This window comes from Aotus nancymaae, unplaced genomic scaffold, assembly GCF_030222135.1.
Source record: "Aotus nancymaae isolate 86718 unplaced genomic scaffold, 86718_ANA_hifiasm-v0.15.2.pri h1tg000089l, whole genome shotgun sequence".
Lineage (NCBI taxonomy): Eukaryota > Metazoa > Chordata > Mammalia > Primates > Aotidae > Aotus > Aotus nancymaae.
The window spans coordinates 26,844,745-26,910,797 of NW_026988504.1; the positions used below are offsets into that span (position 1 = coordinate 26,844,745).

At 56.1% G+C, this 66,053-nt stretch overlaps 5 protein-coding genes, 1 long non-coding RNA gene and 1 pseudogene across 16 annotated transcripts; 3 read left to right on the forward strand and 4 right to left on the reverse strand.

The window, feature by feature from the left end:
• The first annotated feature begins 2,912 nt into the window (after positions 1–2,912).
• Positions 2,913–19,094, forward strand: PGAP3 (post-GPI attachment to proteins phospholipase 3). Of its 3 annotated transcripts, none has more exons than XM_012451971.2 (8): positions 2,913–3,093; positions 5,103–5,200; positions 6,031–6,183; positions 15,306–15,368; positions 16,214–16,275; positions 16,644–16,780; positions 17,040–17,244; positions 17,423–19,094. In XM_012451971.2, exons 1-8 carry the CDS (start codon positions 2,913–2,915, stop codon positions 17,484–17,486), a joined length of 963 nt encoding a protein of 320 aa, XP_012307394.1. In that variant the 3' UTR covers positions 17,487–19,094. The 3 variants fall into 3 exon arrangements, with proteins under 3 accessions (XP_012307394.1, XP_012307395.1, XP_012307396.1); XM_012451972.2 differs by having other exon boundaries at positions 16,731–16,780; XM_012451973.2 differs by lacking the exons at positions 2,913–3,093; positions 5,103–5,200; positions 6,031–6,183 and adding an exon at positions 13,439–14,921.
• Positions 17,603–19,094, forward strand: LOC105717030 (uncharacterized; annotated as a pseudogene).
• A 630-nt stretch (positions 19,095–19,724) lies between these two features.
• PNMT (phenylethanolamine N-methyltransferase) lies at positions 19,725–21,668 on the reverse strand. 2 transcript variants are annotated; one of them, XM_012452075.2, is made up of 3 exons: positions 21,471–21,668; positions 20,376–20,583; positions 19,725–20,253 (listed from the first exon to the last, which is right to left on the reverse strand). In XM_012452075.2, the coding sequence occupies exons 1-3, from the start codon at positions 21,646–21,648 to the stop codon at positions 19,812–19,814; spliced, it is 828 nt and encodes a 275-aa protein (XP_012307498.2). In that variant the 5' UTR covers positions 21,649–21,668; the 3' UTR covers positions 19,725–19,811. The 2 variants fall into 2 exon arrangements, with proteins under 2 accessions (XP_012307498.2, XP_064225395.1); XM_064369325.1 differs by lacking the exon at positions 21,471–21,668 and adding an exon at positions 21,139–21,423.
• Positions 21,669–23,614: 1,946 nt separating this feature from the next.
• On the reverse strand, positions 23,615–24,837 carry TCAP (titin-cap). The gene is made up of 2 exons (XM_012451968.2): positions 24,699–24,837; positions 23,615–24,451 (listed from the first exon to the last, which is right to left on the reverse strand). The coding sequence occupies exons 1-2, from the start codon at positions 24,806–24,808 to the stop codon at positions 24,058–24,060; spliced, it is 504 nt and encodes a 167-aa protein (XP_012307391.1). The 5' UTR covers positions 24,809–24,837; the 3' UTR covers positions 23,615–24,057.
• Positions 24,838–25,982: 1,145 nt separating this feature from the next.
• On the reverse strand, positions 25,983–50,678 carry STARD3 (StAR related lipid transfer domain containing 3). Of its 6 annotated transcripts, XM_064369545.1 has the most exons (16): positions 50,591–50,647; positions 44,503–44,711; positions 36,324–36,593; positions 33,048–33,125; positions 32,608–32,685; positions 32,435–32,488; positions 31,935–32,052; positions 31,319–31,417; positions 31,038–31,093; positions 30,623–30,715; positions 29,890–29,952; positions 29,583–29,678; positions 29,236–29,315; positions 29,040–29,144; positions 27,795–27,917; positions 25,983–27,333 (listed from the first exon to the last, which is right to left on the reverse strand). In XM_064369545.1, the coding sequence occupies exons 3-16, from the start codon at positions 36,540–36,542 to the stop codon at positions 27,006–27,008; spliced, it is 1,590 nt and encodes a 529-aa protein (XP_064225615.1). In that variant the 5' UTR covers positions 36,543–36,593; positions 44,503–44,711; positions 50,591–50,647; the 3' UTR covers positions 25,983–27,005. The 6 variants fall into 6 exon arrangements, with proteins under 6 accessions (XP_064225615.1, XP_012307385.1, XP_064225613.1 ...); XM_012451962.2 differs by lacking the exon at positions 44,503–44,711 and having other exon boundaries at positions 27,795–27,888; positions 50,591–50,678; XM_064369543.1 differs by lacking the exon at positions 44,503–44,711 and having other exon boundaries at positions 50,591–50,677.
• On the forward strand, positions 30,457–35,291 carry LOC105717027 (uncharacterized). Its single transcript, XR_010339830.1, has 4 exons — positions 30,457–30,594; positions 30,994–31,106; positions 32,567–33,206; positions 34,560–35,291. It is a non-coding gene; the product is annotated as an uncharacterized LOC105717027 (long non-coding RNA).
• A 530-nt stretch (positions 50,679–51,208) lies between the features above and the next one.
• Positions 51,209–60,896, reverse strand: PPP1R1B (protein phosphatase 1 regulatory inhibitor subunit 1B). 3 transcript variants are annotated; one of them, XM_012451959.2, is made up of 7 exons: positions 60,396–60,896; positions 58,621–58,681; positions 58,299–58,321; positions 57,817–57,892; positions 54,155–54,358; positions 52,112–52,219; positions 51,209–52,022 (listed from the first exon to the last, which is right to left on the reverse strand). In XM_012451959.2, exons 1-7 carry the CDS (start codon positions 60,474–60,476, stop codon positions 51,973–51,975), a joined length of 603 nt encoding a protein of 200 aa, XP_012307382.1. In that variant the 5' UTR covers positions 60,477–60,896; the 3' UTR covers positions 51,209–51,972. The 3 variants fall into 3 exon arrangements, with proteins under 3 accessions (XP_012307382.1, XP_012307384.1, XP_012307383.1); XM_012451961.2 differs by lacking the exon at positions 60,396–60,896 and adding an exon at positions 59,233–59,352; XM_012451960.2 differs by lacking the exon at positions 60,396–60,896 and adding an exon at positions 59,149–59,352.
• Between the last annotated feature and the right edge of the window lie 5,157 nt (positions 60,897–66,053).

Consider the following 66,053-nt stretch of genomic DNA (forward strand, 5'->3'; position numbering starts at 1 on the left):
TGCTCTAAGAATATGATGGTCAGCTTGCTATTGAGCCTTTAGCACACTATACATTTTTTTTTTTTTTTTTGAGACGAGTTTCACTCCTCTCACCCAGGCTGGAATGCAATGGCACCATCTCAGCTCACCGCAACCTCTACCTCCCGGGTTCAAGCGATTCTCCTGCCTCAGCCTCCCAAGTGGCTGGGATTACAGGCATGCGCCACCACGCTCAGCTGATTTTGTATTTTTAGTATAGATGGGGTTTCTCCATGTTGGTCAGACTGGTCTCGAACTCTCAACCTCAGGTGATCCACCTGCCTTGGCCTCCCAAAGTGCTGGGATTACAGGCATGAGCCACTGCACCCAGACAGCACACTATACTATTAACACATGCTTTGTCTTTCTCTTTTCTCCCCACCGTGAGTACAATGGCTGATACACAGTAGGACTCAATAAGCCTGAGCTGAAGGGATGAATCGATGACTTTTCAGACTGTGGCTCACATCTGAAGTCAAATACAAGTTAGGAAGCAGGTTAAGCTAAGGAAGCTCAACGAAGAACTAGGAGCTCTAGGCTAGAAAGTTGGGAAGGGGAGGTAATTGTCTAGAGATTGTTGTCTAGAGCTGTGCTGGCAGGGAAATTCTCAAGATCTGTCCCAGAGAGACAATAACCCATCTTCCAAGAGGTCAACAAGACAAAAGTCTCCACTACCCCTTCCACCATGAACCTAGGATTGCTCTCTCCATCAGGTATGTAGGCATGGGTTTTCAAGGACCTCTGAAATACTTTGGACCTCAACAAATTTGCATTGTTAGTTCTAAAATATAACAAAGCTGTGAAAACTAATCTTTTATGGCCGTGTGCCGTGGCTCATGCCTGTAATCCCAGCACTTCTGAGGTTGAGGTAAGAGGATCACTTGAGCCCAGGAATTGGAGACCAGCCTAGACAACATAGTGAGACACTGTATCTACAAAAATTTTTTAAAAAGTAGCCAGGCATAGTGGTGCATGGTGCAGTCCCAGCTACTCAGGAGGCTGAGACGGGAGGATCACTTGAGTCTGGGAGGTCAAGGCTGCAGTGGGTCGTGATCATGCCACTGCACTTCAGTCTAGGTGAAAGAGTGACAGGCTGTCTTGGAAAAAAAAATTAAATGTATATAAATGTCAACTATTAACAGCAACTAAATTATATATATTTATAGCTATTTATAAATTTTATTTAATGTGGGGTGTTACTACATTTCCATACTTTTAATATAATATAGAACGAGACCTTCAAAATTGGAACCTTCAAAGTTTTTGAGTCTAATCTCTACTTAGGAATTTTCTAACGGGGAGAATCCCTGTTTTGTCAGGATTTCATCCTCTTTAATCCTAAAGGTCCTCATCTTTAAATGAGGATCCTCATAAAAAAGGACTGTAAGAAAGTTAGAGTAAGGACAAAATGAAATTTAAAAAAGTATTACAAAAGGACTAATCTGTAAAATGCAAAGTAGTATTAGTATTGGATTTTTTCCGGTCAGCTCCTGGAGGGCTAAGGGGTTGTTTTATTCATTTCAGCTTCTCAATCAGTATCTTTTGGGTGGTCCACTCCGAGGGACACTATTCATGTTATATTTAACTGGAAGAATTGCCATTCACAGAAAATGCAATGTGAATGCTGCTCTCCAGAGCACCATTCACAGAAAATGTAATGTGAATGGTGCCTCCTGGAGATTTTGCCTTCTTAGCAAGGTGCTAGAGCCAAGGGCTCAGAAATGTTTGTTAAGTGAGTGAATGGAATCCCATGCTACTTCTTACTCATTCCAACCCCCAGGATAAAAAGGAAAAGTTGACCAGGGGTGAGGAGAGTGGGGGAGGAGAAAAGATGACCCTTAGCTACAAGGCTTTTAGGAGATTGGGTGTGGGTCGGTGCTGCTGGGAGGGCAGGGGAGGTGCGGGGGGAGGGGATACTAAAGCAAGTGTCCTGTTCCCAGGGTTCCTTCTAATTTTCCTAGAAATACTACATCTCTCCGATATCAATGTAGAACCATACTGATGATCTGACAGCCCTAGATGTGTGAAGTTCTTAGATTGATTTATGCTGTTCATTCATTAAACAGACGAACAAACAAACGCACTTAGAGCCTACCATAAGCCAAACTCTGTGCTAGCGCTGGAGGTAGAGTGGGGAACAGGACAGCAAAGGTTCCAACCCGCGTGGGGAAGCAATCACCCTCGGGAGGTGGTACTTCAATTGAGACTAGAAGAAAAAGCAGGAGTGAGTGATTCAGACCAGGCCAGGCAGTCAGGAAGCTTGAGGGACATGGCCTTCGGAAGCGGGTCTGGAGCAAGGGAGTGAGGGAGACCAGTGGGCAGGGGCCAAATCATGCAGGGCTTGTGGAGACTGTATTTTACCCTGAGGGTAATTGGGAGCCAGCAAATGATTTTAAGAAAAAAAAGTGGTATGGGCAAATTTTAATTTTTCAAAATTGAGCGCAGGTTGAACGGAGCAAAAGTAGAGGCAGGGATAGCCGTTAAGAGGCTACTGTGACTGTCTTGGCACACATGATGATGTCTTTAACCAGGGTGGTGTCGTGAGAGATGGAGAGAAGTGGATGGTTACAGGTACATTTAGGAAGTAAAATCAGACAGGGCGGGTGACAGTAAGCAGCCCTACCTCAAAAAAGGTCCTGGAAAAGAAAACATTTCATTTTGCTCATTAACCCATCAGGCATCCCCCTTCCCTTAACCCTGTCGTCTCGATAAACGGAGACAGCAGGGGGATAAGGGGCGGGGCAGGCGCCCACAAAAATCCGGGAACTTAAATTTAAACTGGGTGGACGTCAGCGGAGAGTAGATTAAAGAACACAGAAACTTCCGGTTACTCCGGAAGTGAAAGCTTCACATACTTCTAAGCTCCTCCCCCGGCGGCGAGCCAAGGAGAAAGGATGGCCGGCTGGGCGGCGCGGTTGGTCCTGCTAGCTGGAGCCGCGGCGCTGGCGAGCGGCTCCCAGGGCGACCGTGAGCCGGTGTACCGCGACTGCGTACTGAAGTGCGAAGAGCAGAACTGCTCGGGGGGCGCTCTGAAGCACTTCCGCTCCCGCCAGCCAATCTACATGAGTCTAGCAGGTAAGCCCCACCCCACGTTAAGCCCCGCCCATTTATCTTGCTCCCGCCCCCTGCGCCTCCAATACGCCTCTGCAATCTCAACCTTAGGAGCTATATGAAGTCTCATATTATTAGTATTAATTGAGTGGAGCCCCTAAGGTGATGAGAGCCTTGTCATCCTCTCTTACTTTCCCAGAAGCTTTCATTTACTTCTTTATTCAGTCAAAAGGGTATTTATTAAATACATTCGGGCTACAATGTCTAGGAATGGCACAGAAATCAGACCAGGGTTCTGCCCATTGGGGCTCACCCTCCCCACGGGCATATGTGCTTTCTCAAGTGCAAGGCAGAGAATGATTTGAGCCCCTGAGAGACTCTTAGATTAAGAAGTATTTGGTCTTGCAGGCCACCTGCAAAAAAAAAAAAAAAAGAAAGAAGCATTTAGGAGGCCGGGCGCGATGGCTCACGCCTGTAATCCCAGCACTTTGGGAGGCCAAGGCAGGCGGATCACGAGGTCAGGAGTTCGAGACCAGCCTGACCAACATGGAGAAACCCCATCTCTACTAAAAATACAAAATTAGCTGGGCGTGGTGGCTTATAGCTGTAATCCCAGCTACTCGGGAGGCTGAGGCAGGAGAATCGCTTGAACCCGGCAAGGGTAGGTTGCAGTGAGCTGAGATCACGCCATTGCACTCCAGTCTGGGCAACAAGAGGGAAACTCTGTCTCAAAAAAAAAAAGAAACAAACAAACAAAAAAAAACACAAGCATTTGGGATAGGAAATTGTCGGTTCTGGCTTTGAAGAGGTGGAGGCAGGGATCATCTTGGAACATTTTGTGTGAAGGAGGGACTTTGGACTGATACATTCCAGTTTGGATCTGTGACTATAGTGGGCAAGGAATCAACATACTGAGCACTCATTATGTGACAGGTGTCACAATATGTCAGGTAATTTTTTTTTTTTTTTTTAAGATGGGGTTTCACCATGATGGCCAGGCTGGTCTTGAACTCCTGACCTCAGGTGATCCACCCACCTTGGCCTCCCAAAGTGCTAGGATTACAGGCGTATGTCAGGTAATTTTTATCACAACCCTTTGAGATAGTTTCTCTAATCGCAGTTTTACAGATGGGGATTAGAGAGGTTAAGTGCCCTGCCCACACACACAGCCATTACGTGGTAAAGTGGAGTTTCCAGTTCTGGCCTGATTGACCACAAGCTTGTCCTCTTTACTGTTATACCACTTTACATTCCAGACAGAGGGAACAGAGAGCGCGGATGCCCTGGGCAGATGTGGGCACATCCAAGAGATTTGTTTACTCAGGGAGCAAGGTACATGAACAGGAGTAGTTACCAAAAGGGTTGGAAAGGCAATTTGGAGCCTCAAAAGTCAGGTTGAAGAATTTGGGCTTTATTTTCACAGGAAGGGGGTAAGATAGCAAGAACTCCTTCCTGGAGAGTAAGAGTAAATCCTATATTCAGGAAGGACAAACAGAAACTCAGGTTTCCATAGATGAGTTCATCAGATGCCAAGATCTCGATGAACTTGAACAAAAGGAGAGGAAATGTCTCCCAAGGTGGGAAGATCGTTTGAGCTCTGGAGTTCAAAACTAGCCTGGGCAACATGGCAAGATGCCATCTCTACAAGAAATAAAAGAATTAGCCAGACATTGTAGTCTCAGCTACTTGGGAGGCTGAGGTGGGAGGATCGTTTGAGCCTAGGAGGTCGAGGCTGTGGTGAGCTGTGATCTCCCCACTGCACTCCAGCCTGGGTGAAAGAGTGAGACCCTGTGTCAAAAAAAAAAAAAATCTCAAATTGCTCACTAAAATATGCATACATGTATACACCTTCCCCTATGTGTATGTCTCACCATCTCTCATTCACCCAGATTGGAAGCTAGAATTTTGAGATTTCTCCTGGTTCCTCCAACCTGCAGACCCTCTTGGCCTATATTTGGGCTTGGACCCCATTCATGCTCTCTCTGTGCCTCCCGGTGCTGGGGGACTCACCAGGGCACATTTGTCTGTTTCAGGCTGGACCTGTCGGGACGACTGTAAGTATGAGTGTATGTGGGTCACCGTTGGGCTCTACCTCCAGGAAGGTCACAAAGTGCCTCAGTTCCATGGCAAGGTGAGTTGGAGGGTCAGGGTAGGCATATGGTAGTAGTATGGTGGGAGTAAGATACCCCCTGGTTGGACCACACTGTCCAAGCAATCTGAGGCATGGGGTGGTGGGTGTATGTTTGGGGCAGGTACCTATTCTCCCCAAAATCAGCTGGTTTCCCTAGAATTGGATAGGATCCATGTGTTCTGCCTCTGGATTTGGAGTAGAAATGTGTGGAAGGCTTTGGAGTCTCCCAGAGAGTGGTGCTGGGCCTTTAGAGTGGCTGAGACGGCCACCTTACTGCAGGGACACATTCCCTTACCTACTGTGGCACGTTTCCTGTTGCTATTCCAGTAGGGGTCTGGATTCATAGTAATACACTTCAGCCTGTCTAGCCAGGCACAGTTTGCTGGTACCTTTCAATCCAGTATCATCTCATTCTGGCCTGTTGATGTTGGCAGGAAGCATTCACCCCAGTTTTTCACAGAGAAAGCTAAGGCTCAGAGGACTGTGGACAGTGGTAGAGGAGGGGTTGGGACCTGTGTCTTCTGGATGGCAACTCTGTGCTGTTTCCACCAGGCCATACTGAGCCATCTACCCTGGCCTATCTGGTCTTCCCAGAGATCAGGGCTTACAATGTTGTACCTGCTGGCCAGGATGGGGGTATGACCCTTAACCAGGCACTGGATGGAGGGGGTCTCATTGGTCCGAAGAGGGAATGAACCCGAGGCTTTGGCTGAAGTCCAGAGCTGAGGACCCAGCTGGGGACCTGTTGCTGCAGCATGTCAAGATTAGGTGGACCGGGCCAGTTGGGGGTTGCCTGCCCCTCAAACCCCCTTCATCTGCTCCTTTTTCAGTGGCCCTTCTCCCGGTTCCTGTTCTTTCAAGAGCCAGCATCTGCTGTGGCCTCTTTTCTCAATGGCCTGGCCAGCCTGGTGATGCTCTGCCGCTACCGCACCTTCGTGCCAGTGTCCTCCCCCATGTACCACACCTGTGTGGCCTTCGCCTGGGTAGGTAACCTGGCAGGACTCCTGCTGTCTCCCCTCATCTAGGAAGGAGGAACTCTAGATCCCTATTAACACCCAACAGGGCTTCTACTTACCAGCTTCCCCTCTGTTTTCCAGGGCTAAAGTTGCAGCTGCGGGATGGTGAGGCCTGGGGAGAAAACAGGGAGGGTGCTGAATCGGGCTGTTTGGGAAGGAGAGAGGAAAGAAGGACATTTTTCTGGTCCTGAAGAAGGAAGCCACTAAAAGACCCAGTAGGACACTTTACAAACACAGAAGGGAGTTGGGGGCGGAGGGGGTAGAGAGGATGCTGGGACCACAGGTCTTTCCAAGGGCCCCTCTGGAGGACTTGGAGCAATCTCAATTCCAGCCAAGGCCTGGCGGGGAGGGAGTCACAGCCACAAGTTTCTGTCTAGAGCTCATCCTAGTCTCAGACCATCCCTGGAGAAGCCCAGGTATTGTTCCATCTGCAGATACAGAAAGGGCTGTTAGCTTTACAGTATGGCTGGTCTGAACAGCTGTATTCAGGGCCTGGAATTGTGTGATAAGCACAGACTGGGGTGCATCTATGAACCATGACAGCCTTGGGAAGGGCGTGAGAATAAAAGGTGGCAATGGATGTCTCTAGGTCCCCTGCAACCCTTAAGGAAAAAATTTCTACTCACTCACCTTCCTGCTGTCACCGAAGCCATTCACTCAGGTGTTGAGCACCTACCATGTGCCAGGCACCTTACTGGGTCCTGGAGATCCAGAAGTCTGCCCTCTGTGCTAATCACACAATTGAATGTAAGAGTATAACTATGAAAAAGCACAGTTTTGGGGAGGTGCTACAGGGGTGTGTGTAATGGCAAACCTAGACCAGCATGGGGCCATCAGGAAAGGCTTCTCTGGGGAAAGGGCATTAAAGGTAAGGTGGGAATGATGCAGGAATGTTAACTAGGTAAATCTGAAGAGAGTAGGAGGAGGCTTTAGAAGAAGCCTCAGAAAGTGCACAGGCAGGAGAGAGTGAGGGTCCTTCCAGGCAGCCTGGCTTGCAGGAAATCAGAGAGTGGGTGTGAGCTGCGAGGGCAGATGGGGCCAGCCACAGAGACCCTCACACTGGAGATCTCGACTCTCAAAGCATCAGGAAGCGCGGAGGGATTTTTAAATGAGGGTCGAGGAGAAAAGTGGCTTCATGAATAGATTTGCCCTTTGGAAAGCTCATTCTGGCTACTGTGTAGAGAACAGATTGGAGGGGGCAGGAGTGGATGCAGTAGACCAGTTGGTCATTTTAGCACAGGGTCCAGTAGCTAGACTAGAGAGGTGGCATGGGTCTTGGGTATTAAAGAAAAGTACACTTGAGCTGTGTTTTGGAGATGACATTAAAACTTTTTTAAAACTAATTTTATTTATTTAAAAAATACGTACACAGCTCATACTTCAGTATGTCAGGCATCACTCTAAGCATTTTATAAATATTAATCTTGTTCATCCGATAGCAAGCAGCAAAAGACAAAATTACAGCAAACTTACCTGTAGATCCAGTTGGCTTTAATTTGCAATTCATGAATTGGGGCAGCCTCCATTCTACAAAATAGAATGAAAGTTTCTATTGAGCAATTCCAGAACAGTAAGTTTTGTAAGTTGGGAACCAGGAAACAGAACAATAGAAAGGAACCTGATTGGTTAATGTCAGGTTTTTTTTTTTTTATAAGGGTTAAAGCAGAGGAGACTTCCTTACTTGGGTAGACTGGACTCTCTTGGTTTCAGGAAAAAGTGGTCTGTTTTGGGACCTATCAACTCCCTTAAAGTTTCAGTTTGATTATGTGGCATTTAGCATGAGTGGCTCCATTTTGGTCTGGTCTAGTCTGGTGGGTCTAGTGCAGGAGCTCAATCCAGAATTATGGCCTCCCATAATTTTTGTTTAACACAGCTTATAGGTGTTATTATTCTCATCCCCAGTTTATGGATGAGGAAACCAAAGACTGAAAAGGTGAAGTAGCCAGCCAGAGGTCACCGAGCCAGGGTTTGAATCCAGGGATCTGGCTCTAGAGTCCACACTTTCAACATCTCAGCTGTGCTGACAGACCTCAAGAGTGGATTAGATGAGGAAAGATGAATCAGGGATGACCCCTGTGTTTCTGCTTGTAAGACAGTGATAGAGGCCAGGTGCGGTGGCTCACACCTGCAGTCCCAGCACTTTGGGAGACTGAGGTGGGCAGATTGCTTGAGCTCGCAAGTTCCAGACCAGCTTGGGCAATATAGGGAAACCCCATCTCTACCAAAAATACAAAAAAAATAAGCCAGGTCTGGTGGCACATGCCTGTACTGTAGTCTCAGCTACTAGGAGGCTGAGGTGGGAGGATCACTTGAGCCCAGAAGGTCGAGGTTGCAGTGAGCTGTGATCCTGTCACTTTACTCTTGTCACTCCAGCCTGGGTGATAAAGGGAGGCCAGTCTCTTTTTTTAAAAAAAAGACAGTGATAGAAGCTGTGGTTGTGGATGAGATCACCCCAGGAGAATTTAGACATTGAAAAGAGGAGGGATCTAGGGCGAAGCCCCAAGGAACCCCAGAACTGAGTGGCTGGCTAGAGGAAGATGAGCCAGACACAGAGACAGAAGGCCCCCGAGGGGCAGGAGGGGAACTCGGAGATTGTGTGCTCGAGTTGTGTGTCCTGGGACAAGCACAGGAAGGAGAGGGGAGTGAGTCTGCTGTCCTGAATTTTGCACGTGAGAACTGAAGAAGACCCTGGAGTCTGGAGACACAGAGGTCTCTAGGACCTTAAGAAAGCTGAGAGCTGGGGTATGCTGTGAAGTCCAGGCCGAGTCTTAGACTTGGGAGATGGACATGGGAAGGAGGTCAGGGAAAGAAGCTGTTAAACCTCTGGGAAATACTGACCCTCCTTAATACTTCCTATTCAACAACTATTAATAATAATTGAAGGAACACGAGCCATGTGACAGGCTTGTCTGAAGCACTTTACATCCATTTCCTTATTTCACCCTCATAGTACCCCTATGAGCTCTGAGTTAGGCTCAGGGGGAAAAAAAACTTACCCAACACAGTGGCTCACGCCTGTAATCCCAGCACTTTGGGAGGCCGAGGCAGGTGGATCACGAGGTCAGGAGTTCAAGACCAGCCTGGCCAATACAGTGAAACCCCCCCTCTATTAAAAATACAAAAATTAGCCAGGCATGGTGGCATTTGTCTGTAATCGCAGCTGCTCGGGAGGCTGAGGCAGAAGAATCGCTTGAACCTAGGAGTCCGAGGTTGCAGTGAACCAAGATCATGCCACTGCACTCCAGCCTGGCAACAGAGCAAGACTCCATCTCAAAAAAAAAAAACTTGCCCAAGTTAGCAAGGAGTGGAGACAGGGTTGGCGTCCGGGGCTGTCTGGCTCCAGGACCTGAGAACTTAGCTCTGCTAGGCCACTCCATGTCCTGTGATGAGAGTTCCTTGAGCATTTACTGGGAGTAGAGATGGGGTTTAGCTCTTGTGGGGGCTGAAGCCCCTGCCCCAGGTTGCTAAGCAGAGTGGGAGGTACAGGTCTGGACAGCCTGGACAGCAGATGGCGTGGAGTCGGGGGCTGCTTTGGTAGAGAGCCCTAGGATTTGTGAGGTGGGGAGACCACGTCCTCTAACTGGGGAAGTCTGCCAGGCCAGGGAGGCCCGGGGAGGAGGAGATGTCTCATCTGGGACTTGCAGACCTGGCAAGGCTTAGACACATACCTGTGTGGGGACAGGGGATTGAATTCCAGCATTCCAGGCAACCTTGGCCCCATTGTAGCTGTGTGAATGGAGTAAAGAAAGAGGAGATGGAGCAGAGAGTGCCCTGAGTGCCAGCCTGAGGGCTAGGGACTCTAATGTAGGCAGGGCCAGGCATCGGCACACACTGTCACAGGCTGGGTGAGATAAAGCCACCACTTCCTGTGTAGGCCTCTTGCAGCGAAGTGAATTTAGTCATGGCCAAGAAAGCAGGAAGGGCAGGGAAACTGAAGAGGTTCCCTGTCTCCTTTCCTGTGGGGTTCCTCCACGACACGGCTTGTCTGGGCCCACTGCGTCTACCACCCCCTAGTCCCCACCTCCACTAGAGAGCATGGGACAGCCCTGCCTGAACTCTGAAGAAGCTTAGAGCCTCCTTAGATAGGCCACAGGCCTGAGAGGACCTCGGAGGGTCCTGCCCTTTGTCTTCATACCATTTGCCAGAGGCCAGGGGTCACGTCTCAGCTCTGGCCTTGCCATCCCTGATCCTCGGATCTTTCACCTGAGTTGTAGCTGCGACTCACCTTCCTTCTTGGAGGGGGGTCACACTTTCCAGGGTAGCCTAAAGTCCTGCGTGTCTAAGGACCCTAGAGAAAAAGCAGGAGATGGCCAGGAGCAATGGCTCACGCCTGTAATACCAACACTTTGGGAGGCTGAGGTGGGCAGATCATCTGAGGTCAGGAGTTCAAGCCCAGCCTGGCCAACATGGTGAAACCCCGTCTCTACTAAAAACACAAAAATTAGCCAGGTGTGGTGGTGGGTGCCTGTAATCCCAGCTACTGGGGAGGCTGAGGCAGAAGAATTGCTTGAACCTGGGGGGCAGAGGTTGCAGTGAGCTGAGATCATACTACTGTACTCCAGCCTGGGCGACTGAGTGAGACTCCGTCTCAAAAAACAAAAAATAGAAGCAGCAGGAGATGTTGGTAGAAGGCAGATAATTGGGGCCTGTGTCTTAGGGTACTCGATGGGATGTGGCATTCTGGGACATGGGACCCCCTCATGCTCTCACTAGGCCTCCAAGGGACAAAGCCTCAGAACAACCTGCATTCCTGTGGATGGCCTAGTTTGGCTCTCCCAGTTGCTCTTGAGCCCTGTCAGTTTCTGCAGGAGGGAGGATCCTGAGCCGTATGGAGGGTGCGGCGGTGGACTTTGACCTGGGCCTTGTGGGGCACTGAGGCTCCTGATTTCTGTTGGGCTGAGGATAGGAAGCCAAGGCCCTTCACCTGCTCTGGGCTAAGGCTTGGGGGAAAGGTACCTCAGCTTTGCCTCAGAAATAAGGAGACCCGCCCCCCAGCAGGGCTCATGATACGTTGGTACAAGAAGGCAGCGCCTGCCTTGCCATTAAGGCCTGGGCTTGAGCTGGGAGGCAGCCAGGCAAGGAGCGGGGAGCCCACCTAAGCTCTGCGTACCATGTCCCTTTGACATCACTGAGCAGGGGCCCCTGCTGTGTGCCAAAGCTGGAAGGCCAAACCAATTCCTCAGGCCTTCATCCAGTCAGGAAAGGTCCTCAGATGTAGAGATAAGAGGGTGAAGCGGTGAGAAGGCAAGCTGTCTCTGTAGAGTGGTTTGTATAGGTGGGGACAGATTCTGCTCTACCTCTGTTCAGCAAACTACAAGAAGAGATAGGGGCCGGGCTAAGTAATCTTGGCACTTTTGGAGGCCAAGGCAGGTGAATTGTGAGGTCAGGAGTTCAGGACCAGCCTGGCCAACATGGTGAAACCCCGTCTCTACTAAAAATACAAAAACTAGCCAGGCGTGGTGATGTGCACCTGTAATCCCAGCTACTCAGGAGGCTGAGGCAAGACAATTGCTTGAACCCGGGAGGCAGAGGTTGCAGTGAGCTGAGATCGCGCCACTGCACTCCAGCCTGGGTGACAGAGCGAGACTCCATCTCAGAAAAAAGAAGAGGTAGATTGCGTCTGTTGTAGAATGATGGTTAGACTTCAGGAAAGACTTCCCAGGGGTCAGACAAGAGCTAGTGGAACAGGCAATGGCAGGAAATCAAGGAATCCTTTGGGATGGTAGAAAAAGCCCTCCTCCCATCTTCATCCAGCTCTCTCTCCCTTCTCTCAGGAGTGAGCTGGGGCTGGTCTGCCCTGCTTGAGGCAGGGGGTGGGACACTGTGGCCTCCAGGGGAGCCCAGGATGGCAGCAGGCATCATATTTAACATTCTGCCTCCCCCACTTCTGAGACACCGAGCTATTTTAAGACCCACTTGTCCCCACCACTGTGGTGTCAATGACAGCCCCGAGCACTGGGGCTTAACGCAGGGTCGAATTCCTGACAGATCTGGCTCACTTGGCATCCAACCAGTTTCACGGCTGTGATATTTTTGTCTTGATTTTCTTATTTCCAACAGACTGAAACAGCCTCTTGCTCTCCCTCCACCCAGCCTCCGATTCCACCCCCACTGGCACCCTGCCCCTGGCCGCCTCCTCTCCTCCGTGTTTACTCGAAGCTCTGGGTGCCTGCCGGGCAGCCTGTCGCGCTCCTGGCCGGTTCCCCTGCCTGGCCCCCTTCACTCAAGCATGGCAAGGAGTCCGAGAGTAGCTGTGCATTGGTGTCTTGGAGCTCTCCTTCCTTCCAGAGCCCATCTGTCCCCTTTGCTTGCTCTTGATTACAAACTCTGAGTGAGGAGCAGGGGGTCCCTTCAGTCCACATCGATGGGCTCTCGGCTCCAGAGTAAGGAGGAGGGGCTCTTCCTGTAGCTGAGGTGTCTCTGTTTGGGATGGAGAGACCCTGGGCCCCATAGTTTGACCTTGAACTTTGTGACCCCTCAGGAAAGGGAAGTTGAGGGGCAGGTGAAGGGGCGTGGTGAGAGTCAGCCTACTGGACATGATGAAGGAAACTGACATTGATGGGCACCTACCACGGACCAGGCAGCAAAAACCAGCAGCCACTCAGAGGAGTTCCTTGGTGCCAGGTGTTCTGCAGACATCGTCCTCACAGCCTCCTCTGCAGTGGGCATCATTATGAACCTGTTTTGTAGGTGAGGCAGTGGAGGATCATAGACCCTGGATTATGTGTCCAAGGTCACACAGCTACTTAGGGGTGGAGGCAGGACTTGAGGCTCTGTCTCATTGTGGAGACTGGACATTCTTCCTCAGCCTGGAGCGGCGGTGGGCCTAGGCAGCTGGGAGACCACCCCTTCTCTGCCTAAACGTCCTTGGCCTACAGGGAGAGTGGGAGGCAGACATCCTCTTTGGCCTCAGTTCTACGGGAAGCTGACGAGGCTTCATGCTGGTCAGGCAGGTGGAGAGAAGAGCACCTCATGTGTTATCCTGCCCTGGGCTCTGTGCCGTATGCTGTATTTGTATTGCTCATGAAACCCTTATCAATTGTGATTATTCCCATTTTGCAGATGAGAAAACTGAGACACAGCAAGGCTAAATAACTTGCCCAAGGACACACAGGAAATGCAGAGCCAGGAACTGAACCCTGGCAATCTGGCCCTAGGGCTTGCATTCTTAATGACACTACCTCCCAAATCTGAGGAAAGGGTGAGGAGCACCCCCAGAGTGGGATACTCCCCAGGGGGGGAGGGACTTTTCAGGGGTGCAGAGGCCAGGCTTCAAGTGGATCTGTGAGTGGAAGGCACCCAGGGAGGTGTTTGGAGAGGGGACCGAGCAGCCCACCCTTCCTGTGGCCCTGTGCACATGTACGCACGCACACACCCCCTGCTTTTGGTGTTCTGAGCCACTTAGCTCAGTCCTGCAGTCCTCTTGTCACCCTCCTTTCCTGCTGTGGGTGACAAGGAGGCCTGGCTGGCTGCCAGTCCCTGCCACCTTCCCCTTCTCACTCCCACACTGGCTCCTGGGCCACTCTCCTCCCTAAGGATGTCCCTATTCCTGGCCTGCCATGGAGACCTGGTCCATGTGGTCACCTGGGCCCCATCTTTAGCCCAAGCCTGCTCCTATCCCCACGCTGACCCTAAGCTGTTCAGACTGTGGGTGCAGTGTCTGAGAAACCACCAGTTTCAGTCCCGTTTTGCAGCCTCCATGTCTGTCTGTCTCTGGGGTGGGGGCCGCAGCAGGGCACAGCCTTGAGTCTGGTGGAAGGGACAGAGTGGCCATCCTCAAAGAAGGAAGCAGCCTGGCCTAGACCAAACCATCTGACACCAGGCTGGGAAGGAACTGAAGTTTCACTATGATTCGTCCCAGGGGAAGCTTGGGCTGAGAAGGGCAGGGCCCTTTGCCGAGGTCAACAGGAGCAGACACAGCAAGGCTCAGCCCAGAGCCCAGGCCAGACAGGTGCACCAGGCGGCCTCGAGCCTTCCAGAGCCCAGCACCCGGAGAACCTGGCTGGCTGTGCAGCAGTCCTGCCCCACCTGCACCCCTTCTCCTCCCATTCTCTCCTAGGCTCTCCAGACCTGCATTCAGAACGCATCTTACTGTCTCACCTGCCTGCTGCAGTGCCCAGCAGAGCGTGGCTTATTGCCCTCTCCCTCTGTCCCCTGCCTGGCCAGTTTTCCTGGTATATTGGAGCCAACTGAGCAGCTCCCGGTCTTTCCTGAGTTCCCGTCCCACCCTAGCGCATCCCTCCCCACCTCCGGGGCATTCCAACCAGTCACGGTTTCTCAGCCCTTCCCCTCAGTCCACCCTGCTTTCTGCAGTTTGGGCTTTGCTGTGAACCCAGCAGTTCCCGAAGAAAGTGCCAGCACCAATGCCCACAAGCTCTCCGGCTCATTTGCAAGATGACTTTTGTGCTCTCTCCACGCTGCTCATTTCCAGGAAGAAGGCCTCACACATTCCCCTGGGCCCTGGCCCACTGCAGCTCCTCCAGTCCTGCCCTCTGCTCCTCCCAGGCTCGGAAGCAGCCACTGGTCTGGCGGGTTGGGCAGGCCCAGCCAGGAGGAAGCTGGGCTCAGTTCACCCTCCTCCTGGGAGCCTGGGCCCCAGTGGGATCTGCTTGATCTCCCTCCCCTGCTGGCTTGCTCGGAACACACCCCAAGCTGGCTCGAGCCCCTCCACCCCACCCACCTCATTCCCGCCCCCAGAGGCTGAGGTCACCAGCTCCCCTGGGCCTGGGTGGGGCTGTCATCACCTGCCGGTTGGAGGAGGAGGCCAGGCCCCTGGGGGCTGTTGTCTTAGTGATTGAGTAACTGGGGAATTGGCTCTGCCGGAACTGGTTCCCAGGCCAGGCCGGAACCTGTGGAGGCTGCAGCCCCCTTTGGCCTTGGGGATTTGGGGTGGCAGGAAGTCCACCCCAGGGACCCTGGCTGGGTGGGAGTAGAGGGACACAGGTTTGTTCAGAGGGCTCCAGGGGCAGGAGAAGCACATTTCTTGCCCCACAGAGCCCCTCCCCAAAGGTGAAATGGATGTGAGCCTGTGGGGATCCTGGCCTCGGGGTGTGGGGGCGCAGCGTGCTCACCAGCCCCTTCTTCCTCAGGTGTCCCTCAACGCATGGTTTTGGTCCACAGTCTTCCACACCAGGGACACCGACCTCACAGAGGTGAGCACTCCTCCAGCTCCCCCTACTCCGCACAGGGTGGTCCCGGAGGAGCCCAGAATCGGGCAGAGGGGCTCTAGAGGGTCACGACAACTCCCTCTGGGAAGCGCTGGGAGGAGCAAGGGCCGCGAATCCTGCACCTGTTGGTGCCCTTGAGCCGCTTGGAGCCTTGTCAGGTGGGGTTGATGATGAGCTCTTGCCTGATGAGGCAGCTGAGCCTTGGAGAGATGGCCTGCTTGCTCAGGGGCACCCAGCTAGTAAAGGGTTGCCCCAGGACGGGACCCTGTGGCTGTCGGACTCCACACTGCGCTCTGAATTCCATGAGGGGTGGTCATGTCCCAGGGCCTCAGCAGGGACACTCCACCAGTGTCCCTAAAGCCTTGTTTCTGAGAATTTTTTTTTTTTTTGAGGCAGAGTCTCACTGTGTCACCCAGGCTGGAGTGCAGTGCCTTGACCTCAGCTCACTGCAACCTCTGCCTCCTGGTTCAAGCGATTCTCCTGCCTCAGACTCCTGAGTAGCTGGGACTACAGGCACGTGCCACCACACCCGGCTAATTTTTTATTTTTAAAAATAGTAGAGATGGGGTTTCACCATGTTGGCCAGGCTGGTCTCGAATTCCTGACCTTGTGACCTGCCCACCTCGGCCTCCCAAAGTGCCACCGCATCCGGCCTCCTGAGCACAAAAAAATTGTACAATGATGTGAACACAAGGCTCAGCTGGAGTGAAACAGCTATGGGCAGGCCAAGGACCCCGGTCCCCTCCCTGCCACCCCTCCGTGCCCCTATCCCTGCGGGTCCTCTCCGCACAGCCTCTTGCTGTTCCTTCATTGCCTTTCCCTGTCCTCAGAAAATGGACTACTTCTGTGCCTCCACCGTCATCCTACACTCAATCTATCTGTGCTGCGTCAGGTGAGCCTGCCTGGGTGGCTGCAGGGGCAAAATCGGGCCCTGGGGGCAGAAAGGGGTCACCCAGCCCTCCCCTGGGGGTGCTGCTCTGAGGGCCTTCTTCGCTAGTCTCCCAACGCCTACCCCCCCATCAGCTGTCCTGGGTGGGGACCCTGGGGTAGGACTGAGGGCCCTGGCTTCTGACAAGGAGCTGTAGCACTTGGCCCCCGGCCTTTGGGAGGATTGGAGGCCTGCCCAGCCGACCCGTTTGGTGGGGAGAGGGGTAGTGGCTTGAGGGGCCATGTACCCATGTTGGGGGGAGGAGATGCTTCAGGGAATGCTGCTCTGGGGACGGGCCGCCGCCCTCTGAGCAGCCCTGGATGGTGGGGCAGGACCGTGGGGTTGCAGCACCCAGCTGTGCTCAGTGCCTTCCGGGCTCTCCTGCTGCTAATGCTGACCGCGCACGTCTCCTACCTAAGCCTCATCCGTTTCGACTATGGCTACAACCTGGTGGCCAACGTGGCTATTGGTAAGGCCCTGGGGAGCCTGGGCCATCTGTGGAAGTGCTAGCGTGGGGTGCGAGTGGGAGGTTGGTGCCATTTCTGGAGAGGGAGGTTCTAGAGGGACTCTTGGGGTAGAGGAATGGGGAAGAATTGGAGGTGGGAGAGAGAGGAGGCTGGGAGGAGAGTCCAAGGATGATCCTAGGGTCAGAGAGCATGGAGTTGGGGGCAGCCTTGGGGAGAAGAAGCCAAAGGAATGAGTCTCTCTTGTCCCCACCTGGCACCCAGGCCTGGTCAACGTGGTATGGTGGCTGGCCTGGTGCCTGTGGAACCAGCGACGGCTGCCTCACGTGCGCAAGTGCGTGGTGGTGGTCTTGCTGCTGCAGGGGCTGTCCCTGCTGGAGCTACTGGACTTCCCACCGCTCTTCTGGGTCCTGGATGCCCACGCCATCTGGCACATCAGCACCATCCCTGTCCATGTCCTCTTTTTCAGGTGGGTGCTGCCCCCGCCCGGTGTTCACCTTTGAACCCTCCCTTGCCCACTTCTTAGGGGAGACTGGGGGCTCTGTGTACCCATCCAGCCCTTCCCACCTTGCCTGCCTGCACCCCACCCCGCCCCCACACAAGCTCTCAGAGCTGTGTGCCTAGTGGGCTCCTCCTTTGGCCCACAGCTTTCTGGAAGATGACAGCTTGTATCTGCTGAAGGAATCAGAAGCCAAGTTTAAGCGAGACTGAAGACCTTGGGAGCGGGTCTGCCCCAGTGGGGATCCTGCCCCCACCCTGCTGGCCTCCCTTCTCCCCTCAACCCTTGAGATGATTCATTTTCTCCTTTCAACTTCTTGACCTTGGACATGAAGGATGTGGGCCCAGAATTATGTGGCCAGCCCACTCCTGCTGGCTCTCACCAGCCTTGGAGCCTGTGCTAGGGAAGGCCTCCCAGCATCTGGGACTAGAGAATGGGCAGCCCCTCTGCCTCCTGGAGCCGAACTGAGTGTGTTCTTAGCTCTACCGGGAGGAAAGCTGCCTGTTTCCTCTCCACAGCCCCCGCTGCCTGGCTTGGTCCCAGAGCCCTCTGTCTACTTGGGAGACGGGGGACCACAGGCCTTAGGGATACAGAGGGTCCCCTTCTCCTGCCACCCCCACCCTCCTCCAGGACACCACTAGGTGGCGCCGGATGCTTGTTCTTTGGCCATCCAAGGTTCAAGGCGATTCTCCTGATGGGATCTTGAGGGACCAAGCTGCTGGGACTGGGATTGGGAAGGGGTTTCACTCTGATCATTGCCAGGTTCCCAGGAGGCCTCACCACAGTCCCCTTCGGGGCCAGGGACGCAGCAAGCCCAGGGCAAGGATCCCGTGCTGAGGTCAGGTTGAGAGCCTGCCACCGTGTGTCGGGAGTGTGGGCCAGGCCGAGGGCTTGGGTGTGTGTGAGCTCAGGCCTACGTGTGCAGCATGGAGAGGGGTGTTGTGGGGTATGAGGTGTGGTTTCAGAGTGTGTGTGTGCAGGGGGCGGGTGGGTTAGCTGGGTTAGGGGAACATGCAGGTGAGCGTGCTGGTGGGCGTGAGTGAGGCGAGTGTGACTGCAGGTGAACGTGCCCTCAGTTGAAAGGTTGGAGAGGATGAGGGAATCATATCACCATCACTAATCACTGTGGAGCACCAGCTCTGCCCAAGGCCCCAGCTGGGCAGACAGCCAGGACCTCTGCACAGCCAGGCTGCCTGTGTGCATGTTCCCTGTCCCGTGCCCCCTGCACACCTCACAGGGCCTCCACACAACAGTACCCTCGAGAACCAGCCCCTCGGGGGCAGAGGAAGGAAAATAGGCATGGCTGGGGCTCTCTCCAGTCTCTGTATCTCCTTGCCTTGGCATGGTGACCTCCCCTCCAAAACCCCCTTTCCCCTGATGCCAGCCCCTTTGCATCACCTGGACTTTGGGGAGGGGGAAGGGATTTGAGGGAGAAGGGGAGAAAGCTTGTGGCTGGGTCTGGTTTCTGCCCTCCCCAGAGGGTCTTACTGTTCCAGGGTGGCCCCAGGGCAGGCAGGAGCCACACTGTGCCGACACCCTGGTAAAGGTGACCCCTGCCAGTTGCCAGCAGCCCTGGCATGTTCCTGCCCCACAGGGATAGGATAGAGTGTGTGCCAGAAACTTTCCATTGCAAAGGCAGTGTCCGTGGTTGAAGCAGACTGGATTTTTGCTCTGCCCCGACCCCTGGTTCCTCTTTAGGAGAGGGGAGCTATGCTAGGACTCCAGCCTCAGGGACTTGCGCTAGGTTCTTTTGATACTGAAAACCGTTTTAAGGTGGGAAGGTAACAAGGGACGTGGTTAATAAATCATTTTCAGCCTCACCTGCCTTCGTTCAGCTCATTTGTGTGAATAGGGTGGGCTGGAGGGCAGAGGACAGTTGTGGGGGCAGGGGAAGGCCCCATAGCTGGCTGGAGGCAGTAGACAGAGGTGGGGTCTCTGCCTGGGCACGTGGGCATAGGGAACGGCAGGCCCCAGAGCAGAGCTGGGCAGAGCTCAAGTCCAGTTGTGAGAGGCAGCCGGAGCCAGCTCTTGCCCTTTGGCTTCCCTGGGCCTTTGTGCTTCAATTGTAATACCCCTACCACCTTGCAGATGCTACTTCCATCTCCTCATGATCCCACTCTCCCCCGTTCTGGTCTGAACCAGGCTGCACTGTTACTTCACCTCTCAGAGCTTCACCTGGAAACAGACTAGCAGGACCTGCTGCTGAATGCAGGAATGAATGATGTCATGGGCAGAATGGCATGTCACAAGCGCCTGGTGCACCGCAGGTGCCCAGTGAGCTCCCCTTGACCTTGGCCTTCCTTAGTTTGGGAAGAATGAGTGGAGTGCTACCCTCAAGGAAGCTTCTGGAAAAAAAGAAAGCCTAGGGTGAGTATCTCCCCCACCCTGACACTCAGATCTCTGGGCCCTTAGTGCTTCCCAAGAGAGGCACAGACAGCACTGAGCGCAGTGGCAGGCCATTATTTATTTCTTTATTAGGTGCCACCTCCCTCAAAGAGCAGGGCATCCAGGTGGGGGCCACAGGGCACACTGGGCCCTCACAGCTCTACCTTCTTCTGAGCCCAGGCAAAAAAGATGCCCTTGACGTCATCTACGCCTGTCTGAAGGCGGGCAGGCATGATGTAGGTGCGGAGGTCCCGGACCTCGTAGCCGCTACGCACGAGGGCCTCTCTCACCTCCTCCTCAGACACTGGCACCACCGTCAGCCTGGCCTCCCCAGCCAGGTACCACGACTCCTCTAGGGCCCCAATGAGGAGGAGGTGCCCCCCAGGCCTCAGCAGTGTGGTGATGTGGTCCAGGGCCCGCTGGAAGCTGGCAAGATCTGGGCTTACAGCCTCCAAGCAGAAGGCAGAGACCAGGGCATCGGCAGGCAGGGGTGCTGGGCTCCCAGCACCCAGGGGCTGGAGCTGGTGCACATCGATGGGCAGGACTCGCTTCACCCTGGCTCGCAGCTGGCGCTCCTTCTCTTGCCAGGATTCCCTGTACAGGGGGCAAAAGGCAGGGCTCAAGACTGTTCTGCGCTCAGGCCTCTGTTGCCCCCACCAGCCACAGCCACTCTATGGGAAGCCCCCCTGCCCAGCCCTCACCCACCCAGTCCTTACCCCTTGCCCTCAATGAGGCAGGCATGCTGGCTGTACACGCTCCAGTTGAAGGCCCCCGGTTCCTCCCGCAGCCAGCGCCCCAGCTCCTGGCGGTTGACCTCCAGGAAATCTGTCATGGTGATGTCTTCAAAGTGCCTGCAGGCACTGAGCAGCTGGTACACGGTGGGGCCTGAACCAATGTCGATGAGGGTGCGTCCGGACACCTCACCTGGGCAGGGCAGAGGAAGAGGGTCCTGGTGCCAGGCCAGCCCAGGCAGCCCCTGCCTCCTCACTCCTCCCTCCCCTGCATCTCCCTGCCTCTCTCTAATTCTTCCTTCTCCTCTGCAAGTGTGTCTCCATCTGGAAAAAGCATTGGCCCCAGAGTTAGACTGAACCCAGCTCCAACATGGACTGACTTCCCTTGGGAAGGGAACTTCACCGCTTTGAGACTCAGGTTCCTCCACTCTGAGACTCAGGTAACAGCCGGGCACAGTGGCTCACGCCTGTAATCCCAGCCCTTTGGGAGGCCGAGGCAGGTGGATGACGAGGTCAGGAGTTCCAGACCAGCCTGACCAACACGGTGAATCCCCGTCTCTACTAAAAAAATACAAAATTAGCCGGCCTTGGTGGTGCATGCCTGTAATCCCAGCTACTTGGGAGGCTGAGGCAAGAGAATTGCTTGAACCCGGGAGGTAGAGGTTGCAGGGAGCCGAGATCGCCCACTGCACCCCAGCCTGGGCAACAAGAGCGAAACTCCATCTCAAAAAAAGAAAACTATACCTACCAGCCAGGCTTAGCGGGGAAATCCTGGCGGTTTCTCGCCCCTGACCGATCATCTCTGCCTCCATTTCCTCCTCTGCATCTCCCACCTTGGCCAGTCCTGCATTCCCAATCTTAGCTCTCAATTCTGAGTGCTCTCCGCTCCCTCTAGCCTCCTCTCTTTCCTCTGCCCCTCTCCTAAGGGCTGTTGCTCCTTTTTCTCTTCTGTTTGCACCTCAGCTATCTCTGCTTCTTGGTCCTCGTGTGGCGGCCGCGCGGTCTGTCTCCTGTCTCCCCGCGCCTGCTTTCACTCCCCGACGACCTCTTGTCCCTCTTGCCTCAGTTTCCCCCGCCCACCTGTGGCGAAAGTCTGCGCCAAGCAGCGCAGCTTCCACGGCCCGACGCCGTCCGGGCTGCTCAGGTCCCCGCGAGGCGGCGCGTAGTTGTTGCGGAGGTAGGCGCGCGGCTCGAAGCGCTGGTAGGCCGAGGCCACCGCCGCCCGGCCCGGGGCCGAGTCAGGGTCTGCGCCGCTCATGCTGCCCCTGCGGCCCGCCCGATGCCACGCTCGCCTCGCGGCCCCTTTTTCTACCGCCCGACCCCCGCCCCGATCCGTCCGCTGTGGGGGCGGCAGCTGAACCAGATCCGCCCGGGGCTACGCGCGCCGCATCCTCCCCAGCCTATCCATCCATCTCCCTTAGTGTCCGGGCGGCAGACGCACCGGAGGTGAGGGGGGCGGCTGCAGCTGCAATCGGCTCCCGCCCCGCCCCGCCCCGCACGTGCTCCGCAGCGCTCGCCCTCCGCCTCGCCTGCGCCCGTCCGAGTCTCGCCTCTGTGCCGCCCTCCACCCTCAATTCCTCACCCTAACAATTTTTAGACCCCCATCCCCGCGGCCCGGCCCCTCCTGTCCCTCTTCTCCAGCTCCCCGCAGCCATTCACCCCTTCTGCCCGGCAGCCCGCCCCTTCTCTTTCCTGATTCGAGGTGGAGACTGGGGAATTCGCCCCTTTCCCCAGTTTCCCCCTCGCATCGCCCTCCCTCCCACACGAGGCCCCAGACCCCGCTGGGCTCCCCTCCGTCCCGGACACCTGTCCCAGCACCCACCCTTCTCTTAGAACTGCCACCCAACGTCCCTTCTCCTCCCCTCCTCCAGTCCTCTCTCGTCCTTTCCTGAGGCACCCGGCCATCCAGCGGCCCCCCCCCTCCGCCCCAGAAAGGACAGTCCGTTCCGGCCTCCGCTGTGGTCGCTCCGGGGGCCCAGAGCCGGGCGCAGCACCGCCTGTCCGATGGCAGGCGCGATAGAGGACGCGAGCGGCGCTAATGCACTTAGCGGGCGGAACAGCCGGGCCTCCCCTATCGCGCCTGCCATCGGACAGCCAGGCCTCCCCTGCGGGCCCCGCGGGCTCCCAGCCGCTTATCTGGGAGCTACTGAGGACGGAAGGTTCGGGTTCGGGTTCGGGTTGTCCTCGCCACGTCGGGGGCGCGGGACCCAGGTGAGGGCAGAAGGAGGGCGTGAGGGGGGCGTGGCGCGGGGCACTTTCGCCGAGGGCCACCAGGGGACGCAGTGCAGGCCTTGGGGCCCAGCAGATTTGGGGTCCTGCGGATCCTGGGACTGGGGCTGGTGCACGTCGATGGGCAGGACCGGCTTGCAGCTGGTGCTCTGACCCCTCTCCTCTCGCAGCCCACACTCCAGCTCAGCTCTGAAGCAGCGGCCAGGCCAGGCCTGCAGGTTCTGTTCGGGTGCTCTAGGTCCTGGCTATCAAAATGCCAGGGTCTCCCCACCTATCCCCGTGATGAGAAGCCAATTCGGCATCTCCCAGGTCTCCCTGAAGACCCCTTCCTTCCCCTCTGGATGAGTCTGGGGCCCTTCTGCCCTGGGTATGCCACCAGCCCAGCTCCTACCACGGTGGGTTCCTGGCCCTGCTTGATTTGGGCCTCCTCTGTGCCCTCCCCTCCCACCTGTCCCCAGGGGAAAGTCTCCTAGGGAGAGGCAGCCAGGTTGGAACATGAGTCACCGCAACAGCTGCAGGGGTCACAGAGAGGAACCTGACCCCCTAGCACCTCCAACCTTCCCTGGCTTCCAGGGCAGGGAGGGTGGAGCGAGACTGCCAAGGATTGATTCTGTCTGGATTCAGAACTGAAAGGCAGGTTAGCCTTGAGGTCACTGACCCTGTTCACACCCTGAGGCAAAGCCAAGGACGGTCCTGGTGCCAGCCCCTCCATATTCTCCATGAGACATCATTGAAACAAATCCTGGATGCCAGCTGGCTTGCTGGGTACCACCCAGTGCCAGGGGGCTGGACACAGAAGCCAGGACTGGGCAGGGTACGGAAAGCAGACTGGAGACAGCACCCTGTTTACAGCTCCGTTCCGGCCCCCCTACCCCAAGTATGGGGCATACCCATTAGCTCTGCCATATTTAGCTCAGATGCAGGGCCTGGACCCAGAAAAGGGCACTGGGGGGACACCCATGGGCCAGCCCCACAACCACAAGGAGAGACGCGACTTCGGCACATGATTGAGCATTTATTGCGGCACTAACTACGGTGCTGGGGGCCCCACCATCCTTGCCTCTGCCCTCTTCACCTCCCCCTCCCTCCCAGCTTCTTCTGCCTAGAGTGTTCCAGATTCCCGGCATTTTTCCTGGATCAGGGCCACTCCTCCCAGGCACCTCTTGCCCTCACCAGTACCTTTTGTCCCTTCTCCTGGGGCTGAGGGTCCTCAGCTGTGCCGGCCCCCAGCTCTCCACCCTTAGTGCCCACTATCTCTGCCACTCTCCCGTTGGGAACTCAGGAGGCTCAGGCATCCTGGCCTCTGGCTCCCTCCTCCCCTAGCCCCCAACTCTGGGCAAACTACAAAGCAGCCATGGCCAGCAGTTCCCTTCCACAGTCCTAGCCAGGAAGGGCCCAGCCCAGGACGGGCATAGCAGAGCCCAAGTCACAGTCCCTCTCAGCCTCTCTGTGCTTCCTGGGACATGGACCGGGACAGGGAGCGACGAAGGGGACCAGGCTTGCTGACGGGCACCACAGGAGGCAGCTGCTTGGTGATCTCAGCCACCTCCTGGCGGTCCACACACTGGCCACCCAGAGCTGTCTCCAGCGCGAGCAGCTCCTGCAGCTGGATGGGGGTGTCCGCACGCTCCTCCTTGGTGGCGCCCATCTTGGCAGGGGTGAAGATGGGCAGCGGCAGAACTCGCTGGTAGGGCAGCTGGTACTCCTGCAGCCCACGGCCGAGAATGCCCATCCGCATCACCAGCCAGGGTGAGTGCTGCACCAGCGCCTGGCACTGCCCCTGCTGGTGGTAGGTCTCATGTCTCTGGGTGTCCTCCTCATGCAGGGAGCAGCTGGGAAGAGGGGAGGGGCAGTGAGCTCCTGGGAGCTGTTGCTCTCTGGGCACAAGCTGGGTGGGAAGTGCCCTGGGGCTGCTGGGACCTGGGCGCAGGAGGGGTGGTTCCCCTTTGCTCTCCCCATGGAGCGTTCTTCCTGCCCCCACCCCTAGAAATTTCTCCAGGGCTTCCTGCTCTGGCCCACATGGCTTAGTGAGGGTGCTCTGGGGGAGCAGAGGCAGGGCTCTATCGGACCCACACTCACCCTTCCTCAGGCCGTGTGGACAGTATCAGATCCTTCCATTCCGCCCAGAAGGCCTCCCGGCGCTCACAGTTCTCCTCGGACACCTGGCAGCTCAGCTCTGAGGTAGCCATGATCACTCCTCACTCCCTCTCCCCTCCCAGGCCCTTTAAATAGCCCCCTCCTCCCCCTTCTCCAGGGGCTATTTTCAGCCCCTCTGGCGTCAGATGCTATAAGCAGAGCCAAGACTCACTGATGGGGGGACACCAGACCCAGGGCAGGGGTTGGGGTACTGGATGCTGGCTGCCCCTCGGTCAGAGGTCTGTGGCCTGGGGTCCTTGGGGCAAGGCCTCCAGGTGCCTGACATTCCTCAGACAACGTCTCAGGCCAGCCACATGCCCAGCCTCGTGCACCCCTGGCACTTGCCTTCTGCCCCACCCACTCCCCTTTGCAGGGAGGACAGCAGCTTATCTGTAAACAGAGCAGGACCAGCAGGAACTGATGCCCCCTCTGGGCTCTGTACCAGGGCTGCCAGGTCCTGCCCCGGCTGTGCTCTCCTCTGCCTGGGCTCAAGGGCACATCCAGTGACTGTGGCTGTCGACCAGAAGGGACAGTGCAACCGCGTCCTCAGGCGTCTGCACCGAAGGCCTGGACCCTCACCCTCCCCACACCAGCAGGGGCGGAGGAAGTCAATTCCATACTTGGGACCCTGGGGCATGAGCCTTGGCCAGGTGTTTGCCTTCCCCATGGCTGGTGGTCAGAGAAGTGGTCTCTTAAGTCAGGCCGGTGGGGGTGGAGGGGGGTCCCAGTTCTACCCCAATACTGTGTTGGGTGAAATGGAAATCCAGGGGCTCTGATGGGTGACAGCCAGGCCTGACTCAAACCCTAGATCAGCCATACATAGGCTGTTGACCATGGGTCAGTCCCTGCCCCCCTCTGGGCCCCTTTCCCCACTTTCTGGCCACTATAAGAGGACCAGAAGAGCTCTGGAGCCTGCCAGCTCCAATGTGCCACCTGGGAGGGGTCTGGCTCTCCTTCATGGGGAACAGGGAGACAGATGGCTGTGGAGACAGCCCAGCACCCAGGGGTAGCAACTCATGGTGCAAGAAGCTGGCACACAGGTGGTGGGCATAGGGGGATGAGTAGTGCGGACCCTGCCGAGTGGACAAAGCAAAGGGCAACGGGAAAATCGGTGATGGGGGCTGAGTTCAGGACCCCATGGGGACAGCAGAGTACCCAGGAGAAGGTCAGGCCCATGGGCACCCACCTGGGTGCAGAATTGCAGACTATTGATTACTGAGCACTGCACCCGGTTCTTCATATCTTTTAATCTTGTAACAACCCTGTGACATCAGTCCCATTTTCATAAAACAGGAAGCAGAAGCTGAGAGAGGTAGATTCGCCCAGGGTCACACACCTAGGCAGGACTGAGACAGGATCCACCTGGCTCCGAAGAAGCTGGCTCCGCTGGAAGCCTGCAGGCAGGCAGGCCAGCCAGGAGGGAGAAGGGCAGGCAGTGGCCTGGCTCCAGCCTGCGATCCAGCTCCAGGCTGCCCCCAGTGTGAGTGCAGTGCAGGGAGAGGGGACGGGTGAGTGGAGTCTGGGAGGTCCAGGGCTCCAGGTGGCCGGGATCCCAGAGGTGCCTCAGAGACCCTGAAGCTCAAGCCCCACCTCCACACTAGCCAGATAGTCAAGGTTTGCTGTGGGCACTGCCAGGTGCCCACACCCCACCTCCAATCCTGGGCTAGAGACTTTGGGGCTGAGGCCTGGCAGAGGGTGGGGCATATTTTTCTGACCAGTCATCGGCTCAGTTGAATAGGTCAGGAAACGGGGGCCGGGTGGGGTGGGGGGTGTTCCAGGAACCGGCTCCCCTGGCTCCGCCCTCCTGTGAGCCCCTGAGAGGCTATGAGGGGTCTCCTCTTCATCCAAGCTGCTGCCTGCCTTCCTCTTCCCTCAAGAGGCAAGGCAGCAGGAGGGGTTGGGTTTTTTTTTAGTTCATATTTTTAATTGGCTTAAATTACAAAGGTCCCCCAGGAGGCCCTGGGAGGAGGAGTACAGCCTGGGAGAGGCAGAAATTCACTGCTAGCAGCCCACCCCCACCTGCCCCCCACTCCCCCACAAGGGTCCTAGACTCTTTCAATAATCCTAAAAAACCGATGACAGTGCAGGCAGATGAAGAGCTCCTTCATCTTCACACGGGTGACAGGCTGCCCTGCCCTGCCCAGGGCCCTGGCCCTCCCCAGCCAAGTCAGGCGCCCAGCCCAGACCCTGCCCCTGGCAAGGCGGGGGACAGCAATCTGCTCCTCCAGGAGGCAGGACGCCATGTAAACATCAGCAGGCCAGACACCGCTTCCTCCAGCCAGTGGAGTCCCAGAGTCCAATGCTCCACCCCACAGCCTGCTCAGACGGTCGACTCCAGGCACTGCGTGGCTCGGTGGAGGATGGCAGCTTGGGGCCAGGTCCTATGTGGGCAGCCAAAGCCCAACCGGCCCCCTTTCTGGCTCTGGAAGTGGTGGCGACAGGACCCTGGCCCGCAGGGTGGGTGGGGGCATGGTCACACCCGGGCCCCCAGCTCACTGATGCGCTGCCGCAGGTGAAAGGCAAATTCAAACATGGTGGCCGCGAGGCTCTGGTGAATGAGGTACCGGGGCAGGCGGCCCTGGGGGAAGGCAGGCAGAAGTCACCTGAATGGCCTGGCCTCAGCAGGGTCTCCCCTTGCAGCTGGCACCAGCAGGGGGGCTCTGGGCCAGAATGCAGGTGCAGCTCTGGAATCCAGCCTGGACTGCCCTGCCCTTTCCCCCCTCACCCCTGGTGGGAAGAACACGCTGTGCCCGGCTCTTGGCACCAGCCATACAAACAGACCCGTGTGGGGCTGGGCTGGCCACCAGCCACCCCTCCTCAGGGCCTCGGGACTCAGAGGTAAGAAGGGGTCACATGCCCTACGGCAACTCAGGGCTAAGAAACCATCTGGACCCTGACCCACATTTTCAAGTAAGAACGGAGGCTGACATAGGGGAGGCCCAGGCATGGCAGAGAACCCCCAAGGTCACACAGCAACCAAGACAGCAACAGCGTTCCCTCCACTCCACGAACCCACCTGGCAGCCCCCCAGCACCCCACCTTGAGATCTGTGTTAAGAATCCAGATGAAGGTGCAGACGCGGGGGTTGCTGGGCGACTTGAGCACGATGAAGCCCCCGGGGCCATTCTCTCCCCTACGGAGAGAGGCGTCACTGGAGGGACTCTGGAACAGAGCAAGGCCCTGACAGCCCCTGTGCCCCCACCACTCACACTCCATTCTTGGCCCAGCTGGGACCGGGCTGGAAGCAGGAAGGCAGAGCTACCCTGTCAACAAGGCTTAGCACAGGTGTCCCCGGGGCTGCAGAAACAGCCCCCCACCCCACCCGCTGTGTGATGCTTGAATCCTCCTACAACAGCTTGTAGGTGCTTACACACCCCCAGGGGCAGGAAGCTCACCACCTTCCCAGCCCTCATCCACTCTGTCCAGAGATTCTAGGTCAGCCCTGCTATGGCAGAGTAGGCTGGGCTGGCACTTCTTAACCCTTCCCCTTCAGGAGGGGACGCCTGCTCAGGAGGAGGCTAAGCCTAGGAGGCACAGTTCACATCCCATCACCATTTCATTCTCCCTCAGCGCCACTGAGCATGCCTAAGCCCACACCAAAGATAAGGAAGTTGGCACCCAGAGAGGAAGTGAGCTTGCCCCACTCCCAGCAAGTCTGTGCAGTGCTCAAAGCAGAGCGCAGCATCCTATTCAAAGAACAGTGTTCTCTGCTGGAAGGAGGGAAAGAGTGGGGTCTATGGGGAAGGCCATTCACAGCACCGCAGCCTAAGATCAGACAGCATAGAAGACTCCAGAAGCCCAGGCACAGGTGCGGAAGACCGTAACCCCTCTATCTCTGGGGGACTCCTGAGCCACTCCAGAGAAAGGTGAGGGAGTGAGGACAGGGTGAGTAGGAGGAGAGCGCACCCAAGTCTCCTTAGGCAGGAAAATGAAACCCAGAATGTAGCGCCTCCTGCTCGGGTCAATCAACCCTGAGTGACTACACGGCTCTCAGGCCCCTTCCCTGCACGGGTCCCCATCCATGGTCTACCCCAGCCAGCCACCCCTGTACCTCCCCTCCAGCCTTGGTGGCTTGGTTCCAGCTGTCCGCTACCCCCCACCTCCATAGATAGAGCAGCAAGATTAGCAGGATTAGTGGCCGGGAGGGGCAGAGCCCAGTGGGGCGGGCAACAGGAACGCAGCCTCAGCAGGGGACGCGCCCAGCTGTACATGCCATACCCTGTGCTGCTCAGTGCTCCCAGGGGAGGGGCTGGCAGGGGTGACCCCAGGCAAGGCGAGGCTCACCTGACATATTTGTGTGTTGGGGGCTTGGCACCGTGTGTGGTGGCGATGCCTGATGACAAGTATCGGTCCCTGCGCCGCTCAATGCGCCGGACGTTCACAAAGTCCCTGGGGAGGGGAGGGTTAGATCGGGGGACACTGACCCAAGGCCAAAGTGCAGAAGGCCTGGCTGAGCGGAGGGGGCCCGGCAGGGACTCACCTTGGGGAGACCACGCCGCCCGCAGCTCCTGCAGACACGTCGTAGGAGATGAGGGTGTTGTCTTCCACTCGCTGCAGGATCTGAAGGTCGTCAATGGGGACATGTGGAACAGGCCGCCCCAGGAAAACCCCAGGGATGGGAACCCCCCAGGCCAGCATCCTCTGCACGGACCCCTTCACTAAGAGCTATCGTCATCTGCAGGCCCTGGGCAGCACCCCGAGCAGGCACTGTTACCATCACACCCATTGTACAGATGGGGCAGCTGAGGCACAGAGTGCTTCAGTGATCCCACTGGGGCATGACTGTTCCCCAACCTGTGCCCTAAGAGGCGGCCAAGCGGGGCTCACCTGGCAGGCGGTCACTGTCTTGTTCCACAGCACCATCTTCTCAGGCTGCAGGATCACCTCCTGGTACACGAGCTCCGCAGGGCAGGGCAGGAAGGTCTGGGGCAGAGCAGCAGAGGGCTGGGTGCTGCCAGATGGGCTTGGGCAGACCAACCCTTCCCCCTTGGTGGAGGGCACCCATCATGTGGGTGGCCTTGAATCCTCCTACAACAGCTTGTCCGTGCTTACACATCCCTGGGGGCAGGAAGCCACCCTTCCTGGAGCCACCAGTGCTGTCTGGGGCTCCAGGAAACCCAATCGCCTCACTCACCTTCAGGATGAACGTCTTGCCGTGAAAGGGTACTTCAATGGTGTACACGGTATCCCCATATTCCTGTGGCAGGGACAGAGGTGGCAGGGAGGAGAGTGGAGGCAGGGGATGGGCTGGTGGCACAGAAATGGGTGACAGGCAGGGCAGGTTTTTAACAGCTCAGGATGGAAACCTCCGGGAGTTTGGGGACATCTGAGCAGCCATTACAAAACAGCAGCTCCTGACAAACCCGCGGCACTGGCGGGAGAGAGGCTTTTGATGCTGCGTTAAAAGATGGGAGCACGGCTGCAGCTGCAACCACGAAAAACCGTGTCTCCAGGCCAATGGGGCTGCCACAGGAACCGGCCAGAGGGAGGGACTGGGGCCTGTTTCCCCGTTTTCTAAGCTCTCTATGATCTTTGTAGATAATGTTGTTTTGATCATGAAACGAAACACCGGATGCAGGCAGAAGCCTGGCGTCCCCTTCAAAGCCTGAAGCTGAGGGGCAGAGCAGCAGGGAAGTAAAGACAGGGTGCGGGGAGGGGGGCCGAGGGGGACGGTGGCGGGGGGCACGGTGTGGGGGGAACATCCAATCCAGCCCCGCCTCCTGCCAACCTGAGAGCCCAGCTCCCTCTCTTGGGGCAGGAATATGGCTCCAACCCATGTAATCCTTGGGTTTCTTCCTTAGGCCTCAGAAAAGGGAGTGGAAACACCTAATGCGCATGGGTGAGTCAGATGAGAGGGGCCTTCTTACATTATTCTTCTCAAACTTCCAGTTCTCTTCCTGGGCCAAGATCTGGTCCACCACTGCTGCGGCCTCCTTCCCCTGGCGGACGTACTCCCGCTCCTGGATGGAAGCAGGAAGCAGGAAGGGGTCAGCCTGGGGCCCACAGCCCACCGTGTTCTTGGCCTGTTCTCTCTCTAGACAAGCCATATGGGGGGTCTGGGCTGGTCTCCCTGGGCCCTGCAGGCTTGTGGCTGCTTGTCCTGTGGGCCCAGGCATGAGGCAGACCCAGGGGGCTGGGCTGGGGGTGGGGCAGACACTCGGATGGGCACTAACTGAGGTTCACCCTCTACTGGGAACCCCCCCCGCCCCAGGCTGAGCCCCACACCGCCCTCTTCCAGGTGCCCATTCCGAGGGCAGAAGTCGGGGGTAGGCAGACAAATACCTGAGCAGAGAAACTTTTCTTCCCAGAAACTTCCTCATCTGATTCATTGTCAGACCCTGCAGAAAACAGGTACAGATAACAATGGCGGGGGTGGGGAGCGTGGGGAGGTAGTGGGGTTCGGGAATGTGAGTGCAAGGATGTGGGGGATAAAAGTGTGTGGGAGAGGGTTGCTGGCTTTCCCCAGGGAGCCTGATAGAAGGAATAGAAAGAACACACCCAGCCTACCCCTTTCCCCACAAGGCCCCTCCCTGAGAGCAGTTCCCCCACATACCAGCCCTCACCTGCAAAAGATTCTGGGGGTGAATAGAACTGGCCCTCAGAGAGAGTGCCGGAGAACAGCAGGGGTCCATGGGCAACAGCAGCCTGGGCAGCAAGATACCCTGAAGGGGCAGACATGGGCCGCCATGGCCCAATCCCAGGACAGTTACAGCCTAGCAGCCTGGGGCACCCCCACCCCAGGTTCCCACTCCGGCTACAGGAGGCTGCTTAGAGGTGGCAAGATACCTCAAGACCTCTCACCAGGCGCGGTGGCTCACACCTGTAATCCCAGCACTGTGGGAGGCTGAGGCGGGAGGATGACCTGAGGTCAGGAGTTCGAGACCAGCCTGGCCAACATGGCGAAACCCCATCTCTACTAAAAATACAAAAAAATGAGCCGGACGTGGTGGCGGGCGCCTGTAATCCCGGCTACTTGGGAGGCTGAGGCAGGAGAAGCTCTTGAACCTGAGAGGCGGAGGTTGCAGTGAGCCGAGAAGACACCATTGCACTCCAACCTGGGCAGCTGAGCGAGACTCCATCTCAAAAAAAAAAAACCAAAAGACTGACTCTCATGCCCACAATCCACCTCTCTTGGGGCTGCAGTAACCCTCACCGCACCCCCTACCCGTGAGCACTCACATCGATCCTCTTCGGCCTCCTGGGGTAGGACTTTGAAGTCAAGGAACCAAGTCTCCAACCAGGCGAGGACAAAAGAGACGATGGGGAGCAAGTAGCCAAATGCCCCTTTGCTGAGCAGCTGTGGAGGGAGGGGGCTGAGCTCCATGGCAGGGGTCACCCCAACCCAGAGCCCCCTCCTGCAGCCACTAACTCTAGCCAGCCAAACTGGCATACACCCCATTCCTAGTAGCAGCTTCTTGGGAACCCTCTCAAGTCTGCAGCAGGATAAACGGGGTTAGGCTGGAGAAAGAACTTTCTGAATCTTGGGGCTTCAGGGGGCTGAGTCAGGGAAGCAGGTGAAGAATGATTCCTTAGAGATACCGAAGGACAGGATTCAGGATTCCCTCTCTCCGAACCCAGACAACAGGGACAGACACCCCAAATCAGAGAAATGTTCCTCTCCAGAAGCACACCACTCAGGTCAGACACCCACCAGACCAGCCAGACCCTGAGCCACTGACCTCAGAGAGGATGACTTTGACAATGAGGAATGCACTGGACACCAGCGTCGTGACCTGCCCGGGGAAGGGATGGAGGGAGGGGGAAGCAGAGGCTGGGAAGTGAGTCCTCCTCCAGCCCATCCCTTCCACCAGCCCTGCTAGGGCCCAGCGCTGCCAGGAACGTGGCATCTTACCGCAATCACCCACCAGTGCCGGAGCCGCAGCACAGCATAGCCCAGGAGCAGTCCAGAGAAGCGAAAGAAGGCCAGGACCTGGTAGGGGATGCGAGCCAGGCCGTCACAGGAAGTGAATGTCCCCCACCCTGCTGCAGGCTGATCTCCCCTTCGGTCCTGCCCCCATGTTCCCTCCCCATGGGCACGCATGCCTCAGGGGACAATGACTGATTCAACGTTTCTCTGGGAAAATTTGGATGTAACCTTGGACAGGGGTCTTATCTTCCCTCTCCCACTTGGGGCTCTCTGAAGGTGGGGCTTTGTGGAGGGAAGGTTTTAAAGACTGATGGCTCCCTAAGGATGGGAGCCGAGTCTCTGATCAGATGGGATATCCGTGCAAAGAGAACTCAGCAGAAGGATTTCCCTGCTCAGGGTCCCCAGGATCTCCCAAGGCCACTCACGAAGATGTCGAAGAAGGAAGTTTTAAAGTTGTACAGGATGATCTCCTGCTCCAGGTTCTTGCGGATGCCTGTGTTGGTCTGTGAGAGGGAGACAGGAAGAGCTCTGCAGGCAGAAGCAAGGCCCTGGGGCTGCCCCTTCCCTCCCGGAAGGGACAGGAGGTAGGGGAGGGGGAACCTGGAGGGGAGGCTGTTGGTACTAAGCCACCACCCAAGGGGGCCCCCGAAGCACCAAGGGAGCTCAGCCCGGGCCACAGACCTAGGCACCAATCCCATTCCTCTGGGGATGCAGGCCGCCCCAAAGGGCAGGGCTGGGTTCCAGCACCCTGCCTAGGAAGGGGCAGCTTGGAGGCTTCAGGGCTGTGCAGGGGAGGCAGTGGGCCCCACACAGGGCCAGCAGAAGGGCACCGGGAGCCCACCTCTGACTCCATCTCCCTCCCGGCACTATGGTGCTCCATCTTCCCAGCCAATAATCCATCTGGACTGATGGGGGCTGGGGGTGGGCAGTGGTGTCAGACGGAGCCTCAGGTGGCAAATCAATTGATTAGGTTTATGCTTAATGGGCAAAATCCATCATGCTGCTGGAGAGGGAGAAGTGGAGAGGGAGCGGATGTGTCCTTGCCCCTATCCCTACCCCAATCCAGCAGACATTTTCACCAGGACCCCCAAGGCCTTGGCCTGGACTCCAGTGTCCAGAGGTCTAGCGGACTGGATGGACACCAAGCCAGACTGTGGCCTGACTCTTCGGAAAGACTGGGGGTGATGGGCCTAGACTTCTTCAGGTGGGGCACCAGCCACCCTGGAGAAGGGAGGACACAAGGGACCTGGAGTGATGGAGCCCAGGAACCCTGGGGAAGAAAACCCCTCACAACCGCCTAGACCAGGGCTTCTGCTCTCCAGCAGGGCAGCCAAATCCGAGGGGCTTGTTAAAGATACAGATGCTCCCACACTGAGCACGCAGCCCCACCACATGCCTCTACCTGAAGCCCGCCGCAGCCCGCCCTGAAATCCGATGCCACCTCTCCTCTGGCTGCTGGTGAGGCCCCAGGCCTGCCACCCCATCTGACCCATGCCACCCAGCCCTCCTCTTACTCCTCAGACTCTGCCCTGGGCTCTGCAGCCCCTTCCACCCTCAGTCACTGGGCCTCAGAGCACTGTCCTCCTCCCTCTTCTCTCCAGCCTGGGCACCCACTGGTGCTGACCGGATCAGGACTCGGGAGAGCCAGGTTTCAGCCCCTGCTTTGCTACACTCTGGCTGCAGGTCCCCGGCTCAGCACAACCCTACTGAGGTCCTTGCAACCACTGGGCAACACAGACTCAGCCTGTCAGCGAACTAAAAGTATATATGCTCCCAAATACAAAAATAAAACTACAAGACTGAAAATCAATACAATTTTAATTAAATGTCTGCCAAGGGAAACGTCATGCTGACTTTACTAATTGTTCAATCCCATATTCTGAAATTTTTCATGACATTTGAAAACAATTGGTAAGTTAGATCCTCTCACTTTGCAGGAATTCCCAGGTAACTGTGAGGACCACAGAGTTGCAGCCGACACAGCCAGACAACTTCAAAGGCACAATTACAGAGGCCAGGCGCGGCGGCTCATGCCTCTAACCCCAGCACTGTGACAGGATGAGATGGGAGGCTCACTGGAGCCCAGGCGTTTGAGAGTAGCCTGTGCAACATAGTGAGACTCCATCTCTACCAAAAAAAAAAAAAAAAAAATAGCCAAACATGTGGTTCACCTGTGGTCCCAGTTACTGGGGAGGCTGAGGTGGGAAGAACCCTTGAACGTAGGAGGTAGAGGCTACGGTGAGCCATGATCACACCACTGTACTCCAGCCTGGCCGACAGAGTGAGACCCTGTCTCAAAACCAAAAAAAAAAAAAAAAAGAAAAGTAAAATTATCAAAATATTTTCGGCTCTCCTTGGGTAAGGAAATATGTATTCAATGAGGGTGCAGGTAAGTTTTAGTGTCTGCTTTGATGTTGGATGGGACCTTGAAAAGGAAGTCTGCCTAAGACCTCAGAAGCTCTGCAGAAGGCCCTGAGCCTGCCAGGCCACTGGGATGGCCCCTGGGACCGTCCATGGCCATGGCTCCAGCTCCCTGAAGGTGCCAGCTCATCCCCGGTGCACAGTGGACAGTCACCCTCAGAGCCCCGTCTCTCCCTCCAGCTCAACATGCCCAGAATCAGACTCATTCTCTTTGCCCCGAGCCGGCACCTTCCCCGAGCTCATCACTTCTATCAAAAAGACATCGTTTTCCTGTCACATAAGCTTGAGACCTGGAGGAAGGGCCCTTCCCATCCAGAACTCTGATGGGGAGCCCATGCTGCTGAAGGAAAAGGAGGGGAGGACTTGAGAGGCTGAGTCCCTTGCTGAGGTCACCAGGTCAATGCAGAGTGGAAAACAACCAAGGAGCTGGAACAGAACTGAGCCTGGGGTGCCCTGCTTCCAAGACTCCTGCCTCTGTGGGCTTGGCCCTGCCCGGAGACCACATGAAGCCACTGCCAACAACTGTGTTTCCGAGGGTGGGCCAAGCACTGCGTGGGGTAGGGGAGGGGCAGCATCTCATTAGAGCCACTGGGAGTTTTTCCTGTTTTGCTCCCCACTGTGCCCTCTGCTTTTATTTACTTATTTATTTGAGTCAGGGTCTCACTCTGTCACCCAGGCTGGAATGCAGTGGTGCAATCGTGGCTCACTGCGGCCTCAGACTTCTGGGCTCAAGTGATCCTCCCACTTCAGACTCCTGAACAGCTGGGAAAACAGGTGTGTGCCATCACACCTGGCTAGCCTCTGATTTTAGCACAGAGACTCAAAAAATGTTTGCTGAATGAAAGAATGAACAAATAAATGAATGAATGATTGAAGAAACGAATGAACGAACCAACTGGAGCCAGAGGGCAGTGGCAGGCAGAAAGAAGACAAACAGCTCTGCCAGAGCCGGGTCTCCCCCTCCTCCTCTCTCAGGAGCCTCCACTAGGGGGCAGTATGGAGCAGAGGCCAAGAGCATGAACTCCGGAGCCAGAAGGTGGGTTCAAGGCCTCAGCCTTTGCACAAGTGCATGCGGAGGGACCTTGGCCAAATGATACAGCCCCTCCGAGCCCCGTTTTCTTCATTCAGAAGATGAGAACCACTGTTGTTATCCTCCTAGTCTTCATTTTACCCAGCTAACCCACCCCAGAGGAAAGGCAACCCTCCCACGTGGCAGATGGACAAACTGAGGCCCGGGTGGCCCACAACACAGCCTGTGTCCCCACCTTGCCCCCACTCACATTCAGCTCGATGATCCAGAGCAGGGAGATGAAGAGCAGATCGAAGGTGACGAAGAGACAGAAGGTGCGGCGGACATCGGAGATGGCCCTTCGCTTCTCAGGCGGCAGAAGGAAGTGCGAGGAGAGGCTCTGGCTGTGGGACAGCGAGGAGCCCAGGGAGGCCAAGGCGGGCAGGCTGCGCTCCAAGTCTCCACCCAGCTCCCCAGGCAGCTTGCTCATCCTGGTGGGCCCTCACCTCAGGGTGCGAAGGGCGGGGCCTCAGCAGTGGGGCTGGGGGCAAGGCAGAGGCAGAGTTCTGTCAATCTCCTCCTGTCCCTCCCCCCACAGCCCCCAGGGCCACCACTGGCTCCCAAACACATCTGTCCACACACTGGGTCCCAAGCCCACGGCCCAGGGCACTGTTGCACAAACCTCCTCCACCGGCCTGGCTCCCAGGCTGCAGGGGTGAGCATTCGGCTAACTATCTGTCCTTCCTGGTGCTCCCTGCCCCAAGCCCAGCAGCCACACCCTGGAGGGCTCTGGGGTCCCTCAGCTGGGCACCTACCCCCTCCCGGATGCCTGGGGCCACAGCCTGCTCCTGCCAGGCCCAGCCCTGAGCTCCAGTCTCTGGTCCTGTCAACAGCCTCTGGGCCTGCCACCACCCCCAGGAGAAGAGGGCCCAAAGCTCTGTTCTTTGTTTTCCAAGCACAAAGCCACATTCCCTCCCAGCAGCCAGCCTTCCCCTCCCACCCCCTAATCCATGGCAACTGGGAGGGCCTTCCTAGAGCAGTGTCTGTGTGCTGGGAGCTATGGAGAGCAGGTCCTCTCAGCGCCACCACCCCCTGCCCTGCCCTGCCCTGCCCAGGCCCAACCACCACCATCTCTGCCTGGACCACTGCAATCTGCTTCTCACGGGTGGGCCTCCAGGCTGCCTCTCACCCTCCTGCTCTTCACACAACAGCCAGCCTAGAGAACGCGCTGCAATGCCCTCCCAGGGTTCCCACCCTTCTCAGGCTAACAGTCTCCTCACCAGGCCCTCTCAGTCCAGGCCTGCAGAGTGGCCTCTGCCCAGCCCTTCTTCCGGTCTTGCTGCCACCGCCACTCTGGCCTTCTTTTACATCCCTCAATACAGCTGCCCTGTCCTGCCTTGGGGCCTTGGATCTGGTGCTCCCCATGCCTGGAATGTTCTCCCACAGGCCTTTCAGGGGGCAGTCCTCTCCTCAGACAGCCTCCCACCCCCTCCCCGCAAGCACAGCAGAACATGATAGGAAGCTGCCTTCCTTTCCTCAGTGAGCTGGGTCACTATCTGAAGTGATCTTTATTATTTTATTTCACTGTTTACCCTTCTCTCACTAGAGTGTCAACTCCACAGCCTCAGGGGCTTTATCTGACATGGTCACTGCGTCTCCCTGGTGCTCAGCACAATGCCTGGCACATCACAGGTGCTCTGTAACTGACTGCTGAATGAATGAATGCTCCGTGGGTCTCCTGGCCCTTAGCTCCATGCTACACAGCAGACAGGAACAGGCCAAATCCTAAAGACAGCAGGAAGCAGCCGCTCTCGAGGCCAGCCCAGTGCCTACACATCCACGGCCACGCTTATGTCCATGGCCTTGTTCATGTCCACTCAGGGCAGGGACGGTTCCTCTTCCTTTACAGATACAACCAAGGCTCAGAGAGGTAAATGGACTTACCCAATCCCTTAACGCCCTGTGCCAGCATGGGGCTCTCAGGAACCCTAAAGACAAAAGGAACCCTGGCACTCCCTCCCTGCCATGCAGCCCCCAGGCCTAGGGTCTCTGCCCCATCCATTTGCTGGGCTCTAAGAGGCCCTGTCCCTTGGGTAAGAAGGAAAGGTCCCATTGAAAGTCAGAGAGGAGCTGGAGCAGGGAGGCAAAAACTCACCAGCTTGGTAGGACCTGAGCTTCTGGGACTTCACCAAGCGGCTCCCTCAGTCTTCCCACACCCCAGTACCAGGGAGTAGATTTGGGGGCTAGAGGAAGGGGGGGCTTAATGTTTGTCCCTGATCTTGGGAAGGCAAGGTCTAACCACTCTCCCGTCCTGATGTACCCCACCACACTTTTGCTATGTGGGCTACCTTCCTGGGCCCCTCAGTCTACCACGTCCAAAACAAGCCCAGGCCAGTTGGTGGCTGGCAGGAGGTTCTGAGCAAGCCGGCTAGTCCATCCCTCTGCCCCTGTGCAAGCCCCTCTAACAGGAGCTGACTGTTCGCAGCAGAGACCGGGGGCAGGGGAGGCGGAGGCACTGAGCCGAGGCTGCTCCCGACACCACACTCTGAGCCCCATGACAAGTTTATCTCCACAGTGCTGTGGAGAAGCCGGGCTCGGCTCTGGAAGGAGGCAGCGGGGAGGGGATGTGACAGGCCGCTGGCAATGGGACCCCAACATCCATCAGCCAGCTCTGTGCCAGACTGCACGCTCAGCACATCCCTCACGGTGATGGGCCCAGCTCCAGGGCGGGTGACATTTCCCTGTCTCTGACGGACCTTTTGTTTGCAACCAGACCTGTCTCCCTTCCTCACTCTCTCTGTCTCTCTCTCCTCATCTTTCGTGTCTGTTTCACAAAGTAACTTTCCTTTCCATCTGTGTGGGGTTTTGTTTGGTTGGTTTTTAAAAGACAGAGTCTTGCTCTGTCAACCAGGCTGCAGTGCAGTGGCATGATCATGGCTCACTGCAGCCTTCAACTCCTGAGCTCAAGCGATTCTCCCGCCTCAGCCTCCCAAGCAGCGGAGACCACAGGCACATACCACCATACTCGGCTAATTCATGTTATTTTTTTTGGAGACAGGGATCTCACTATGTTACCCAGGCTGGTCTCAAACTCCTGGGCTCAAGGATCCTCCCGTTTTGGCTTCCCACGGTGCTAGGATTACAGGCGTGAGTGACCGCACCTGGCCTGTATTTCCTTGCAAGTATTTTTTTAACCCCCTCCCTTGTTCATGTCTGTCATTTTGGGTTTGTTTGTTTGAAATGATGGAAACTGATCATCTCACAGTTTAGGAGGCTGGAAGTCTGAGAAAGGTGTTGGGAGGGCCATGCTCCCTCTCACCCCTTCCTTGCCTCTTCCTGGCTCCTGACGGTGTGCGAGCAATCTGGCGTGACTCAGCTTGCAGCTACACACAACGACCCGTCTTCACTGTCACATGGTGCTCTTCCAATGTGTCCGTCTTCACATGGCCATCTCCTTACACAGACACCAGTCATGCTGGGCCCACTCCAGCATGCCCTCACCCTGACTGATCACAACTGCAATGACCCCGTTTCCAAATAAGGTCACATTCTGAGGTACAGGTGGTTAGGACTTCAATATATCTTTTTTAGGGGGTCACAATTCAACCCCTAACAGTAAGAGATGGGGTGTTCTTGAAGTCCTGGGCTCAAGCAATCCTCCCTCCTTGGTCTCCCAAAGTACTGGGATTACACGTGTGAGCAGTAACTTAGGCTTTAGTGTCTGCTTTATTCTTCTTATATTTCTTTTGTACAACAGATATACTTCCTTTGTATATATTTCTTTTTTTTTTTTTTTTTTTGAGACGATGCCTGTCACCCAGGCTAGAGTGCAGTGGCATGATCCTGGCTCACGGCAACCTCTGCCTCCCAGGTTCAAGCTATCCTCCTGCCTTAGCATCCCAACTAGCTGGAATTACAGCCACATGCCACCATGCCCAGCTAACTTTGTATTTTTAGCAGAGACGGGGTTTTGCCATGTTAGTCAGGCTGGTCTCTACCTCCTGACCTCAGGTGATCGGCCCGCCTTGGCCTCCCAAAGTGCTGGGATTACAGGCATGACGCACCGCGCCTGGCCTTGTATTTCTTATCTTTTCTTTCTTACATGGACAGGAGCTTACCACAGACGCTCTCTTGCTTGTTGTTTTCTCACTAAACACTGTATCCTGGTGAGCACTCCATGTCTGTTTTACATTGTCTTCCTCGTTCTTTAATAGAGCTGCTTGGTACTCCATTTTATAGGCAACCTATAGTTTATTCAGCCTCCCATGAATGAGTGCTTAGATTTGTAATTCCAGAAATGCTGCAATGAATAACCTTGAGCATATACATATATATTCACGTTGTTGGAAATATATCTTCAAGACAGATTCCTAGAAGTGGTATTGCTGGGTCAAATTGCATATGTGGTTTGTGAGGTATTGCCAAGTTCCCTTTGCAGTTTGCACTCCCACTAGCAATGTACAAGAATGCCTGTTTCCCCACAGCCCACAGAACATATCGTCATCCATGTCTGTCTCAATTTTTCCCCATCTGGGTCCTCCTCTCAATCTATCTCCCATTTATGAGTCTTTCTCTCCACTCCATCCGTCTCTCCCCCTTTCTCCACGTGCTCTGTCTGCCTCTCCCCTCCCTCCTTCCCTCCTTCGTCCTTGCCTCACTTCCAGGTGCTGTCGCTCGCCTACTCCAGTCTACTTCCGTGTCTGTCTGTCCTTCCCTCCGACTTTCTCCCTCCCTGGGGACAGGACTTGGGTGGCAGCAGCTTGGGTGTGAGACGCACTCGGAGTGGCAACTACACTGACACTCACATGCCCAGACGTCCCTGTCGAAGTGAGAGACGCAGATGGGGCTAGAGCAAAGGTGTCGCGGGAGCCCGCGAGAGTGGAAGATGCCAGGGAGTGTGGGAGCCAAGCATGGGGGCTCGGAGGCAGGGGCGGGGGTAGCTGGCCAAGAGTCAAAGAAAGGGTGTTCTATATCACTCTCCCGCCGAAAGCAGCCCAGAGTCCAAATGACAGCCTGTAAGTAGACAGAGCACTGGTCCGGAGTTAGGGGACCTGTCCCGCAGTCTCCAGGCAGCCACTAACTCCGAGTAACGCTGGACAAGTCCTTCTCGCCGCACCTCTGTTTATCTGGGGAAAAAGTCAGTGGTTTCTTCAATCCTCTCCCTCTGCCTTTTTTAAAAGAGAGGATCTCACTCTGTCACCCAGGCTGGAGGCAGAGGTGTGAACTTTAGCTTTGACCTCCTGCCTTAGCCTCCCAAGTAACTGGGACCACAGGCACATGCCATTATGCTCAGCTAATTTTTCAATTTTTTGGTAGAGATGAGGTCTATGTTGCCCAGGCTGGTCTTGAACTCCTGGGCTCAAGAGAGCCTCCCACCTCAGCCTCCCAAAGTACTGGGATTACAGGCGTGAGCCACCACCTGGCTACAAACCATGTCCTTTTCAAAGCAAGATAGACTTTTAAAATAATAATACTTTACTTGGAACCTCAACATATAAAACAGATAAAAACCAGACTGCTGCAGACAAAGGAGGCTACGGAGTCCCACCTGTCAGCCTTTCCTCAAGTTCCAGCATCTCCCTGAGCGAGGTCTCCTTGGCTGCAGTTTGAAAATGGGGCTCGCTCAGATGACTCTGAAAGGCCTCTGAACTTCATCAGACCACCTGCCAGTCTAAGTGATGAAAACCCGCCTTGGCCTGGGACTGCAGTCCCCAAAGCGCTCATCTCTGGCTGACTATAGGCTGCCAGGCCCTGGAGGCATAACAGCTAGCGCCAGCCCCCACCTACCCTCCTGATGAGGGGAGGCAGGAATGGGTGCTGTGGAGATGGCCCAGCTGCCACCCAGCCCCTGGGAGCAGCACTCCCCTGCCGAAAGAGCCCACTGGTTGCTGTCACTGGCCCCTCCCAAGCACCTTCAGAAGTGTCAGGGGAACAGCACCTGTGGCGTGAAACAGTCGCCTGGGATGGCTGCAGACTTGACAGTCGACTGTCTGTGGAAGCTGAACTGCTAAGACTTGGGGAGGGAGGTACACTGGTGGGGGGGAAGTGGAGGTTTTACCATCCTAGGGTGGAGGGGGAAGGGGGTGGGGAGGGGTAGGAAAGTCAGGTGTCAGGGCACAGCGAATTATCCCTGAGGCAAAGGGAAGAGGTGGGCACAAGCCCCCACACCCCTTCCCAGGCCTTCCCTTCCTCTCCCCAGGACACAAGAGTACCAGTCCCACTCGTATAGGGTTCTGGGTGGTGTGCTGGACTCAGGGCAAACAGGAGGTGGCTGGTACGTGGAAAAAGGAATGGACTCTGAGGTCACGGTTTAAATCTCAGACTGCCCCCTTCCTAGCTGTGTGATCTGGGGCAAGGCACAACCCTTCTGAGACTCAGTTTCCTCAGTTACATTAAAACAGGCAACAATAGCCTGGGTGTGGTAGCTCAGGCCTGTAATCCTAGCACTTTGGGAGGCCAAAGAGGAAGGACTGCTTGAGCCCAGGAGGTCAAGACCAGTCCGGGCAACACGGCAAAGCCCTGTCTCTACAAAAATATAAAAATCCGCCAGGCGTTGTGGTGCGTACTTGTAGTCCCAGCTACTCAGGAGCCTGAGGAGAGAGGAACACTTGAGGTCAAGAGTTCAAGGCCAGCCTGGCCAATATGGTGAAACCCCATCTCTATTAAACATACAAAAAAATTAGCTGGGAGTGGTGGCGCATGCCCGTAATCCCAGCTACTTGGGAGGCTGAGGCAGGAGAATCACTTGAATCTGGAAAGCGGAGGTTGCAGTCAGCCAAGATTGCACCATTGTACTCCAGCCTGGGTGACACAGTAAGACTCTGTCTCAAAAAAAATTTTTTAAATTAAAAAATAAAAGACCTTTTAAGTAAGAGGGAAACTGCAAGCCGGGGAGGTTAAATACACTACAGTGACATGTAATAAAAATCACCCTAAAAGACCTGTGTTCAGATCTGCATTCTACAATTCACCTGCTGTGCGGCTCAGAGCAAGCTCCCTAACCCTCTAGCCTGGTTCCTTCGACTATAGAAAGGCCAGGTTATTCCAGCTCCAGGCAAAGGTGAATTCCCAGGTTGGGGTAGGGCAGGAAGTGGAAGGCTGTCCTGGCTCCCTGCATAAGCTCCTAGGAGAGCGCAGGGGCTGTTCTCTACTCCTTTCTCTGGTGACCAGACTCTCTGCAATTCCAAGCTCCCACTCTGGGAGCAGCAACGGCTGCTCCCTCACACATACAGAAGAGGAGGGCAGCAGGATGGCTAGGCCGCCTCCCACTCGCCCACCCCCAGTTACAAATCTCAGGCTGCAGAGCCACAGACGAGGTTCCTTGCTAGCCCTTGGTCGCACCCCAGGCCAGAAGCTCCAGCCACCTTTCTTTAGGGAAGCAGCTCCAAAGCCTGGCTGACTGCAGCTCTCAATAGCCGTTTCCTAGCCAAGGCAAGTCTGCAATTTTTTTTTTTTTTTTTTTTTTTTTTTTTTGAGACTGGGTCTTGCTCTGTCACCCATGCTGGAGTGCGGTGGTGTAATTACAGCTCATTGCAGCCTCAAACACTCCCTGGCTCAAGTGAGCTTCCCGCCTCAGCCTCCTGAGTAGCTGGGACTACAGGCAGATGCCACCATGCCCAACTAATTTTTCTTTTCTTTTTTTTTTTTTTGGTAGAGACAGGGTCTCACTATGTCACCCAGGCTGGTCTTGAACTCCTGGACTCAAGCAATCCTCCCACGTCGGCCTCCCAAAGTGCTGGAATCACACCACACTTAGGTTTTTATGTCTAGCCTATGTCTGTGATTTGAACAAAGCCACCTACTCTCTGCGCAAGCCTCCACCGCTGCATCTGTAGACCGAGGACACCTGTCTTGACCCTGGGCTGTCTGGGGCACCAAAGGAGACAATGATGACTGTGACGTGCCTAGCACAGCGCCTGGCACCACAGAGTAAGTGGTTATCATCTAACCACACAGACATTAACTACTGTCACTGCTTCGAGTCTCCTCGCCCTTCCCTACCTCCTAGCCTCCCAGGGAGGGCTGGGTCAAACTCTGCAAGTTCCAGCTACAGCTTATTTCACAGAGCTGTGCCCTGGGACTCAGGGGGAAGGGGAACAAGTCTCCTCCATATCCAAAGATGACTCACATCTCTGGGCAGAGTGGGTTCTCCAAATCCCCCAGAGGCTAGGAGGACAGTAGACACAGGTCCTCCAAATACCCCCCCTCCCATATTCCACAGGAAGTGCTGGCACCAGCACCCTCTGCCCACGTGGGGCCCCTAACTCAGTACAAATCAGGAAGGATCAGTGAAGCCGAGAGAACTGGACTCCAAGCCAGGAGATGGATCAAATCTCAGATTCCCACCTTGCTAGTCACTCAACCTCACCGTGCCTCAGTCTCCTCCCTTGTAAAATGGGGCTAACAATATCACCTACTCCTTACAAGTTGATTTGGATCAAATGACTTACTCAATGCAATGGCCCAGAAGAGATTCTGTCACAGAGTGGTGGCTGCATGAGGGTTAGCTGGGATTACTTTCCTGCTCTTCTGCAGAGGAAGAGAGCCTTGAGCTCTGACTGCCTGATGAGATGGCTTTAGGCCAGGGCTGGGGTTGAGTCAAGCAGCCCTGTCAATGCCAGGTTAACACAGACTCCACAGAGGGTAGAAGGCAGAGGCCCTGGGTGTGGAGGAGGTTGGCCTTGGTCTGTGTCCTGCTGCTAGCTGGCCCGGAGGGAGCTGGTTAGGGGAACACAGGACAGCAGACCAGACAGGCTGCACAGCATCCAGATGGGCCAGTGCAGAAGACACAGATCCAGCCGGCGGTGGCCCGCAGTGGTGCCCACAGACATCATCTCCTTAATGCTTCGCGCCCCTCCCAGAAGCTACAGTGACGACTCATGGGAACGAGAGCTGCCCACAGTCCCCAGCCAGGAAGGGGCAGAGTGGAGCCGACCCCAGAGGCACATGAGCTTCCCCCATGCCAGGCTGGGACCTCCTAAGTACGAATGTTGCTGCCTGCAAGAGCCCTTGCTGGCCAGGGGACAGGGTGTCATGAGGCCCTCTTTGGGCTCAGCAGTCATCTGGTCACACCTCCCTTCCACATCAGAACCATGAGCAGATCCTGCAGTCTCTCCCTGCAAAATCCAGCCAGTATCTGCCCACTGCTCACCCACCACCATGTCACCCTGTGCAGACCATCACCTCCACCTGCCACTCTTCCTTGCCCTCACCCCTTCAGCCTGCTCTCAACACAGCAGCCAGAGGGATCCTGTTAAAAGCCAGGCCACACCTCTCCAGTGCCCCAACCTCCAATGGCTTCCCCAGAATAAAGGCCGAAGTCCCCACCCTAGCCTACAAGCCCTCCTCTTCCCCTTTCCTCTTCCCTTCGAGCCCTCTACTCCAGCCACACTGGTCCCTCGCTGTCCATGGACACATCAAGGGCGCTCCCTGTCCAGGGCCCTGGCACTTGCTGCTCTGACAGGTGCTTCTCCCCAGGTCTCTGCATGGCTTGCTCTCTCACTCCATTGAAGTCTCTATGCAAATGTCCCTTTGGAGAGACCATCCCTGAGCCCTGATTTAGCCCCCGCCCTGCATGCCTTATCCTGCTGCATTCTTCTTCACAGCACTTGTTACCCCTGACATAGGACACATTCACTGGTCTGTGTTTACTGCCCATCATCTCCCACTGGAATGCAAACTCCATGAGAGCAGGTTAATTCCTGTGCTTCGCTCACTGCTGCATGCCCAGTACCAGAACTGTACCAGGCTCATAGTGGGTTTCCAGGAAATGCACTGAACTGCCATTTACACCCTTCCCTACAGCAGCACATGCACAGGTGCACGTGGACACTCACGCCCAGCCCGGAGAGCTGCCCCTCCCTGCCCAGGTTGCCTCTCCTGGAGCTGGACTCCAACCCCAGCCTGAAGAGCCACCCCTCCCTGCCCAGAGCAGGGCACACCCTCCGCGGGGTCTTCCCTGCCCAGAGCCCAGGCACTCCCTCCACAAGAAGGCAAGGGGAACTGGTTTCCTGGGGGCCTCAGGCAGGCTGCCTGCTCCCCTCCCTGAGCCTGACTTGTAGGGAGAAGACTCAAGGTGAGTTAACTGTGAGTCTTTGATAACAGGGGAGGGTAAAGGAGAAGGGAGGACTCCAGATCCCAGCACTCCTCTTTTGCTATGGGGGTCAACACTCGCCCTCTCTACTCTGCTGACCATTGGCTGCTCCCAGGACACACCACGGCCCATCGCCTAGGCTCCCTGTTTCCTCATTCTGGAATGACCTCCTTCCTTCAGGGAGAACTCTGGCCCTTCAGAGACTAGTTCAAATGTCACCTGCTGGGCAGAGCTTCTCCTCACCCTCCAGGCTCTCCTAACCTTTCAGAACTCTGGGTCAGCACTTATCACAGCTAGATATCTCAAGGCCATCTGTCCTAAGCCCTTGAGGTCCAAGTCACAGCCACAGTGCCTGGCCACAGTACGGGTCTAGTAAGTTAGCCAGTCTGTGGATCCGTAACGTCCACCCTGGAACAGGGCAAAGGGTGCAGGTTTGGAGTTGGGCATCAGTCCTGGAGTCAAAAACTTGGGAGTAGGCTCAAGCAGCTAAGCCTACAGGCGTGCATCACTGTGCCTGGCGAGGATGGCACATTCGGGGTTTACTGGCCCATGCCATCAGCCTCGGGACGCTTGACTTACTGGCCCTACTGCAGCCCTCCACAGAGGGTTTGGGAAATCCCCTGGAGAAGTGGGAGTGTAGGGAGAGGAGGACACAGCTACAATGACAAATAAGATCCTAAGCCAAAGCCTGGCTTGTTTCTCGTTTCCTTCTGGGGAAGTGGAAGAGGAAGAGCTAAGCCAAACAGAAACGAGACTCACCACCACACACTCCTCCCCCACCCGGGGAGGCTCTGAGGGCACAGTGTACAGGAAGACCCTAACACTGAGATCCGCTCGCCTCCTTTCCCCCTCGTGCCAGGCCCTGTGAATCAGAACAGGGATGCCCCCAGCTCTGTGATTTCATGACCTGACCCACTCAGAGGCCAGTGAGTCAGGCCCCACCTGTCCCCTTCGTGCTGCTACGTAAACCAAGTTCCCAAGGTTAGTCTGGAAAGGGCCAGTCATCTTCTGGGAGAGATCTCAGCCCTCTCAAGAAAAGGCCCCCATAGGGTGAGGGACAGGAGAGGTGAGGTGGCGGGGGGTGGTTCAGCACAGGATCCTCCAAGCACCAGCTCTGCCTGGACAAAGCCAGAAAAAGGGACACTTACTTATCTTTTGTCCCACTGATATGGCAGCTGCCCCTTTGGAGGCTGGGACCTCAAGGCAGTTTCTGGGAGACATGCAGACCTGGAGTCAGGAGACAGTTCTTTAAATCCCTGCTGAGTGACCGTGACCTTACCTCCCCTGAACCTCAGCTTTCTCATCTGTAAAGTGGAGCCAACAGGTTCTACCACTCAGTGGAACAAGCGCAAGCTGCCAGGTGTGCTGGGTTTTTGGTGTCACCCACACTGCTCTCCCCTAACAGGTCTAGCTGTGTGAGAGCTCAACCTAATGCAACACACAGGTCCCGAGGGCCTACAGCCTGCGGGACACAGTGCGAGGCCTGGGGGCCACAGGACCCTGTTCTGGTCCCTCAGGGATTCTGGGTCTGGTGAGGAAGACTGGCAGATAAATAATACCACACTGTGATCAGCGCTTTCAGGGAGGAATGAACAAAGGACCGTGGGCTCCCAGAGAAGGGATCATCTGACCCAGGCTGGAATGAGTGAAGTCAAAAAAGCCACGGGGAGAAGGGGCCATCTGACCCTGGCCTTGAAGTCAGCATCTCTCAGGGCAGGCAAGGAGGGTGGGCATTCCAGGCAGGCAAAAGAGCTCCAAAGAAGGCCCAGCCCAAAGGCATGCACAATGACCCTTTCCAGGGGGCCTGGCCCCAAACACCAGGTACTAGGCCTCCGGAGCACAGCTCCCCCCAGGCATGGTCCCTGCTGGCTCCCAAGTCAAGGGACACTTCCTCAAGGCCAATACAGGAAAGGAACCACCAACCTCAGCAGAGGACGTTGCCTCTGTCTTCCTCAGTTCCGTCTCCCCTGTTCCCCTATCCCTCTACCACCTACTGGAGCTCTGTTCAGAGGACCCAGCTTTCTGATCTCTGAGCCCACTCCAGCCTCTGCCTCCCTCTGGTAAAATCCTCCCCTCGCTTTATAGCCCCCATTAACTGTCAGCTTCTCAGAAGCCACCCCTGGCCTTTCTCTCCCTCTAATTGAAGGAACTCTGTGTACATTTCTCCAGATTTAATGCTTGCCATGTAACAAGCACACATTTCCAGATTGGCTTTCCCGAGCAGACCAGGTCTGGGCCTTTTTCACTCTTGAATCTTCACTCAATAAATCCAGATCCTGCCCCCAGTGTCCTCCACTCCAGCATGTTATTTATTGACAAAGAGCCAGGCTTGAGTGGAGGCTGCAGTGAGCCGAGATTGCGCCACTGCACTCCAGCCTGGGCAACAGAGAAAGACTCCGTCTCAAAAAAAAAAAAAAAAGAACCAGGCTCTATCAAATGACAGTAAGCCACATCAACCATCCTCAGGCAACTTATAAAATTAAAAATCATAACTGGTGAGCTGTGTTGTCTTTACATAAATAGTAATAACTGTCTTTTCATTTATTCATTTTAGAAACAGGATCTCACTCTGTCCCCCCACATTGGAGTGCAGTAGCACAACCATACCTCATTGTAACTTCAAATTCCTGGGCTCAAGGGATCCTCCCACACATACCACCATGCCCAGCTAGTTTTTTAAATTTTTTGTAGCAATGAGGTCTCACTATGTTGCCCAGGCTACTCCCAAACTCCTGGCCTCAAGTGATCCTCCTGCCTTGGCCTCCCAAAGTGCTGGGATTACACATGAGCCACTGCACCTGGCCGACTCACTTCAACGTATTGAGCATTCTTGTGCCTCACACTGGTTTAAGACCTAAACATAACAATATTTCATTCAATCCTCATAACTCTATGAAGTAGGGACATTCCTACTTCCATTTTACAAGTGAGGAAATTGAGACATTGATTTCATCAAGGTCACAAAACAGGTCAGAACCCAGGCAGTCTGATGCAGGAGTCTGTGTATTCTCAGCGACTATGCTATTATGGACAGGGTGCTAAGGACACAGAGGGGCAATAACCTTGGGGGTCAGGGGGAGGCAGTGCTGCCTGCACTGAAAAACATGTAGAAGGTAGCCCAGCAGATAAGAGAAGGAGGAGGTTTCCAAGCAGGGGGACTGGTGTGTGCAAAGTCATGAAGACATGAACGGCAAGTGTAGGCATGGCACATGCTGCACTGCCATATTACTGGACCTTAGGCTGCACATAGGAGACTGCTAGGGAAGAAGTCAGATCACAGAGAGCTGTGTACATCGTGCTAGGGGTTCAGCTCACGGGCGATGGAAAGCCAGAAAACGGTTATCGTCAAGGAATCGACACCACCAGACTTGTGTTCTAAAAAGATCACAAGAGTTACAGTTTGGAGACTGGGTTGCAAGCTGCCAGGGTTGGAGTGTTGGAAATCGACAGTACATCAACAGCGTGGTAACAGAAGAGATGGAGTGGACCCAGGTTTCAAGGATGGTCAGGAAGTTGGCTGTACTAGGTCACTTTTAAGATGTGGAACTTGAAAGAGAAGAAGAGACAGTGTAAAGTAATTCTCAGATTTCCGGCTGGGTTGGGGTAGAGGAAGAATTAATCTGCACGGAAAAGACCAGTTCAAGTTTGGACCCAGTGAGCTCCATGTGAAGCAGAGCTGTCCCAAGGACGGCTGGATGGGCAAACGCGGAGCTCCAGGGAAGGGTGGCGCTGAAGATGTGGATCTGGGTATTTAGTTGGTGTAAAGCTGAAGCCGTGGGGGTAAATGAGACCACTGAGATTCAGTGTACAGAGCGAGGGGTTGGGCGACAGAGGAGAACGTGAAACGGGACTCTGACCGACTGTCAGAGTGGTACGAAGAAAACCAGGAGACACTGACTGAGGAAGCCAAAATCGGGGGTTGGGGGAACGTGTCATTAAGAATGAGTGTCCATGGTAATATGCACCTCTAAGAACTCAAGACTTAAAGGGCCCTTTTGATATCAGTTAGGAAGTTATTCACGGCCTTTTCCAAAGGAAGCTGGGGAGACACGGGATGACAGTGAGACGCAGAGCTACCGGAAGGCGTAGATGTTTTCCTCTAATCCCAGATCCCGACCCCTCCCCAAACCCGCCCGTGCTCACAACACCGAGACACCGTCCCCTCGCCTCTCCCCTCAGTTAAGACGGAGACTTTGGAAGGCGATCCCGAACGCCCTCCCCGGGCCCCCCAGAGTAGGCCGGGTGGCCTAGGGTCATTGCTGGAGACCCCGACCCGCGTGGGGCGGACCAAGGCCAGGGAAAGGAAGGGGGCGGAACCTGGGACGCGGCGGGTGTGGGAAGGGTCGGACGGAACCCAGCACGGACAGCGGGCGGGGAAGCGGGTTCGACCGGCGGGAGACGGCCCTCGCACGCCACCAGCTTCCAGCCACCGCTCCGGGACCCACCTGCTCCATGTCAGCCACCGCCCCGGCTCTTCCCGCCCCAGCCGCAATTCGGCTCTGCGGCCTCGGTAGCGCCTCAGGGCGGAAGAAGATCTTCCGGCGGCGCCACTTCCGCCGCTGAGTCCGCCCCAGAGCTAACCGGGACTTGCGTCCGCCTGCGGCCCCGCCCCTTCGCCCCGCCTCCAGCCCCGGCACTGCACCGAAGCGGAGGCGACTGCCGGAGTCAGTCTTAAGTGCCTGCCTAAGAGTGGGGGAATGGGAAAAAGACCAGGGCCGTCGTAAGTAGGCCATACAGGCCTGGCTCTGAGGGAAAAAGGGGAATTTCCCGAGGGGAGTCCTGTGGGAATGGGGGAATCACTGGAGGAATCCACAGTTACTCGGGAAGGACTTCCCCACCCCACCCCACCCGCCTCATTCAGCCATCCCAAGTAGGAGCTAGAACTTCTGTGGTTCTTCCTCTGGGTGCCCCGAGCCTGTTGTCTGCAAGAAATACTCCTAGACTAGAGGATTGGACAGTAGGCTCAAAGCCCTAACCCTTGGTTGACCACCTGCCTTCCCTAGCAGGACGCCCCATAACCTCACTTTTCCTCCTGCTTCCCCTGAATGAGAAGTCTCAGCACAGTTATTTACAAAGATTTATTACAGCACGGGAGGGGTTCAGGCCTGGAGTCAGGGAAGAAGGGGAAGGGGGCAGAGCAGCTGGGGGACAAGGAAAACCTGGCGCCCCCCACTATGTGCCCCACTGGGGACGTAGACTAGGCGGCATTCCTGGTATCAAAGCACAAACGAAACGCAACAAAGAAGTCTCTGCCAGTCCCTCTTCCAGGGACCCAGGAGAAGCAAGGGTGATAAGGGGAAGATTTCCAAAATGTTGAGGCTGTGGAGAAAGACGCCTTAGTCCTGGACCCTAGTAGAAGCCGGTGAGAGAAGTGATGACTTGGAATCCTCCATAGAAGAGGGGATGGAAAAGGATCTAAGGGTACCTTAAGGTTCTCAAGACCTCCTTTCCCCAGATCTTAGGGTCCTGCCCTGTGGGTCTCCTGTGTCCAGGGGAGAGGATCTGGGGAGTAGAATTATGAAGGGCAAATTCCTGTTCCCGGTTTTCTGGATTTTCCAGTGTGGGCTGTCTCACATCCCACCTCCCACTGGGTGAATGGAGGAATGACTGGCAGGGTAGGCATCAGGCAGCAAGTGCCCAGGTTCTCTGGGCATCAGCCAAAGGTGGGCAAACAAGCAAACACAGACCAGCCTTAGTCTTCTAGAAGTCAGAAGCCACAGCCCTAGCAGGCAAGGGGAAGGGCACAAAACAGGGCGAGGATAGAGTGGGTTTCTGGGGAGCAGCGATGTCCCCTCCACTTCCTCCTGGGAGATGCAGGGCTGAGTGCCTATGTGCCAGGCTCAGAGGGGGAAGGGCGCTGAGGCTCCTCCCCAGGCTCTAAAAGGCAAGCAGAGAGGGACTCAGAGACTGGCCCCACTCACCAAGATCCCAGCCCTGCCTCCCCATTCCATACTCCCAAGCCTCACCACTTAGTGCTGGGTCCTCAGAGCTTCCATCTCTCTCCGGCTCATCCAGAGGGGGTGGGCGCTCCCAGGGCCCCTCCAGACCCTGGCCACAGGTTGTCTTCTGCCCAGCTGGTGGGAAAGAGGGGATAAGAAGACAGGCTCTGCTTATCTATCTGGCTGTCCTGGAGTACAAGCTAAGTCTCTGATGGCTGAGGCTAAGCTTTCCATGGGCATCATGGCAGCATGGAGAGGGCACTGGGCTAGAACGGCTCTCTCAGCGACTAGCCATGTGGCTTAGATAAATCAGCTGGTACCTTTCTGAAGGAAATAGTAAGGGGAAATTGGGTAGATTACCTTAAACAAGATATAATAGTGAATACCCTGCCCAGCCCAGTGCCAGCACCCAGGAGCCACTAGAAGTTGTGGTGGTTTATATTGCTCCATCATAGGCCTGACATTTGATCCGGTGCCCTGCTGCATTTTTTTTTTTTTTTTGAGACGGAGTTTCGCTCTTGTTACCCAGGCTGGAGTGCAATGGCGCGATCTCAGCTCACTGCAACCTCCGCCTCCTGGGTTTAGGCAATCCTCCTGCCTCAGCCTCCTGAGTAGCTGGGATTACAGGCACGCGCCACCGTGCCCAGCTAATTTTTTGTATTTTTAGTAGAGACGGGGTTTCACCATGTTGACCAGGATGGTCTCAATCTCCTGACCTCGTGATCTGCCCGCCTCGGCCTCCCAAAATGCTGGGATTACAAGCGTGAGCCACCGTGCCTGGCCTTTTTTTTTTTTTTTTTTTTTAAATTGATATGGAGTCTCACTTTGTTGCCCAGGCTGGAGTGCAGTGGTGTGATCTTGGCTGGCTGTAACCGCCACCTCTGAGGTTCAGGTGATTCTCCTGCCTCAGCCTCCCGAGCAGCTGGGATTACAGGTATGCACCACCATGCCTGGCTAATTTTTGTATTTTTATTACAGACAAGGTTTTGCCATGTTGGCCAGGCTGATCTCAAACTCCAGACCTCAAGTGATTCACCAGCCTCAGCGTCCCAAAGTGCTGGGATTACAGGCGTGAGCCACCGCGCCCAGCCACCTGCTGCTTTTCCTGAGGGAACAGTCTCCTCTTGCCCCTTTTCCACCTATTTTGGAGGAGTCTCAGTAGAAACCGATTCAGCTCTTCCACCTGTCTCTTGCCCACAAAGGGACTGAAGCCCAGCAACAGCTTTTGCTCCTATGGCCAGTGCCCTCACTGCCACATATGCAGGCAGGACGCCCAAGGCATTTTGTTTGTGCGGAAGAGCTGACAGCTTCTACAGAGGTGGTTTACTGTTCAGTATTACCATAAATAATGAGACTAAAAAGTTTAATGTGCCCTGGGAGGGACAGATGTGGTACCACCTTCCATGGCCAGGCATGGAAGAAACAACCATGGAAGGGGGTGAAATCTTCCTGCCTAGAAAATCTCTGGGCCTTGGGACCTTTTGTGGAGTGTTTTGGATCTGGAACATCCGGGTGCAAGGCCTTCTGTTACAGGTATCAGGCCCCTCTCTGGCCCCTCTCCCAGGCAGCGGAGACTGGAGATGCAGAAGACAGGTTGGTTCTTGAAGTTTAGATTCTACATCTAGACACTAGAGGGCACCCTCCCACTCCATCCTAGGAAGGAAAAAGAGGGCGAAACAGACAGGTGTCCTGGAGAAGGCAGGTAAATCAGGCAGCGCTCTGCACCCCAGCAGAGACCACATCCTAGGCTCAAAATTGCAGGTGATGGCGGTGTTGGACTTTCTTGGTCCTCCACTCCTGAATGTCCTCACACCCACTTTACTGCCATAGGTGGGAAGTCCTTTTTCGGCTCTAGCCTCAAACCCCAAACAGCCTTGGCCTGATTGGGAGAGGGACTGAGCCAAGTATGGAGGAAGCCTATGTCTCAGGCAGGGCTAAGTGCAAGGCACCCCAAGGCCCTGTGGTGTTGCTACAGTTTGCGTGTGTGAGACGCTGAACTGGAAGGGGACGTCTCAGTATGCTCAGGGAGGACCCACACCTAACCCACATGTCATAGGCCCTTCAGCTTACCAGACTGCCTGATGACCTTCAGGACTTCAGCCTGGCTATCCTCTTCTTCCTCCTCTTCTTCATCCTCCTCCTCCTCCTCCTCGTCTTCCTCTCTTGGATAACCTAGCTCCCGAAGCTCCCCCAGCTCGTCCTCCTCCTCTGAGACCTGGTTCTCATTCAAGTTGCTGATAGACTGCAGGTGAGACTCAGCAATGCGCTGCACAGCTGGCACAGAGGGGACCCAGGAAGGCAAGGGTCAGCCAAATGAAGCCATGGATCTGGAGAGAGTGTGTGGCCCAGCCCCTAGCCTCCTTCCCAGAGGCCTAGGGCAGAGAATATCCCCTCAGGGGCTCAAGTTCAAAGGCCAAAGCTTACATGTCAGCCTGATGGGGGTCAGACCAGGGCAGAGGCAGCCAGGGGTGGATTTGATCATGTTTGGCTCAATCTTAAGCTGTCCCAAGATGCTAGCCCCCAGGAGGCTACCAACAGGCCGCTCCCCAACACCATAGGGGGCCAGGCTGGGCAAGACCAGGCGGGCACAAGAGCAGCTTAACATTCTCTGGCTGGAGAGCTTGATTTGCCAAGTACCCAATACTGGAGACAGTGTCTCCCAGCTTCAAGCCCAGGCAGAAGGCACAGGGCATATGGGCCAGGGCCTGGGGATTTGCCGCTTTCCATTTCTGAGGGGTGCCCAGCCTGCTGAGGGCTCACTGCTTACCCTGATCCTACCTCTTATGCAGTGCACAGTCCCCACTCCCTGGCACTGCCCAGTCATAGATGCCAACCCACATACTCCTGCCCCAGGCTCCAAGGGACAGAACAATTCTGAGGCCGAGGACATCATAGTTTGCAGCCAGTGCAGTGTGCACCTGGGGATGTGGCGTGCTCAGATGCGGCCCCCACAATCTTGACCCACATCCCCAGGTTCCCAGCTCCCTCTGCGGTGACCTAGAAAGCAACCCCCCAGCCCCCAAAGACCTGCTCAGATAGGGCTGGGACGGGAACAGTGTGGATGGCTGGAGAGAAGTTTCTAAAAGATGGAAAGGAGCAAGGGCTTTGAGAAAGGGGCCAGGGCCAGGGGTTCTGGAGGGTGGCAGAGGGTGAGGGCCCCCTGAAGAGAGGCTGCAGGAGCTGGCAGAATCTTAGAGCATATGGAACACAAAGTTCACAGGCCACAGACAGACAAGACACTGACAGGGGCTGGGGCGGGGGGATGGGGAGTTGCTGCAGCTCCTTCTTGGTCGCCTCCCCTCAGAAGGCCCAGGGAGTAGGTCCAGGCTGGCAACCTCCGGCACAGCAAGCAGGGCGCTATGCTCCTGCCAACTCGGGGACAGGCACAGAGGGTGCTTTGTATGTGCCTGCTGCCCCACCCAGCCCCCAGCTCCCAGCCCAGTACCTCCTGCTGGCTCTGGGCAAGCTATCCAGGCAATAAAAGCACAATAAATCACCCTGCCCTGACCTTGGGGATGAGGCAGAGCTTCATCTGGAGCCAAGCGTGAGAGCTCCGGCCTTGAAGCACAACTCCCCAGGCCAAGACCTAGTGCTGTGCCCTCTCTCCAGGACCCTCGATTCTTCCCTGACAAGCCCCAGCCCTGCCAGACACCTTCCCTTGCCCACAAATGGACTGAAGCCTACAAAACAGTGCCCTCCTGGTAGAAAAGGGTCCGTGAGGGCTGTGGGGGAGAGGGTAAGGCAGGGGAGCAGGTGGCAGCCTGGGCAGCTTCCACTTCCTTCTCCCGCAGCGGGGGAGGAGAGTTCAGTTCGTGAGCCACCGGTGACAACAGAAAGTGTGTGCAGCGCCTGTGCTGGTGCCCCGTGAGCCTCCCTCACCTCCCCCACCTCCCTCGTGCCTCCTGGGCTCTCTGAGATCTCCCCATTCCTCCCTCCAGTCTGCCTCCATCTCTGCCCCCATCTGTGGGGCCCTGAACTCCCCCCACCCCAAGTCTCCCTTCTTCGGTTTGGAGGTCCCCAGCCTAGCCCCAGACTGCCACCCCTCTCCTGATCCCTTTCCTCTTCCCTGCCTCCACTCACCTGGACTCCCTAAGATGAGGCCCAAAGGGGCAATAGGGTGGGTGCACATTTTTGGCCACTTCGAGGTGCATGGTAGCGCCCTGGCCCTAACATCTTCATCCCGGCCTGCGCCCCCATGCGCGCAGTCAAGAGCCCAGGTCTTCCACTCACATCCACCCAGCCTCTCCCCACTGAGCCCAAGGTGGAAGGGAGAGGGATTTCTAAAATTCTCTCCTGAGAAACTGCCACTTTCTCCCTCATGCCTGCTTTGGGGCCCTTCCTCACAGCCCTGTAGGTGCTGAGCAACGCTGCCCACTTGCTGCAGCTCTGACCCTTCATTTTCCTATCCTGGGAGAAGAGAAATAACCCCTGCCCTTCTCTCCTCCCTTCCCAGCCTCTCCTCTCTGTTTCCGACCCTGGCAAGTGGGCTGACAGGTACACCTGTTGACCTTGGCTGGTGCTGGGAACTTATTAAACCCTCCCCAAAAGCAGTTCCCAGCATATTGTTCAGGCAGCACTCCCTCCCCACCTCTGTGGGATAGAGGGGGCTGGCCAGGCAGGAAGAGCCCCAGGCAGGAGTCGAGGTGGGGGTTGGTAGGCATCAGGGCTTTGTTAGGAAGAGGCCCTCCAGTCTCCTTCGGGTATATCCCCCCAGCTCCCTGGCCAGAAACCAAGTCTCCTCCAGGTTGGCTGCAAAGTCCCCCTCTGACTCGCAGTTTCCTCTCTGCATACCTTCTTCCCTCTTCCCGGACCTGGATGCCCTTGATCCTTCAAATCCAAACTTAAACACCTTTATGTACCCTCCTTGACCCCCTCTTTTTTTTGAGACAGGATCTCATTTTGTAGCCTAGGCTGGAGCACAGTGGTGTGATCGTAGCTCACCACAGCCTCAAACTTCTGGACTCAAACAATCCTCCTGCTTCAGCCTCCCAAGTAGCTGGGACTACAGGTGTGCACCTCTATGCTTAGCTCACTTTTTAAATTTTAAGTAGAGATGAGGGTCTCACTGTATTGCCCAGGCTAGTCTCAAACTACTAGGCTCAAGCAGTCCTCCCACCTTGGTCTCCCAAAGCGCTGGGATTACGGGAATGAGCCACCTTACTTGGCCCCTCCCTGACCCTTCAAGGCAAAGAGCCCCAAGGGGGCAGGGACCAAATCTGACTCATCTTATTCTGCCCAGTGCCCACCAACTCGGCCTGGCACATCCTAGGTGTTCAGTAAGTGCATACAAAAGGAATGGCTTGCTTTTCCATGGAGAAAGAGGAGACCAGTATATAGATCTGTGCAAATGGAAGGGGAGGGCAGGGGTGCAGCCCACAGGGGAAGGTGCCCCCCGCCATGAGCAGGGGTGGGAGGTGATCCAGCACAGGCTGGTGAAGAGGAGCTGCAGATGGAGTCCCTTCCACACAGATACCTGCTGGTTTTCTTGGGCCAGCCATCTCTTTTCTTTCAAGCCCACAGCCCGATGTTAAGGCCCTTTGCAGCCTCGGGGCTCCTGTGTTTTGCAAGACCAGACTGAGAAAGAATTGGTCTTTACATTGGGTTGTTGCATCATGCTGACAGTGGGCTATGTGTGGCGAACAGTCCCCACTCCACTAACAAAAGCTCCCCCAGCATCTGCCCAGTTCCACGGATCAAGGGGGTAGCCAGGCAGGTCAGTAGGGGGATAGTACCTTTCAGTGAAGGGGGTGTGTAGGCACAGGGGTTGGCTCTCTTCGACTTGAGGTGGTGCCCCTCTCCTGAGGCTCTCTGCCAGGGGAAGTGCCAAGTTAGAGGAGCTCAGCAGAGTTCCCTTCCCTTCACCCTCTCTCCATTCCATCCCACCCATGGCAACCCAAGCAGACTGATTTAGCCTCTGCTAATGGGTCCCACACCTAGGCTGAGCCTCCCCATCCTGTGGCTTTGGGAGGGTCCCCATAAGCTGTGGCCTGGCTTAGGGCAGGACTCTAGGTCCTGGAGTTCTCATCCTGAGTCTGAGCAGAGGAGGATCTGCTGGAGCACCCTGGCATGAGGCACTCTCAGAGGAGTGCCCATTGATGTGCTAATTGTCCTCCTGGGTGGCACCCCATACTGGTTGGTTGGCACTGCAGGCACCCATCCACCCCACCCCAAAGGGCCCAGGCATCCCTCCTTCCAGCTGCCCCAGGAAACTCACCTGGTGCGGGGAGGCCTCCTCTTCTGAGGAAGGCCACCAAAGCCATCCGAATCAAGGGAGGAGGAAGAGAGAAGAGAAAGAGAAAGAAGCTGATTATTTTCTCCAAGGTCTCAATCTCCGGGAACAAGAAAAGAGTGCCCTCTCCCTCCTGGGGCTGGGAGGTGTCATGTCAATAAATAAACCCAATAGAGTTGGGTTCCCAGACCTTACCCACTCCCCAGTCTTCAGCTCTGACTCCTGTTCATGGGACTTTGGCAGGGCCCCCAGGAAGGCATCAGAGCTAGGGTGCGGCCAAGGCTAAGTGGGCAGGGAAGGGGCCTACCTGGTGAGGAGTGCTCTGAGAGCCGGAACAGCATGGCAGGGGTTGGTCTCCTGCGCCGGATCTAAGGAGATGGAGGGAGGGGTGAGAGACACCTGCAGCCCACCCCACCCCCACCCCCACCCCCAGGCAGCAGGGAACAAACAGTGCTTTGGAGTCCCCAGGGAACCTTTGAATCAAGGTCTGTCAGAGCCAAAAGGAACTCTGTAGCTCCCGTAACCCCCTCATTTTATAGAGGTGAAAAAGCAAGGCTCAGAGAGGTTTAGCAATGTGCTCAAGGCCACACAGCACACTAAGTACAAAGGACAAGAAAAGCCCCAATCACTGACCCCCAGCCCATGCCTGTGCCACTCCACGGCTACCCCAGAGCAGACACCTCCTTTCTATCTTCTCCCACCAAGGCCCTTCTCTCCCCAGTTTCTGAAAACATCAGACCTTGGAAGCCAAAGCTGGCTACAGCTCCAGCTGCCAGGGCTGGGCCCTCTGGGGAAGATGCCCCACGGGCCATGGCACCCACGTGGCCCTGCCCACCTAAGGTCAGCTCAAGGGCTCCAAACAAGCTGGATCCAGCTTTTCAAAAGGAGGCTGAGCCAGAGCACTGCAAGCACCCCCCACCTCCAGCTGAGGCTCAGGGACCCAAAGGGGCCTGGGGACCTCTCTGGGGTCCTGGGTTTGGGCCCCTCTGCCAGTCTCTGGAAGGCTGCAGAACTCTTCACCCAGTCCTTGTGAGAAATGAAAAGTTGCCCTCCTTGCTACATGAGCCAAGCTGAATGGGGGGAGGCGGGTGCTAAGCACTCCCAGCAACTGCACCCCCCAGCCCCCAGCTTGGCAATCAGACCAACTGTTAGTTAATTAGGTCCCTGTAGAGCTCCAGGGAAATGCACAAAGAGAACCAGGTGAGTTAAGCTGAAACTGCCACCTCCCCTGCCAAGTTCCCCATGCCACCCTCCAGACCCAAAGCTGCTAAGGCCCAGGACTGTACCCCCTGCACTCTATCACCCCTCAAAATGACTTGGCCCCCTGGTCACTGCTCGGTGAGGAGCCAGCTGCATCTCAGCAACAAGTGACCCCTGCTCCACTGGGGATGGGGAGTGGAGCCCTCTGTCACAACACTCCCCAACCTTTGGAAGCCCCTGAGCCACCAAGAAGGCCCCCCAAGGACTCAGTAGTCTGTGGGAAGAGATCTGGCTTTATGATGACTGGTCACTTTTCCCTTTCTGGGTTTGGGGCTATGGGGCCTGACAGCAGACGCAGGTCAGAGCCAGGTTCTGGCGACCCCAGCCCAGGCACACAGGCGGGGACTAGAGAGGGGCAGGGCAGTGAGGTCACCTGGTGGCCGCCTCACACTCCCGCCCTGTGTGACAGGGTCAGTGTCCACTGCTGCTCACATCTGACCAGCTCTGGGCTGGGGCCAGGCAGAGAGGTACCGGTGGTAGCCTAGAAGACTGACTAGCCTTTGGTGAAGGACAGTGCCGAGCCCAAAGGACGTCCCCACCCCACTCCCGGGTGGGCTGGAATCGGCCTGACCCCGCGCCCCCAGCCTCACTGCGGGGAACTCTGTGGCCCCGGGATCGGGACTGAGGCCGCGGGAAAAAGTTGCAGGAGTCTCCAGCGAACTTCACGCGCGGCCCCGCGCCCTGCCCTGGCCGAAGCAGAGCCCGGGTCTCCTTGAGCCCCCACCCCCCAGGCCCGTCCGGCCTGGGCAGCGCCCCCGGAGCGCCGAGAAGCCCCGCGGGGTGTGTCGGGGGAGCTGCGGGGGTGGGGCGCGGGCCCCTTACCATCTCCACCTGGCGGGGGTCGAGCTGGCTAGGGGGCGCGGGCACCGAGAACTGGATCTTCTTGCGGTCCTTCGGGTCCATGGCGCGCGGGGCGGGTGGCGGGCTGGGGCGCGCGACTCGGGGTCCCGGCGGCGGTAAGTGCTGGGCTCCCCCGCGCAGGCGGCGGGCTGTGCCGCGGGAGGAGGAGGAGAGCTGTTCGCACACGGATAAAAATACCGCGCCCGCCGTGGGGAGGGCGCGGGAGCGGGAGGAGGGTCGGCGCCCGGGTTGGGCGCGCCCCCTGGCTCTCGGGGCTCGGGGCTCGCCCGCCGCGCTTGCTGTGCCGGGTCTGTGCCTCGCTCCCTCGCGCTCCTCGGCCTGGGTGTCTCTGCGTCTCGATGTCTGTCCCCTCCTGAGTGTCTCTCCTCTCCTGAGTGTCTCTGCGTGTCTCTTCTCTCTGCCTCTCCCGCCCTTCTCCACCTCCCTCCCTCAGCCTCTCCTCCTCTCTGCCTCTGCCCGACTCACCCCTCGGGTCCCGGCTTTGGGGTCCCCAGCCAGTCCCCTCCGCCTGGGACTGGCGCCCGGGCGCTCGGAGGGAGGGCTTAGGAGAAAGTGGCCAATGAGCACGAAGAATCGTGTTCTCCTGGGGCTGGGAGGAGGGTGGGAGTTGGAGCCAAGGCCCGGGGAGCCGGCTGGGGGGGCCCCCTGCGGTCTCCCCAGAACTTGAAGCTGCATTATTGATGGAGTCCAGCAGAGAGGATAAAGGGGGGAGAGTGAGGGGGAGAGGAACAGCGAGGAGGCAGGACTCTGGCTTTAACCCCTTCGTGGCCCTGGCACTGGGAGTTTCAGGGAGGCCTGTGAGGTCGTGGGGAGAGTACCAGCCTGTCACGCGGTGAATGGGGGTGTCCTGGAAAGGAAGCGAGTGTGACCGAGTTATGCGTGGGAGGACACGTGTCAGTCATCATGGCAGGGAGAGCGTGCAGGGGAGTGCCAGGGGCCTGTGGTGCCCATAGCCGGGGAGTGTGCGTGTTGGGGTTCGGTGTGGTGTGAGTGTGTCTGTGTAAGTGTGTCAGAGTGTCAAAGCTGCAGGTGTGAGTGGCAGGGAGTGGGAGTACTGCGTGTGTACGGGGGAGGGTGTGGGTGTGGGGGAGGATGTCAGAGGCTGTCAAGGTGATGGGCAGGCGTGCGCCAGCTTGCAGCAGGTGGGGGACGGTATCCACAGCTCCCGCCTTGCAGATGCTGAGGTATGAGGTTGTGGATGTGTGAGCACTCCTGGGAGGGAGAAGGGGAATGCGCCCTGCCGTGATGTACCCTGGATTCACGTGGCTCCTTTCTTTCTTCCCCAGATCCAGTGGGGTGGGGAGGACAGGGCCAGCCCAGAGTTGGGGGGTCTGAGGGCTGCCTGTACACGTGCTATCACGTGGGTGAGTTTGGTGCATTCAGAAGCAGGGCTGGGGGAGACAGGTGTGAGCCTCTCTCTCTCTAGAGGTGTTTGTGTGTCTCTGGAGGGGGAATGGGAGGAGCTGGCCCTGTGGGTAGAAAGTCCCTGTCTAGGGGCTGGGCGCCGTGGCTCAAGCCTGTAATCCCAGCACTTTGGGAGGCCGAGGCGGGTGGATCACGAGGTCAAGAGATCGAGACCATCCTGGTCAACATGGTGAAACCCCGTCTCTACTAATACAAAAAATTAGCTGGGCATGGTGGCGTGTGCCTGTAATCCCAGCTACTCAGGAGGGGAAAATTGCCTGAACCCAGGAGGCGGAGGTTGCGGTGAGCCGAGATCGCGCCATTGCACTCCAGCCTGGGTAACAAGAGGGAAACTCCGTCTCAAAAAAAAAAAAAGAAAAAAGAAAGTCCCTGTCTATCTGTCCGGGCCTTGGGTGCCTTTGTGGGAGCTGCTGCTTCCCCCGTGGGGCTGTGCGGAGGGTCTGAATGCCTCTGTCTAGCGCTGAGAGGGTGCGTGTGGAAACGTGTCCGCAGCGTGTCTTTCCTGGGGCTCTCTTTTTGTTGGCATCCTCTCTCCTAGTCACTCTCAGGCCTGGAACCGCCAGGAGCCCTCCCTACCCCCAATCCTTCTGCAGCTTTCCACTCCCAGCCCCAGCAGCTGGGTCCTTGGTGGAGTGAAAGGCCAGAGGAATCTTTTGGAAATGGGGTCAGGGCCCGCTCTGGGGGTGAGGAAAAGGTGGCAGGAGGGGCAGAGGGTTGACCATAGGAGTGGGATGTCCTGGCCACCCAGCTCCACGTCGGCCGGCGCCAGGCCTGGCTCAAATCCCCGTGTGTTTGTTGACTTATATGCTTGTTGGGAAAGAGCCGGATGCCAAGCTGTGTGCCCAGGGGGGTACGCACCTCTGGCAGCCTCTGGCTTGGCCCAGAACCTCTGTCGAAGATGGGGTGTGGTGGGGAGTGGCAAAGGCCAGTTCGGCAGTGCCTTGGGAAGGTAAATAAGGAGGTCCTGAAAGGAAGAAGGGGTACGGGAAGGGCATGGCCCAGGCAGTGGCCTGAACAGCCACTGGGTGGACAGAGGTGGGGAATGGACTTTTGGTCCAAGTGCTAGGGAAGGATCACGGGGATGAAGAAGACAAAGGACAGCTGGAAGGGTGGTGAAAGGATGGAAACAGGGAGGCATCACCACCAGTTGCACCTCAGGGCTCACCGGGGCTGAAAAGGCCTCAGAGAGCATGGCAGCTGAGCCCCATTTGAGCAGGAGGGCTTATTTACAGAGGATCTGCTGAACGTACCAGAGCTCTGGGAGACCCCACATCAGGAAACATTCCCTGGATCCCAGGCTGGGCAGCTGAGAAGGGAGATGAGGGCAGGGAAGCCTCCCTGGGCCTGGAAGATGAGGTCTTTGTGGGCAGAGGGAGGGTCTTTGTTCATCTCCCCCAGCCTGTGCCCAGACACCCACACTTATGGCATCTAAATCCTGGGGCCAAGAAGGGTGGGGAGGACTGGCTGACAGAGGGACAGACATGGGGGACAGACAGGAAGGAGGACGAAGAGACTGCACAGAGACAGGATGTGAGAGAGAGATTAGAGAGGCGGGAGGAGAAAGCAAAGAGAGACAGAAAACACACTTGAGAGATAGAGAGACAAAGGGAGGCAGAGAGAGAGAGGGAGAGAGAGAGCGAGCCTCACAGCCGAGAAAGGCAGAAGACAGAGATGGAGAGAGAGTAAAAATAGCTCGGCATTAAGATAATTGCAGCTCGCAGCTCTGCCCTCCGTTAGGAATTAAATGAGGTTTTATTACTTTGATTTTTCTCTCCTGGATCCTACGCGACTTCTCAAGAACTTGGGGAAAAGTTTTTCAGGTGGGCGGCCAGGTGGTGGGGGCTGCGTGGGCAACAGAGGAGGAAGGGAATGGGACTCCTGGGAACTGGGGGAGGGGTTGGGAGGGGCTGCTGGGGACAGTGGAGCCCGGCAGGCCGGGGCTGGAGGAGGTGGCCAGGCACACAGGGTGGGGGTGGGAGGGCGCTGAGAAGCAAGGGGCCAGGGTGCCCTGCATTCACTTTGACTTAGAATTAATCATATGCAAATAAGATGTAAAAATAATATGCCACTCCTTGGTTATTATTCTTGAGTTAGAAGCACAGGCGGTTGGGTCCAAGTAACAAATTTAAGACCTTGTTTGACTTAACTCTGATTGAACTGTGGGTCTTTCTACTTGGACTGACAAAAAAAGTTTATGGCAGGATGTCTATTAATGTACCATAGGTCTGAGCGTGCTATTTTGAGGCGTGTCTTTCCCATAATGTATCTTCACGCCATTGCTGGAGGCCCTGCATTCACCTCTGGAGGGAAAATTTGGGAGGGTGGTGTGAGGCCTTTGCCCTCTTCCCTGGTTGGGGGGAGGAGGGACACTCGGATCTGTCCCCTGCTCCTCCCAAGCAAGGTGTGTTAACCTGGACATATCACCTGGGAAGTCCAGCCCTGGGTAGGAATTTCAGGTCTGTAACTTACTGTGTGAACTTTGACACATTTCTTAGATTCTCTCCGTACCTCAGTGTCCTTGTGCTTCAGAGCCCACCTCATATGGTGGCTGTGATGATTCAACAGTAGGAGAAATAAAGCCCCCGCCAGGGCAGGGTTCCTGGTAGCCCTTGACCGAGGTTTCAGCTTCCCCAGAGCTCTTGGGATGCACTTTGGGAAAGAGCCGGCAGGTGGCGGAGTCGGCCAGGGTTTGGGCAGCTGCTGCTGGCACTGCAGGTCTGGAGTTGGGCATCACACCCGTGACCTTGGCACCTCAGAGCTGAGCCGGAGCTGGCTGAGTTGGCATGTGGCAGCTGGAAGGGAGGCCCTGGAAGCCCCAGGAAGCACCCTTAGAAGAGCCGAGGAGTGCTAGCTGGGTGCACTGAGCCATCTTTCCCTGCCCTGGAGAGAAGGGAGGAGTGGGGACGGAGGAGGAAGAGGAATTCCAAGGCCCACATCCTCTGGAGAATCCCATGGACCTGAGAGGAGAGGGCAAGGACACCCTCAGCAGGAGCAGTGGTGGCACCAGGACATATGGACAACCATCTGAGACACTCATTTGCACATGCACTCATTCATTAATTTATTCATTCACCCATCATCCATCCCTTTGCCCATTCAGTAAATTCACATTGGGTGCTTAGGTGCTTTTTTTTGAATCAGCTTTGTTGAGTTACAATTTGCATGCAATAAAGTGTTAAATACACATTTCAATGAGATTTTGGGAATTTATATAGCATTTGACCACCACAATACAGATATATAATATTTCTACCTCCCAGAACAGTTGTTTTTGCTCCAACCAAGTCAATCTCCCTTCTCCCCTCGTTGGGTGTGTCATAACTTAACACACTATTTTGATACTTGTCTTTCTCACCTTTTTTTTTTTTTTTTTTTGTAGACAGGGTCTTGCCCTGGAGTGCAGTGATGCCATCACGGCTCATTGCAGCCTCGACCTCCTAGGCTTAAACGATCCTCCTGCCTCAGACTTCTGTGTAGCTGGAACTACAGATGTGCACCACTACACCCAGCTAATTTTTTATTTTTTGTAGAGATAGGGTCTCACTTTCTTGCCCAGGCTGGTCTCAAACTCCGGGGCTCAAGTGATCCTCCCGCCTCGGCCTCCCAAAGGGCTGGGATTACAGGCGTGAGCCACCGCCTCCGGCCGCCATCTCTCTTTACATCATCACCCACCTGCCACAGTACCCAGAATACAGCAGGCACTGCATGATGCCGAGAGGATGGTTTGAGGAGTGAATGAATAGATGAAGACATGAGTCAGAAATCAACAACGGCGGCATATATGAAGCATTTCCTCTGCACCGGGCTAGGCCCTTCCTATGCACTCTCATTTAATCCTCGCTAGTATCGTTCCAATTCACAGATGAGGCTATTAGATTGAGAGGTTCAGCAGCTTTTGCCCAGCACCTGGGTTCAAACAGTGTAACTCCAGAGCCCTCCCTCTTTACTGCTGCCTTTAACACACTCAGGATGGACGCGTGGAAGATCTCTTGCACACGCTGCAGCGGGCTCCTCTTGCCCAGTCCTGGACCAGGTTTCTCTCTCACTCAGTCCCTCCCGTTTGGACCGATCTCGGGAGCAGCAGAAATCGATGTGTGGAGGCTGCCCTCTGGTGGCACAAACGAGTACAGCAGTATCTGTGCCCTTTGGCGCCCCCAGGTGGGAGCTGGGAGGTTGTTGAGAAGAGAGCAAGCT

Coding starts and splice junctions, on each gene's coding strand:
- PGAP3 (XM_012451971.2), top strand. CDS start 2,913: ATGGCCGGCTGGGCGGCGCGGTTGGTCCTGCTAGCTGGAGCCGCGGCG. Junction 5,201..6,030: donor TGCCTCAGTTCCATGGCAAG/GTGAGTTGGAGG, acceptor CTCCTTTTTCAG/TGGCCCTTCTCCCGGTTCCT. Junction 16,781..17,039: donor GGTGGCCAACGTGGCTATTG/GTAAGGCCCTGG, acceptor CCTGGCACCCAG/GCCTGGTCAACGTGGTATGG.
- PNMT (XM_012452075.2), bottom strand. CDS start 21,648: ATGAGCGGCGCAGACCCTGACTCGGCCCCGGGCCGGGCGGCGGTGGCC. Junction 20,584..21,470: donor GGCGCAGACTTTCGCCACAG/GTGGGCGGGGGA, acceptor TGCCCTGCCCAG/GTGAGGTGTCCGGACGCACC. Junction 20,254..20,375: donor TGCCTCATTGAGGGCAAGGG/GTAAGGACTGGG, acceptor CCCCCTGTACAG/GGAATCCTGGCAAGAGAAGG.
- TCAP (XM_012451968.2), bottom strand. CDS start 24,808: ATGGCTACCTCAGAGCTGAGCTGCCAGGTGTCCGAGGAGAACTGTGAG. Junction 24,452..24,698: donor TCCACACGGCCTGAGGAAGG/GTGAGTGTGGGT, acceptor CCCTCTTCCCAG/CTGCTCCCTGCATGAGGAGG.
- STARD3 (XM_064369543.1), bottom strand. CDS start 36,542: ATGAGCAAGCTGCCTGGGGAGCTGGGTGGAGACTTGGAGCGCAGCCTG. Junction 32,053..32,434: donor TCAAAGTCATCCTCTCTGAG/GTCAGTGGCTCA, acceptor CTCCCTCCACAG/CTGCTCAGCAAAGGGGCATT. Junction 27,334..27,794: donor TTCTTAACACAGATCTCAAG/GTGGGGTGCTGG, acceptor GCCTTCCCCCAG/GGCCGCCTGCCCCGGTACCT.
- PPP1R1B (XM_012451959.2), bottom strand. CDS start 60,476: ATGGACCCGAAGGACCGCAAGAAGATCCAGTTCTCGGTGCCCGCGCCC. Junction 57,893..58,298: donor AGGAGGCCTCCCCGCACCAG/GTGAGTTTCCTG, acceptor TTCCCCTGGCAG/AGAGCCTCAGGAGAGGGGCA. Junction 54,359..57,816: donor CACACCCCCTTCACTGAAAG/GTACTATCCCCC, acceptor CCTCTGTGCCAG/CTGTGCAGCGCATTGCTGAG.